The 60,948-nt window shown below is 45.1% G+C and overlaps 1 protein-coding gene across 9 annotated transcripts; it reads left to right on the top strand.

Moving 5' to 3' along the window:
- The first annotated feature begins 2,203 nt into the window (after window positions 1–2,203).
- TRAF5 (TNF receptor associated factor 5) lies at window positions 2,204–46,637 on the top strand. 9 transcript variants are annotated; one of them, XM_032602603.1, is made up of 13 exons: window positions 2,224–2,491; window positions 9,400–9,562; window positions 17,033–17,176; window positions 30,317–30,535; window positions 31,520–31,577; window positions 33,238–33,339; window positions 35,710–35,874; window positions 36,512–36,589; window positions 36,908–36,982; window positions 39,515–39,607; window positions 43,262–43,402; window positions 44,781–44,949; window positions 45,581–46,637. In XM_032602603.1, exons 4-13 carry the CDS (start codon window positions 30,318–30,320, stop codon window positions 46,156–46,158), a joined length of 1,677 nt encoding a protein of 558 aa, XP_032458494.1. In that variant the 5' UTR covers window positions 2,224–2,491; window positions 9,400–9,562; window positions 17,033–17,176; window position 30,317; the 3' UTR covers window positions 46,159–46,637. The 9 variants fall into 9 exon arrangements, with proteins under 9 accessions (XP_032458512.1, XP_032458494.1, XP_032458503.1 ...); XM_032602612.1 differs by having other exon boundaries at window positions 17,030–17,176; XM_032602621.1 differs by lacking the exon at window positions 9,400–9,562 and having other exon boundaries at window positions 2,204–2,295.
- The last annotated feature ends 14,311 nt before the right edge of the window (window positions 46,638–60,948 follow it).

Below are 60,948 nucleotides of genomic sequence, written 5' to 3'. Positions count from 1 at the left end.
TCCATTGACAGCCAAGGCTGCCATCTTTTATTCTTATCAATTTATCCAGCAAATTAAACAGCTGAAAGCCATGTCTGAAGTCTGGGGGTAATCTTAGGGTGTTTAGAATAAACAGATTAAAAGTTTATCCCTTTTCTTCTGTGCAAAAATTTAGTGAATAGTCCAACCTGCCCTTATTTTTCTAGAGGAATTTAGCTTGAAAACTGGATTGTTTATAACATTGCAAGTATTTCGAGAATACTAAAACTGCTAAAATTCATCTCCTTCTCAAAGTTGTTTTGTCTGAAGTCACACCAACCATTTCTTTGAGGGGCAAGGTGGCGTAGTGACTAAGAGCCTGCAAGAACCAGAATCCCCAGGTTCGAATCCCACCTCTCCCAAACTAAGAATTTTGCAATTTGGGGCAAAGTGTTCAAGAGATGAATTTTCCAAACTATAAAATAGGGCTGATGATCAAATGGGTAAATATGGGTAAAGCACTGAGCACAGTACTTGGTGTATAATAAAACTTAATGTTAGCTATCATCTGCAAGTATTTTAACATTTGTTTATGTTATTTAATGTATATTTATGTCCTGTCCTTCCCATCCATCTTCAAGTCCTTGAGGAAAGAGATAATGTCTCCTTCATCAGACTGGGCTAGGTCCCAGGGTTTGTTTTCTCTATTCTCCCAGACACCCTGCAGAGGATTCTGTGACCAACAAGGGGAACTAGCAACGTGTCCTTGAGTTCCAACTATCACCCATCTAAAATTCCTCTACCTTCCCACTTAGGCTCCTAGCCCTGGAGTTGTGCAGCCTCCCCTTCCCACTACTAAAAGATTCACTGTCTATCCCAGCATGAGATTTCATCATATTTAAAGTTTGGATATCACTTTTGGGATAAACTGGCTGCTTTATTCAGTTGACGGGGAAGAGGGATCTGAAGAGACAATTGGAGCATAGTCAATGACAGTACCAGGGCCCTGAGCATACCCGCATATATGCATACAAGACATTGTGTTTCTAGCCAGTGAGAGTAAATATAACTCTACAAAACATGCTGTTTAGTGTGGGGCTGTATTTGCAGCATGCTGGGCAGTGTGGGGATGGCGGGGTAGGTAATGAGAAAGGAGGTGAGTGCAGGCAACCATGCAAGAAGGTGACGGGCCCCATCTCTCCATGGGGTGGTTTGAATCTGGATTTGTGGCTGTCGCTGAAAAATAAGAGACCAGATAAGGACAGGCTGGCACGAAGCCTGACTGCTGCTCTAGACCCTCACACACGGTCTTTAGTGTGCCAGTGTCCCTCCCCGTCCCTGGGACAACAACTTTCACCTCTCTCCTGTGTGTTTCCTGCCTGGCTCCTGTGCCTATCTGAGTGGTGCCTGTCATTATTCTTCCCTTTTACAGATGAGTAATCGAAGCCCGGGCAGTTAAGTAACTTTCCCACGGTTGCCTAGCTGAAAGTGAAGGAGCTAGAATTGGAATTCTGGTCCCTTTCATTCTAAAGTCCATGATCCTTATAATCCATCAGTCTTCACAGAGGAGATTTATGTAGAGTACATATATCATTTAGAACATATACGCATGGAGAGCAGTAGTGTAAGAAAGAGCCCCGTATTGGGGAGTAGGGAGACCGGGACTCAAGGTGAAGCTATGGCACTTGCTGGGTGTCATCACTTCATGTCATTTCTCTGGACCTCAGATGGCTCATCTGTAGAATGGGGATGACCAGGCCTACTTCACAAGGTTTTGAAGCTCGAAGGAGATATCTGGGGAGTCCTTGGAACGGCAAGCTCTACAACTCTAAGGGATTGCTGGGCCAGCAGCAAGGAGGAGGGCTGGCAAATTTGTGCTGCTGTGAAGGAAGGTCGGGAGGGGCCGACCTGAGCCAGATCTCAGACCTTGGCTAATGGGTCAAAATATGAAAGGATTGGCTGAGCCTGGTTATCCCTGACCGAAGGGTAAGATGTGTACACTTCAAACGCCCCTGAGGGAAACCAGAGATGATTTTTACTTGTAGGTACTCATGATTCTAGTGAGGGTAGGTTAGGTCTCTTACGGGCTGGGTAACTGCCTCTCACCGTCCTGCCCGACACTTTCCTGCGCTTCCTCCCGACCCGGGGGCCTGCGCCCCTCACCGCCCCCGCTCCCGCCCCTTCAGGGCCCCAGGCCCGCCCTCCTTCCTCGGGGGTGGGGCTCCGAGCGCCGGGCTCCGGGGCTGAGAGCCGAGCCCCCGCCTCGCCATCGCAGCCCTGGAGTCCTCGCGCGCCTGCAGCCGGGAGCCGGCCGAACCCCCGCCCACCGGCCCACACGTGAGTCCAGCCCACTCGCCGCCCGGGGCGGCTGCGCCGCGGGGATTGAGCCCCACGCTGTAGGACTGGAGTGAGGGGACCGAGGAGTATTTTTCGGCTCATCCCATTTACTTTGAAACAGAAAGCGCCGCGGCGGCAGGAGCCCCCCGCCGGGCTGCGGGGACCCGGGCCTGGCTGCCCGTCCCACTCGAGCCCGGTGAGTCCCCGACGGCCGCCGGGAGGGCGCGGGGGGTGGGCGGAAGGCGGCGACGGGGCTCGGACCCGGGGTCGCGGGAAGCCGGCGGAGCAGATGGTCCTTGATGCGGGCGAGTGGGTGCGGCGTGGGGGGCACCTGGGTTCCGGGAACCCGGAGCGGGTTTTCTCAGCAGAGGAGGGGTGTGGCGAGGACGGAAACTGGGGGTCCCGAGCCGGGGAGCGGCTCCAGGGCGTGAGTGTGAACTGGAGGGGCCAGGTTCAGGTCGGGGTGCGCAGGCGGGGGAGAACCTTAAGGCGTGCCCCGCATACCCGCACTGCAAACCCCTGGTTCCCCCTCCATGCCCTTAGGTCCCCCCTCTTTCCACGTTTGCATGACTTTCCAGCCAAAGTATTCTAGAGTGAAACTTTAATGTTGGCATGAATGGAAACCTCCAAGAACTGTTCGATTGAGCGTGCTCATTTAGAACCACCCTCACCCCCAGCCAAGGAGAGCTCAGAGGGGTCTTGCAGGAAACCAAGACTCACAGAGGTTGAAATGAGTTACCCAGGGACACACAGAGAATTGGTGGAAACCAGATTGCCTCCCCCTCGTTACTGCTCTGCAGGGTTTTGGCAGTTCTGAGAATTTTCAGTGAATACTGGGGCCACGCTGTTGCCACTAACCCCTCTGGCCGTCTCCTCCGACTCTTTCGGCTGGTTCTGCCCCTTCCTGCAGCGTTTCCATATTTGGCTATTTCAGATTTACTTTCATCAGAGCTGTTACCTCACTGTGGCAGGCAGGGTTGCTCAGGGCTCGCGGTGGGGTTGGTGAAATGAGGCGTGGCTCCCGCCCGGACTGCCCCCTGCGCACCCCACCTTCCACAGCGCCGGGCTCTGACCCGGGTCCCTTGAGGATAGGCCTCTAGTAAGCAATGGGATTAAGTAAATATTTATTGGACACAGGTGCTGGGTGAGACCTGTGGTCGGGTCAGTGGAATGCATTCCTCCTTTCAGAGATATTTACATTTTAAAAGGAAGACACAAAATACAAAGAAATTGGTTGAAGTGCTTCTGGAAGTAGAGCAGTTCTGGGGGTGTGTGAGATAATTTTAGGCAGGGAAAGGCTGGGCTAGAACCTCTCAAATCCGGAGTGCAGCTGCCTGCTCTGCTTTACACACAGACAGCTGAAGACAGGGGCGTTAGCACAGTTGATGGTTTGGGTGAAAACCTTATCATCTAAACACTCCCACCTCCAACTCTAATTTGGACTGGAGAGACAGAAATTGCCATAGAAAAGATGAATGTGAGGCGGAAGCAGAAAATGTCTAGCTTTATCAAGGTGCTTTTGTTTTGTTTTTGTTCTTGCTTTGAACTCAGTGGAATGGGTTGGTGCTCAGATGCTGGAACCTCTCTCGCTGGGTCCTGGACATAGGCAGGAGAAAGCCTCCCATCTGAGCCAAACTCTGGAAGTCCTGCCAGAGGGGCGATGATGGAGGTAGTGACTTTCTCAGGTCCTTGGGGCAGAGGTCTGTGGCTGGCGTAAGGAGGAAGACGGGCAGTGTTTCCATCAGTCCGCAAGCATCACCTGAGTACCCACTGGCTGTGGGTGGCAGAGTAGCGGAAACAATATGGAAAGGAGGTGGAGTCGCGTCCGCTGGAAGTACTAACTGTAGGGACTGAGATATTTCAGTGGAGATGACTGCAGAGTGAGGGAGCTGGATGCCTCTGAGTCAGTGCCATTAGGCTAGCCATGGGAAAGGCTCGTCAGCATTTAGACAAACAGACCTCCTGTGATTATCTCAGCTTTACTGGAGAGGACCCTGAGGAAAAACTAATAGTGCCTTGTTTATAAAGCTCTTTCCTTTTCAAAGCATTTTGTCATTGCTCTTGTCATTATGTTCTCATTTTGTTCTCCACTATACCCTTGTGATTCAAGCCAAAGCAGGATTATTCTCCACATGGCCCAGTTGGTGTGGGTGAAGCACTGAGAAGTGAAATAACCCTTTGGGCTCCACTGCTGGGCCAGGCCTGGGTCTCCAAGGACTCCGGTTCCTCTGCTCCAGGCCCTTCACCCTGGTTTCACAGAGAGCTCCATCTGCCCAGCTCCCCCTCAAGAAGGGTTAACAAGGGGACCCAGACTCTAATAATGCATGTATGGTCTGTTCCTGGCAACACAGAGCAAGTTCTCCTCCAGACTCTGACCTGGCCATGGCATGAGCAGACACCCACTCCGTTAGTTCTACTCCGGTCAGTGAACTCAGGGCGAGACCTGTGTCTGGTCTTGTTTGTATTCTGGCATCTGGCACAGAGGAGGCCTAAACAAATGTTGGCCTTGAATTCATTTGAACCGTGTCTCCCTTGGGCTCTGAGCTGCCAGGGCCTGATGGCTGGGGAATGTGTGCTGGGTGAGGCTCTGGAGAGACAGGTTGAGCTGCCAGCAGGGCTGGCTTAAACCCCCGAAGCAGAGTAGCACCGTCCAGTTGAGAGATAGCCTGTCTCACCTGATGAACTTCTCACTGCCTCCCTGAGAGCAGGGAGAGACAGGTGCTGTTCCTTCCACTTTACCTGGCTGCAAGCCGGACCTCAGAAGTGACTTGAAAGATCTCACAGCACGTAGGGACCGGCCAGGACTCCAGCCCAAGTCTTCAGACTCCAATCCATGTGCTCTTCTCATAGTTTTTTAGCTAGAGGAAGCCAGGATTCTGGGCAGGAGGGCGAGGGAACCAGAAAGGCATGCATCAAAGGCTGCCTGACACCTCTGTCACTGATCCGGGGTCTTTAATAAGAGCTGACAGACCAGGGGAAGGGGATCGGTGGCCGACTCTGCCTCTGGACAGCTCTTCCTGTCCAGGTGATGGCTTTTGCTGACGTTCCTCTGGGGCAGGAGCTATCACCCCAGCAGAGTGTAGTAGGTGGATGGGTGTGTGTGTGTGTGTGTGTGTGTGTGTGTGTGTGTGTGTGTGTGTGTGTGTCAGGGTTAGAGGGGAGCAAGCTGCAGGGCAGAAGTCATCCCCAGGGCTGCTGAGGCCATGGCCGGGCCCCAGTGAGTTTGTTGCTTTGTGCAGAGCAAAGCTTTTTGGAGGGTCACACGGCGGTTTTTCCCCCCTAGAGTCCCTGGCAGGCCCTGTCTTGTGAAGAAGTGGGCTGGAGGGCCAGGGGAAAATAAAAGTGAAAATACTCAGTGGTCCTCATAGAAAAATTCGAAGTCCATTTGCAGTGAGAGTGATGAGCACTTTCTGCATTTTGTTACCTGGAGGCAAGCGGTGGTACAGGCTTAGACGGCGCTGTAGCAAGAGCAGTGTGCACCCAAGTGTCCGTGCAGGTTCTGTGGCCCTGGGGTCACTGATGGAGCCCAGTGAGCGCCCCTCCCTGGGGGTGGGGAGATAGGTTCTTGTGGGAGGAGGTACCCATCTCACTTCCAGCAGATCCTCATGCCTCGTTTCTTGACACACACTCCATCAGCTTCCCTCCTTGCCAGTTCAGAACATCCCTGGAATTTCCCCTATAGCTTTTTTTTTCTCTCGAGGAAAAGGTGCTCTCCTGACCAGCGGGAGGGCACCTTCTCCACCTACACCCCTGATGCAGCTCTCTCCTCCCTCGGAGATGGAGATGGAGACGATTCCCTTCATAACTCCCTGGCCACTGACTCCTTCCCCTCCACCACATGCTTAGTCTCTTAAACAAGAAGACCCCACATTTCCTCTCCCTTTCACTGACCAGCTCCTAGAAAGAGCAGCCAGCACTTGCCCTTGCACTTGGTGCTCTCCTCCTCACTTGGCACCGTGCACCTGCCCTGCTGCTTACATTGCCCTTTGCAAGGCTTCCAGGGCTTGGTAATCCTCAGTCGCCAGCCTGCTCTGCAGCTGTTGCTCAGCTCCTTGGAGGGGGCCACACCGTCCCCACTGATGTTTCCTTCCTTGACCTCGAGCTTCTCGTCCTCCTCCTGCCCTGTAAGTGTCAGAATGGGGCCAACACTGTGTCCTCGGGCTGGCTTGCCGTTCCTACGCTCCTCTCCCTGGAACCCTCCTGTGCGCCCGAGGTTGACCAGCGCTCTTAAGGAAAGGCTGATCAAGTCTCCACCTCTCACCCAGCTCTCTTCTTGGCCAGTTTGATTTGTGATGGATACACAAAATCCTCACCGTGATGTTTCAGGGGCCCCTTAGATACTCGTCCCAAGCTGCCTCTTCCTCCACGTTCTCCCTAACCCTTGCAGAGATCATTGCTGTCCCTTAGCCACCTCTGTCCTGTCTCTCCCCAGCCGGTCCTGATCTACTGTCTATTCCCAGGGCTGCAACCTGAGTTCCCGTCCGCCCCCCACTTTTTCCTGTACTACCTGAACTGTCCATTCACTCGCTTTCCCTCCCTTCTGTTTTCTCTTCCACACTGTTGCAGAGGGGACTCCTTAATGCATAGTCTAATCAAGACCTACTGCTTCCACTAATGGCATAGTGGGAATAGTATGGATTTCAGAATCTGGCAAGCTTGGGTTCAAATCTGGATTTATGGCTTGCTGGTTGTAGTTGTATGATGTGGGCAAGTCGCCCAACTTCCATGAGCTTCTGTTTTCCCACCAGTAAACAGAGATAGTAATGTCACCCACTTGGGGTTGCTGGAAGGATTAAATAAGGCAAAATATACACAGAGCCTAGTGTATGGCGGGTTCAATAAAGCTGGTTTTCTTCTTCCGCATGTTTGACAGCATAGGGAGTTGTGGGGTTTCTGGGGAGGTGGGAAATACGCGTCTAGCCTAAAGGCATTCAGATTTAAATTAAAAACAGACAAGCACAAAAACTGCCACATACCAGGGTAGACCATCATTTAAACTAGCCTATTGCTGTCGCTTTGCAATCTCTAGACCAGGCCAACCTCAGGGACCAGAGTCGGTGAACTGGAATGGGTCAGAGCATGGTGGGGATAAGTTGGGCCGAGCCCTTGGCAGGCAGAGGGCAGAGAAGGGGACTGGAAGCGTGAGATAGAGGAGGCTCAGCCCCAGGGGCTGGGTTTCAGGGGCAGGTTTCCAGTCCTTTAGAAGGACTTGTGGGCAGAGCAGTGCAGCCTTGGAGGAATCATAGGGCTGGGCAGGGAGGCAACACAGGGACCCCACAGAAGAAATAAAATGGATTTAGGAAGCAAAATACAGGCGCTGGCTTGTATGGCTCACCAGGAGCAGAGCCATTACTTCAGTGGGATCCAGCTGTGAAATGAGAGCAGGATGAGGAGTGAGGTTGACTTGGGACAAAGCTGCCAGCCAGAGCCCTCTCTGTGCTCCCTTCCTAAGGGGGATGGCTTGGGACAGCCAGGCTATGTTCTGAGCCTCCGTTAGAGGAGTCCTTGATGCTGGAGGATGGAGGCAGGGGGTGGGGTTAAGAGTTCCCTCATCTACCTTCAGGATGTTGGGATTCTGAGGAAGAGGCTGGGCAGATATCTGTGGTACAACCTAGGAGAATTTCCCATGCTTCCCTGGGTTCAAGGCCAACTAATGTGCTATGAAGTGAAAGCTTGAGTGTTAAGTAGATGCAGAATAAATAAAAGAAGTGATTCAGCAACTGGATGGGATCATTCCAGGAAGCCCTCCTGAGGAGTGAGCAAGGTGGACAGAAGGGAGGGAGAGGAGGGAATGTTGAACCATGGGCAAAGGCATTTCTGAGGGATAAAGGAAGGAAGGAATAGTTGTTCTTAATGGATGGGAAGTAGATTATTCTCGAGCAGATTGATGTTGAGGTGGTTTATATGAAAAAAAACTAATAATTTGGGACGTTGCTTGAACCTCTCCATAGCACTCCCATAGACTTCCTCAAAAATGCCCGGTGCCATGTATTTGCTTTGGACGGGCAGACACTAAATCCTTTCAATCTTTCTGTGATGCTAACAATTCACTGATACTAGGTCTTTCTAACAAGTGTGACTGCTGTAACCCCTGTCTCTTCCACCTCATAACTGTAATGCAGAATTTTCTCAGTGTCAGCTCTCTTTAGACCATGTTGAACAGCGGCAGGGCCTTCTACACCTGACTTAATCTATTCCTAACTTTCTTCACATCGTTTCTCCTTCCTGGAATGCCTCCTATTTTAATCTACTAATCCGTGCCCCTCTCACTCTTTTCAAAGAAAACTCAAAATTTGTTTCTCGTTAGGAAGGCTGGTCTCCAAGAACACGCCCAGGTTCAGTGATTTGCTAGGAGGACTCACGGGATTCAGCCTATAGTCATAGAGCTAAGATTTATCACGGTGAAAAGATACAAAGCAAAATCAGCAAAGGGAAAAGGCACATGGGACAAAGTCCAGAGGAAACCAGGCACCAGCTTCCAAGTGTCCTTCACATAGGACGTGCTTAGCTCGTCCAGCACGACTGTGACGACACGTGTGAAATGTTGTCTATCGGGGAAGCTCATTAGAGACTCAGTGCCGAGTATTTTTATTGAGGACCGGTCATGTAGGCACCCTCTGCCTAAACCAAAATCTCAGACTTCCAGAAAAAACAAAACAAAACAGATGTTCAGCCTAAATCACATTGTTTGCACAGTTCAGACACAATGAGCGAGTCAGGGTGGTGAGAGCCCACCCCGAATCCACCTTTCCAGACATCAGCCAAGGCCCATCCTTGTAAGCAGACCTTTCTAGGGGTAGCAGGTGCAGGCCTGCTCTGTTAACCCTTTTCTGCACAGCTTCCCTGCATAATCCCACCTCAGTGCCTAACTACAGTTATGCTATAGAGAGAACCACCCTAGATAAGGAGCCAGAAGACCTGGGTTCCAGCCCGACATGGCCGCCTACTGCTGCGTGACACTTTGGATCCCTCAAACTCTATTTTCCTCATCTGGAAAAGGAGAGTTGTAATTCTCGTTTGTCGAGTTCAAGGGTGACTGCGATGATCAAGTGAGATGGCGGAGTGGGTGTCCATCCCCCTTGATTGACCACCCACTGTGTCTAGGGCCGTGCGTGAGCACGGGGAGTACGGAGGGAAGCGTGGTGAAGTGGCTTTGATGGGAGACAAGCCCGAGGTTGAATCCCAACCAGGCAATTGCCAACGACGTCACCCTGAACACGCTCTTCAATCTCCCTGAGCTTCAGGACCCGACCTGTAAACTATGAACGTGAGTAATGAAACTAGTACCCATCCCTCATTGAGTTGCTGTGTAGAGTGAGTGCAGCAGCCCATAGAAAGCATCTAGCCACAGTATCTAGCACACTGTAGGCACCCAAAGTGGCAGCTGTTCATTTACTCAGGTATTTGAGTGGTTGCTGTGTGCCAGCACCTTGAGAAAGACACAGTCCCGGCCCAGCTTTCTATTTGCTCATGTAGACTAATACTGAACGGATAATTACATTAAAAATGAATGTAGGGCTTCCCTGGTGGCGCAGTGGTTGAGAGTCCGCCTGCCGATGCAGGGGACACGGGTTCGTGCCCTGGTCTGGGAAGATCCCACATGCCGTGGAGCGGCTGGGCCTGTGAGCCATGGCCGCTGAGCCTGTGCGCCCGGAGCCTGTGCTCCGCGGCGGGAGAGGCCACAACAGTGAGAGGCCCGCATACCACAAAAAAAAAAAAAAATGAATGTAATCGTACGTGCTATGAAGGAGAAGTACAGAGTGATAATAGGGCGTGTACTGAGGAAGAAGGGGCTGATTAGCTGGATAATGATGCTTAAGCTGGGCTTGGATGAGTTTAGTTCCGTGAGAAGTGGGGGGAGGGAGAAGAGGATGTTTCCAGCAGAGACGACAGCTTGAGCAAAGGGAGACCAGCCTTAGGGCGAAGGCTGGAAGGAAGGAAGGTTCTCCTCTCCTGTGAGGAATGGCAAAAAGGTCAGAGAGGCTGGAGAGTAAGGGGTGGGGAGGGAGATAACCTGGAGAAGTGGGTGGGACCTCGGTAGCTCAGTTAAGGGTTTGGAACTGTGAGAGTAACGGGAGGCTGTGGAAAATCTGTGTGAGTGAGAACACCTTGGCTTTTTCAGAGGCTAATCAGGCTGCTGTGTGAGGGATGCTTTGGGGGAGTGAGTGGGTGAGGGGAGACCAGCCACAGGAGGGGAGGGGAGACAAGTAATAGGAGGCTGGTGCAGAGGCCCAGGGGAGAGGGATGTGGCTTGAATCAGGGGGTTGTTGTGAGGGAGGAGAGAGGGCACTACCAGCAATGATACCAGTTGTCTGGTGACAACAGCAAGATAAAAAGCAGCCCTTCACCGAGAGGGAGCACTGGAGAGAGGAAACGTTGGTTCCATTTTGGGTGTGGTGGCTTTGGAGTGCCTGTGAGACATTGAAAAGGAAACACTAGGAAGGCAGTAACATGTGGGTCTAGACGCAGTGGAGAGAGACATTGGGGGTCGTTAGTTCGTACCTGGTCTTTGAGGCCAGGACAGTGTGGATTCAGGGAAGCTAAAGGGGAAAAAATATTTTAAAGTGTGTGTTTGGGTTCTGGATGGGGGTCGGGGTCCCTAACATCAGATGTTGCTGGGAAGCCACTTAAGATGAAGATGGAAAATTGACCATTGGCTTAAGTGACCCAGGAGTCCCTGGGTCCTGGGTGAGAGCAGTTTGGGGGGCTTGGTGGGGTGTGAGCCAGGCCGGAGTGGGCTGAGCGTTGGATTGAAGAGAGGCCGGTGGAGATAGTCACTCCGCTGTGAGAGGGGGAGGATGAGTCAGGAGGTTTGGCTGTGAGAGGAAGCAGAGCTCGAACCTTAGAGAAATATGAGAGTGAGAATTTGGGGGGTTGCTTGCATCTCAGGAGAGATTTGTGATTGTGTGAGTGCTGATGGAAGGAGCCAGCTGCAAGAGGGAGGCTGACGGAAAAGCAGCCTCTTCCCATCAGAAAACCCCTGAAGAGGCAGGAGGCTGGGACAGGTGGAGAGCTTGGCCTGGTGCAGAGGCCACCTCTGCGGGGGCCCTGGGCGGGGGGGGGGGGGGCGGAGGAAGGGCAGAGCAGGGGCCCCCTGCACAGGGGGCCGGATGTGCAGTCCTGGTAGCAGGAAGTGGAGATATCTCTGCTCTGAAAACTTCTATTTTCTGTGCAATAGGAAATGAGGTTTCCTGGGGAGACGGGGAGTGTGGTCAAAGTCTGTGCAGAAGAGAACGGTGTGAAACAGATGTTGAAAACAAGAGAGTGAGCTGAAAGGGAAACTGGCCCAGAACTCTGTTACCTGATGAAGTCTCTGGAAAAGGAATCCAGCAAATGTGATTTTAGATCTCTAGCACCTTGTGAGGCACCTTGCTGAGGGCCCCGTACCTGTTTTTTTGTTGTTGTTGTTGTTTGTTTGTTTTTTGCGGTACACGGGCCTCTCATTGTTGTGGCCGCTCCCGTTGCGGAGCACAGGCTCCGGACGCGCAGGCTCAGCGGCCATGGCTCACGGGCCCAGCCACTCCGCGGCACGTGGGATCTTCCCGGACCGGGGCACGAACCCGTGTCCCCTGCATCAGCAGGCGGACTCTCAACCACTGCGCCACCAGGGAAGACCCCCGTACCTGTTTTTTGAATAAAAAGTCCTTCTCAAGAATGAGGGGCTCGAGATCTCTATTTTCTTTCTAATCAGACAAATACTTTGCACTGCTCTGTCCCTTTGGTCTTTCCCCACATCTCGCCATGTTGATATTATCTAGGATTTTAGTTCTATGATAATTATAGATTCAGTTCTATGATTTCTTTTTTATTGTCCTTAGTCCTGATTTTCATTTTCCATATCTCTTATCACATCTTCTTAGATTGAATTATTTGAACACTTCTTCCATGATTGTTTTCTAAGTAGAAGTTTTTGTGGCAAAAGAAGAAAAAAGTCCTTCTCAGCATTTTCTCTCTTTCGCAGGTACCTGGCTGCCCACTGGGACACCTCACCCAGGGGCTAGTTCACATTGGTGGGAGTAAGGAGCACTGTTCAGGCTCCACTCTTCCAGCCCCGGATAGCTAGACCCTCCCCCTCCCTACACTGACTACCCCTCCCCGCCCCCAGTCAGCCATCATTCGCCAGCTTTGCCTTCTCTAGCTGTGACCGGTAGAATTTCAGGACTCAGAATGGGTTGAGATGAAGTGTTAGGCCCTGGGGAGCATGCTCCGTGAGAGAGAGCCTGTCCTGCTTTCTGCAGAAACTGTAAGGCTGCTGTTCAGTCTTCCCATGAGTACTTACTGAGTGCCTATCATATGCCCAGTTCTAAGTACTGCTACCTCAGGAAGCAGAAGAAACATTCTTGCCCTCATGGAGCTTATATTCTGGCAGGAAGATAGTAAAGAAGCAAGCATATACCAAGCTACGTGGTAATAAGCGCTTTGGAGAAAAATGCAGCAGGTGATGACGGGGCTGCCGGGGATGCAGCTACTCCACATGGGTCAGTGAAGCCCTCACTTGTGAGGTAACACCTGAGCAGGTACCAGAAGTGAGGAATAAGCTATTCAGGTGTCAGGCAGAAGAGCATTCCAGGCAGGGCGGCAGCACACAGAAGGCTCTTCTACTAGTCAAGAAGAAGCGAGGCTGGTGTCACTGGAGCGTGTGAACAGAGGAAAGCGCTGGGAAATGGGGACAGACAATGGAGGCCAGATCACAGGACTCTGAGGACACTGGCTTTTACCCTGAGTGAGATGGGGCCCTTGGAGCAGAGGAGTGACATATCTGACTTCTGTTTTTAAAAGGCTCACTCTGACTGCTGGGTTGTGAATAGACTGTAAAGGGGCAGAGGAAGAGACCAGCTAGGAGGCGAGCGCTTTATCCAGGGGGGAGGAGACGGTGGCTTAGACTGGGATGGTAATGCTGACAGTAGAGAGAAGTAGGTAGATGTGCTGGGAGGAAGAGCCAATAGGATTTGGTGTTGTGGGATGGAGACTGAGAGGTGCCAAGGATGACTCCAGAATTCTTGGTCCAAGCAACAGGGTGACTGGCGGTACTGGTTTACTGAGGTGGGGGAAGGCGGTATAGGAGGAGCAGGCTGGGTGGGCCTGGATGTCTTACGTTTGAGATGCTCAGTGAACAAACATGGAGCTATGGACTAGGCAGTCGGGATAACTCGAGTTCAGGATGGGGGTCCAGGCTGCAGATAGGAACCAGGGAATTGTCAGCCTTAGATGGCATCCAAGGCAGGAGCCGAGATGGGCTCACCAAGAGCACAAGTGTAGATGGAAGAGAGCAGAGGTCTAGCACCAGCCTAGGTGCCCGAGAGGTGGGGCAGTGAGGAGTGGCCAGCAAGGAGAAAGTGACCCGGAAGCCGGCACGGTGGTCTAGCTCGGCACGTCTCACACTGTAACGGGCTGCAGAATCGAACCTGAGAACTTATTAAAAAAGCAGACTTCTAGCTACCGCTGAGAGATCCTGATTCTGAAACATATTACTTAGGCCACGCTAAACTATTGTAACAAATAGTACCCCAAAGCAGAGGTCTGTTTCTCTGGGGTATGGTGTCCAAGGCAGCATTTTTATCATGTTCCAGGGCACATTCTTAGCAGAGCGTCCAGGGACCCAACCACTCCAGAAATTGGTGCTGTGCTTTGTGCCTAGACATGCTCCCCACTGGACTGAAAACATCTTGGGAACAGGAACTTGGGGTCCTGTCCCACTTGCACCCCTTCCCACAATAGAATGAGGTTCAGACCTCTGCATGCAGCAGGCACTGAATAAATGCTGGCCAGGAGTGAAGAATGGACAAGCGTGAGTATTAAGCACTTATTTTTGTGCCAGACACTGTGTGCTGGTAATTTATGTAGATTAATGCGTTTAATATTAACTGAGCCTTAGAGGCAGGTGCTATTGGTGTCCTATTTTCCAGATGAAGAAAGGTGACACAGCTAAGTGAATGGCAGAAAAGATTGAACCCCAGTGGTGTGGTTCCAGAGCTGGTCACTAACCAGTAGGCTATACTGCCTCTCATCAAGACCTCCCTTTTGGTACCAGTTGGGTTGTGGTACCTTTTCTTCTGGACATGACATGGAGTAAAGAGTACTGGATTTGTAGTCAGAAAGCCTAGATTCAAGTTCCTGCTCCATCACATGTTAGCTGTGTAATTTGGGGCATAGGTACTTCACAACTTGGGGCCTCAAGTACTTCATCAGAAATATGACCATGATATTCCTATGGGGTTAGTGTGAGGACTGGGTGTGACATTGTATGTGAAAGTACAAATTGCAAAGCACTAGTACATATATTATTAACTTGAAAAAACCAAACTGTAGAACCCTTACAATTACCCAGAAGAGCTGCCAGAGGTGTGTAGATTGTAGGCAACCCAACAGGCCTTGCTTAACCAGACAGGTTCTCTGTACAAATCTTTTGTTCATGGATTTGGTTTTTCTTGAGATTTGGTTTGATAAGTTTCACTGTTTTTAAAAACAACTGTGAAACTTCTGGCTAGCTGATCCCTTAAGTCCTTCCACAGCTGACTGGCTCAGTTGTTGGGGGAAGCCACTCCTCAGATTCTGTCTGCTTCTCTTGGGTCCCCTTCCTGGACTCCGCACCTGCTTTCCCTCTTCTGTCATCCTGATCAAGCCCATCAGTCCCAATAGCCCGACGTCAACCATTGAACTGAGGGGACTCTAGGCTGCCTGCCCACGTGTGGGCTGGCCGCCTGGGGTGTGCCTGGGGTAACGGACCTCGGGAAGCTTCTTCCCCCAGGGCTCGGGTGAGAGGGCCGCCTTCGGTCCCGTGTGCCCCCTCCCCAGGCCTGGGCCAGAGCTGGCCTCACCGCTGGTCAGTAGGGGATTGCCCATCTGCCTTTCCCAGGACATCGACTCATGCCCCAGCCACAGAGTCTTCCAGAGCTCTGGGGGCCGTTGGCAGTTGACAGTACTTCACACATCTGTGGTCAGCTTTGGAGATGCGAACCTAACGCAGTGGGAGGTGTGTGTGAGCCTTGTGGGAAGATGCGGCACAGCTCCAATGATGTTGGCCTTTGGTAGCTAAAAGTCACCAAAAGGTCAAGCCAAGGTTTCTGGATCCTCCTTAGCCTGTCTGTTCTATAGCCTGCCTAGGGTGGTCTCTGGTCTCTCCCCTTTCCTTAGAGCACCCTTAGGCCATGGAGGGTGGGGCCTGGCTCAGTCCCTGCTTAAAAATGCTTCTGAGTGCCAAGCTAAATCTGAACTGTTGTCCGTTGGCTGTGTATTCCAGCTTCCATGTCACTCCACTTGCAGGGTCTCTGGAATCTCCATCACTTTCTGAGAGCCTCTTTGTGGGAGCAAAAGGCCCATCAGGAAGGGAGACGGGAGGGAGAACGGAGTCTGAGATGGTAGCCCCGTGCCTCGATGAAGCAGGGATGCAGTCTGGCTGAGGGTGAGGGAGCCTTTCAAATGAGGCAGGTGGGAGCTGTGGCAAGAGAGCTGACCCAGCCTCAGGGGAGCCCTGTGGGGGGAGCTGCCTGGAGGTGTGGTCTGGGCCTCGGGAGAACCAAAAGGTACGTGTCCCCCCTGGGGAGTTTTGAGAAGGAAGTGTCAAATGCCACGTAAAGGGCCAGAGGGCAACAGTTTAGGAGAGACTAACTGTCAAATCTGATTATGTGGTTACAGTTTAGATCATCAAATGAATGTAACTGTGCTTTTCCAAACTACCTTCATGGGGCCTCACCTCCTACCCCAGCACCCAGATGATTTGGGCCTCCAGCTTGTTCAAGGGCAGAGTACAGGTGAACTTGGGAGATGTTTCATTCAGAAACTGGGGATGATAATAATAATGGGTACATCATAGGGTTGCTGTCAGGATGAAAATGAGACAATGCATATAAACTTGCTGGCTCTGAGCCTGGACGTCGCCTCAGTAAGTGTAATCGCGACCCATGTCCAGTTCCAGCCCTTAGGTTCCATTCACATCTTTTCATATCGCCCCCTTGCCGTCCATCTGCTTCATTCCGATTTGTCCTAGGTTGTCTTCATGGCCCTCCTTCCAATAGCCCTTTTCCACTGAGGCCTTACATTGATCCCAAATTTCCCTTCTTCTGTACCAAATGTTGATGGAGTGCTCTGTGCCGGGCCTCGGCTGGCTCTGAAGGTCTGAAGACTAATGAGGACAGCCCCACTCTCCAGCAGCTTGCTGAGCTGAACCCGGACAGCAGTGGGGACTGTGATGGGCGTGGAGCTGAGGCAGAGGGTCAAAGCTTTTTTTTTTTTTTTTTTTTTTTTTTTTTTTTTTTTTTGCGGTACATGGGCCTCTCACTGTTGTGGCCTCTCCCGTTGCGGGGCACAGGCTCCGGACGCCCAGGCTCAGCGGCCATGGCTCACGGGCCCAGCCGCTCCGCGGCACATGGGATCCTCCCAGACCGGGGCACGAACCCGTCTCCCCTGCATCGGCAGGCGGACTCTCAACCACTGCGCCACCAGGGAAGCCCAGGGTCAAAGCTTTGACTTGAGTCAGAGCTTCTTATAGAGGAAGCTCTTGCGTGGGGAGATCAGCAGTCTTTATTATTTCCCTCTTGCTCTAACTTCTGAGAGCAAATCTCAGAGGTCTTCTGCAGCATCACCTGGAGCCAGGCGGACTCTGGTTGGTTCCAAGCAGGAGAGAGTTCCCTTCAAGGCTTCCCTGAGTGAGACTGATGTTAAAGCAGCAGCGGCCACAGAGTCGGAGGGCCTCAGGAATGCCCTTCAGCCCCTGACCCCCCCTTCTCTCCACCAGCAGTGCTTTGCTGCACTCCCAGAGGAAATGAGGAACCAGAGGTCTCCTGACAGCTTGGAGAGACGTCACACTTCTCTTCAAAGGAGTTAAAACCATACCCACATCATTCTCCATCCCGTGTCCAAGAAAACCCTCTTCTGCAAAAGTGTAAGTAAAAGAAAAGATACCCTCCTTCTGCCTCTGCGACACCAAAGCCAGCCATCGTGTGGATGGGACAGTTGGGTTTGGGGGGCTGTTGTCACATGTCATCTGGCTGTGGTGGGATCACCTGCTCCCTGCATGGTCTCCCTGTCATGTTAGACCTGATGGAAAATGACCTCGTTACACCTGCGTTTCTCCAAGGCCCTTCCTCTTTGTCTAACCTGCATGGTTAAAGGTTGATGAAAATAAAACCAGTCTGTCCTGGAGGTCACACAGTGGTTGTGTTGTTGTGTTAGGCTGTGGAAACAGCGGAGAGGAAGAGAAGGCCTCACTTTTCTGGTAGTAACCAGAGCAGCATCTCGGAATTCAAGGACCAGATGTGACTTTGATAAAGGGAACTTCCTGTCCTTCAATAGGTGGGCATCTGGCCATACCAGCCAAGGCTGTTCTCTATTAGATCACTGCCCAGGGCACAGGTTCGGGCATCTCCCTGAGTCACAGCATCTTGGGATTTCACATTTTAACTTTTCTTCATCACTAACCACCATCTCCCCTCCTTTAATTTAAGCCCAGGACCTGTCACTGGGTCTCGGGTGGGTTTGGGGAATAACATGTTTGCACCTGTCCCCTGTTGCCAAATGTGAACCTCGGGGAGTCGGCTTCTTAAGGTCCTGGCGAGGCCTGAGCAGAACTGAGAAATGGGTTGTTTGCCTCCTGGCAGCCCACCCTATAACTGGCAGCTTCATGGGCTGGTGTGTTGTTACCCATCTGTTGCCCTTGGCTCAAGGACCACCCTGGGGTGCCCAGCCAGCCTTTGTGCCCACATCTTATCACCCGGGCCCTGTAAGTCTCACCTCCCAAAGGAAGCAATCTCTCTTGACTGCCAGTACCCTTTCTTACAAAAGGGCCTCTGGAAGGGCTACAGGCCTCTCCCACAGTCCTCAGACTCCCCCATCCAGGCACCGAGGTACATTTAACAACACCCCCTGGACCCTAAGAACTGCTGTCAAATCCAGTCATTAGCAGTAGGGATCTCAGACCTAGTAGTGGGTGGAAGGTCACACAGGCTGAATGGGAGTTACTTTGGGGGAAGCAGCACGGATTAAATCCCAAATAGGGAGAAACACGGGGCTGTGCTGTAGCAGTGGGTGTGATGGGGAAGGGCCAGACAGCAGACCCCAGTACTAGCTTCCAGGAGTTCATGTGCTGCTGGCTCTCTGGGATGTCTTATCTCGCCAGACCTTACGTTCCTGACATAGATCTAAGCCTGTTATGTCAAATGTCATCACTAAAATGACAACCAAATTACTTGCAAAGTAAAAAATAAATAAATAAATAAAAATTAGCACCTTGGGCAGTGTTAAAACAATTATTGATACCACAAAGAAAATGTGGCCATTCCTCAGAATCATATAATTTATTCTGGAAGAGATGTTAGATGTCGGCTGGTCTGAGTCACCCGCATTACTCTAAGACCGTCCCTAAGACACCCCAACCTGGATATGTCTCCTCCCGGCATCCTTCACTTTCTTCTCTCCTTCATCCTCTCCCATCGGTGCCATCATTTACTCAGCCCTCCAAACTGGAACCTGGGAGTCATCCTCCATGTCCTCTCACTCGGCCCTTCCAGCAAACCCATTTCTGAATCTATGCATTTTCTCTCAAGAATGCCTCACGAACATAGCTTCTCTTTGCCCCTGCCTTAGATCAGGCCGTCGTCATCCTCCTTTGGTCTGTTTTAGTAGCTTCTTCCCCTCAACTCCCCGCCTGGGCCTGTCCTTTATGTCTGTCATCCCTAAAGAGATGAAAACCATGGAGTGAAAACTGGACTTCCTGACCAGCATACACTCAGGGCTCTTCACAATGTGCTCTTCCCCCCGCTTCCACACACACATCATGTCACAGAGACCTTTCTAGGTGTTCCCGGCTGGGAATTTAGTGGCACAGGGGATGGCAAAACGGGGAAGCCAAACAGGACGCTCGGAGTGAGTCAACTCCAAGATGACTCATAGCGGGAAGCTGCCCACCCCCTCTAGAGCAGAAGGGACCAAGAGAGGAGATGGTGTTTCCAGAGCTTGGGAGCCGGGGACCTGCCTGGTGGAGCTAGTTCACAGAGAGAGGGGCCATTGGTGGGGATTAAAGGCATGGAGGAGACCAGTCACTGTTGAGATGCTGCCTGACACTGAGGGATACAGGAGAAATGGTCTACTACTCCCTTCCTCCTACCCTGCAGTCTCCTGCCCGTGTCTCTCATTGGCTGGATGGAGCCAGAAGCTAGGGGACCCTGGAAACACAGTTTTGCGGGGGCCAGCCCCCTTGACTGAGCCTGGACGTCGCCTCAGTAAGGCGACGATGCAGACCAGGGCAGAGGATGGATCTGAGAGCAAACAAGCGGATGACTGGCGTGTTCCCCTAATTCCACTTCAGCTACAGTTAATCATTAACTGTTCCTGAACTTTGTGATACCCTCTGGGAAATTGTTTTATCTCCTTCATTTAGAAAATGCTTCCTCCTTCTTCAAGACGAGCGGAGATGTTTTCTTCTCTCTGGAATCAGCACAGACACCTCAGAAAGCATTAGCTACCCCTCATCTGGGCTCCAGCAGCTTGTTTAAATCTCTCTTGGGGGGGACTAGCCATGAGGGTATTGCCATATATCATTCCCGGGTCTGATTTCCTCAGCTCCACTTCGAGACCCTCAAGGGCAGATGTGTTGTCACAGGTCTCCGCATTCTCAGGACCCAACCCAGGACAAGTACATGCTGACTGTGTGCAGGGATGTACAAACAAGGGATCTGTGGGAGTGTCTTCCCACGGGTCACAGCTGGTGAGTGGCAGAGCAGGAGCTGAGCCCAGGTCTCTAGCCCTGTACCCTGTTCACTCTGGGATTTGATCTTGAACTTTCAAGAATCAGAACTTGAAAACCCTGAAGACAGTTCCTGAGCTTATGTGCTATGAAGTAAAATATAATACATAAAAGCATTCCTGAGTTTTCCAAACCTTCATTAATCTATACAAGATGCTGGGGGACTGTGGAAGTAGTGTGGACAGACAAGGACTTTCCTTTTTTGTGTGTTAAACCTGAGAGTGAATTCTGCTAGACATGTGTCCTTTTTATTGTAATGAAAAGCCAAACTCATGCTGCTTCAGAATGTTAGATTATGTATTATGTGTTCCCCAAAAATGAGTCAGAAGAAATATCTAAGTAAAGAGGAACAGTGGGGTCGGGTTGAGGGCCTAGATATACCAGATATTAAAGTACATGACAAAGCTTCTCAAAAAAAGGAAGAAAGGAGGGAAGGAAGGAAGGAGGAAAGGAAGGAAGGAGGGAGGGAGGGAATATTTTAAATCGTGACATCCTAGCCTTTCTTTGGAATTTCTAGAAAATTCTCAGGCAAAAGATACATCAATTTATGAAGCTTAAAAATGGCATTGAAAAGAAACTCAATAAGAGTTCCTAGGTAGCAGATGGGATATGATTTTCTCTTGTCTTTCTTGGTTTGAGTCAATAACTCTTCAGCAGGAGGACCATTATAATTCCATCAGTGGCAGGAATAGACACTGTTTACTGCAGTAAGGAGATATACACGCTCTAATAGTAATTTTGATGATTTTTTTTTCTTATTTATAAGAACCGAAATCTTTTGCTGTTCCTGTTACATAAGCTATTATACCCAGAGGGGAAAGATTTTAATAAAATGGAGCTCTTATTTCCACTAAATAGCAACCTGGGAATGACAGAGTACCAGCTGGAAATGTTGAATTGGTTAGAGAAACATATTTGTTAGACAAAGAAACGTCAACCTTTCTAGTTCTATTATTGGGGCTCTCTAATGTCAGCCAGCGCAGTGCATTGATTCCGTTTTTGGAGCTGAGTCACAGGCCTGAAGGAGCTTCAGAGGATGGAGACAGAGCCTGCCCTGGGAGACTTCACTGCTCGGTTTCTGTATAAGAACATCCCCCTGACACATCTCAAGTCCATACTGTAGAGCAAAACACAAGTGCTTATTTTTTTGTATCTAATGAGATAAAAACTCGATTGCATAGAAAACAAGTATTGGACAAGACAACACTGGAGAGTGAACAGGGTCAGCGGATGACTTAGGCCTGCTGACCAGGGCCGAGTAAGACACACAGTGGTAGGGAGAGTGTGGCCGGGGTGTCCTGTCCTCCACTGGCCATCCAGCAGGAGCAAGGAGACTATCTGTGAGGGTCACATGCTGGGCCTGCCAGTACAAAGACTGACAAGGAGCAGGCCACCGGGCAGCCTGATAGACCAATGGTCCCAAAAGCGGGCTTCAGGGGCCCCGGGGTGCTGGAGCAGGTCTTACTGGGACATGGGTTTCCTACAGCTAATCGGCTCTTGCATCATTCAGGTATGTTCAGGCAGAGAATTGACAACTTTGACTTGGAATTTTTCCCCAAGGAGAGCAGACTGTTAAGCATTTACCACCACACCCACTGCCTGGGGCTTCCTGAGACCCTTTCAGGGGATCTGCATGGGCAAAACTATCTGCATAATAATACTAAGATGTCGCTTTCCATCTTTACTCTCCTTTAATGAGTATACAGTGGTGTTTTCCAGAAGCTACATGACATGTGTTAATGCAACAGACTGAATGCAGAGTAGATAAGAGAATCCAGCTATCTTCTCTTAAGCCCAAACTGATATGTGCAAAAATGTAAAAAAAAAAAAAAAGCCACTCTTCTCACTAATCTTTTTTCTTTTGGAAAATGATTATTTTTCATAAAAATATTATTTATGTTAACATATAATTGGCTCATTATTATCTTATTTTCTTTAATTCCTCAATTTTACTCTCAAATATGGTAAATGTTAATAAGTATAACCGACATAAGCAAAAACTCTTTGGGAGTCCTCAAATTATTTTTTAACATTTTTATTGGAGTATAATTGCTTTACAATGTTGTGTTAGTTTCTGCTGTATAACAAAGTGAATCAGCCATATGCATATGTATATCTCCATATCCCCTCCCTCTCGCGTCTCCCTCCCACCCTCCCTATCCCACCCCTCTAGGTGGTCACAAAGCACCGAGCTGATCTCCCTGTGCTATGCAGCTGCTTCCCACTAGCTATCTATTTTACACTTGGTAGTGAATATATGTCAATGTTACTCTCTCACTACGTCCCAGCTTACCCTTCCCCATCCCCGTGTCTTCAAGTCCATTGTCTATGTCGGCCTCTTTTTTCCTGTCCTGCCCCTAGGTTCTCCAGAACCGTTTTTTGTTGTTATTTGTTTGTTTGTTTTTAGACTCCATATATATGTGTTAGCATATGGTATTTGTTTTTCTCTTTCTGACTTACTACATTCTGTATGACAGACTCTAGGTCCATCCACCTCACTACAAATAACTCAATTTCGTTTCTTTTTATGGCTGAGTAATATTCCATTGTATATATGTGCCACATCTTCTTTATCCATTCATCTGTCGATGGATACTTAGGTTGCTTCCACGTCCTGGCTATTGTAAATAGTGCTGCAATGAACATTGGGGTGCATGTCTCTTTTTGAATTATGGTTTTCTCTGGGTATATGCCCAGTAGTGGGATTGCTGGGTCATATGATCGTTCTGATTTTAGATTTTTAAGGAACCTCCATACTATTCTCCATAGTGGCTGTATCAATTTACATTCCCACCCTTTTCTCCACACCCTCTCCAGCATTTATTGTTTGTAGATTTTTTGATGATGGCCATTCTGACCGGTGTGAGGTGATACCTCATTGTAGTTTTGATTTGCGTTTCTCTGATGATTCGTGATATTGAGCATCCTTTCATGTGTTTGTTGGAAATCTGTATATCTTCTTTGGAGAAATGTGTATTTAGATCTCTGCCCATTTTTGGATTGGGTTGTTTTGATATTGAGCTTCTTGTACATTTTGGAGATTAATCCTTTGTCAGTTGCTTAGTTTGCAAATATTTTCTCCCATTCTGAGGGTTGTCTTTTCGTCTTGTTTATGGTTTCCTTTGCTGTGCAAAAGCTTTTAAGTTTCATTAGCTCCCACTTGTTTATTTTTGTTTTTATTGCCATTTCTCTAGGAGGTGGGTCAAAAAGGATCTTGCTGTGATTTATGTCATAGAGTGTTCTGCCTATGTTTTCCTCTAAGAGTTTTATAGTGTCTGACCTTACATTTAGGTCTTTAATCCATTTTGAGTTTATTTTTGTGTATGGTGTTAGGGAGTGTTCTAATTTCATTGTTTTACATATAGCTGTCCAGTTTCCCCAGCACCACTTATTGAAGAGGCTGTCTTTTCTCCATTGTATATTCTTGCCTCCTTTATCAAAGATAAGGTGACCATATGTGCATGGGTTTATCTCTGGGCTCTCTATCCTGTTCCATTGATTTATATTTCTGTTTTTGTGCCAATACCATACTGTCTTGATTACTGTAGCTTTGTAGTGTAGTCCGAAGACAGGGAGCCTGATTTCTCCAGTTCCGTTGTTCTTTCTCAAGATTGCTTTGGCTATTTGGAGTCTTTTGTGTTTCCATACATATTTTGAAATTTTTTGTTCTAGTTCTGTGAAAAATGCCATTGGTAGTTTGAGAGAGATTGCACTGAATCTGTAGATTGCTTTGGGTAGTATAGTCATTTTCACAATGTTGATTCTTCCAATCCAAGAACATGGTATATCTCTCCCTCTGTCTGTATCATCTTTAATTTCTTTCATCAGTGTCTTATAGTTTTCTGCATACAGGCATTTTGTCTCCTTAGGTAGGTTTATTACTAGCTATTTTATTCTTTTTGTTGCAGTGGTAAACGGGAGTGTTTCTTTAATTTTTCTTTCTGATTTTTCATCATTGGTGTATAGGAATGCAACAGATTTCTGTGCATTGATTTTGTATCCTGCTACCTTACCAAATTCATTGATTAGCTCTAGTAGTTTTCTGGTAGCATCTTTAGGATACTCTATGTAGTGTATCATGTCATCTGCAAACAGTGACAGCTTTATTTCTTCTTTTCTGATTTGGATTCCTTTTATTTATTTTTCTTCTCTGATTGCTGTGGCTAAAACTTCCAAAACTATGTTGAATAATAGTGCTGAGTGGGCAACCTTGTCTTGTTCCTGATCTTAGAGCAAATGGTTTCAGTTTTCCACCATTGAGAATGATGCTGGCTGTGGGTTTGTCATATATGGCCTTTATTATGTTGACGTAGGTTCCCCCTGTGCCTACTTTCTGCAGAGTTTTTATCATAAGTGGGTGTTGAATTTTGTCGAAAGCTTTTTCTGCATCTATTGAGATTATCATATGGTTTTTATCCTTCAGTTTTTTAATATGGTGTATCACATTGATTGATTTGTGTATATTGAAGAATCCTTGTATTCCTGGGATAAAGCCCACTTGATCATGGTGCATGATCCTTTTGATGTGCTGTTGGATTCTGCTTGCTAGTATTTTGTTGAGGATTTTTGCATCTATGTTCATCAGTGATACTGGCCTGTAGCTTTCTTTTTTTGTGACATCTTTGTCTGGTTTTGGTATCCGGGTGATGGTGGCGTTGTAAAATGATTTTGGGAGTGTTCCTTCCTCTGCTATATTTTGGAAGAGTTTGAGAAGGATAGGTGTTAGCTCTTCTCTAAATGTTTGATAGAATTCGCCCACGAAGCCATCTGGTCCTGGACTTTTGTTTGTTGGAAGATTTTAAATCACAGTTTCAATTTCAGTGCTTTTGATTTGTCTGTTTATATTTTCTGTTTCTTCCTGGTTCAGCCTTGGAAGGTTGTGCTTTTCTAAGAATTTGTCCATTTCTTCCAGGTTGTCCATTTTATTGGCATATAGTTGCTTGTAGTAATCTCTCTTGATCCTTTGTATTTCTCCAGTGTCAGTTGTTACTTCTCCTTTTTCATTTCTACTTCTGTTGGTTTGAGTCTTCTCCCTTTTTCTCTTGATGAGTCTGGCTAATGGTTTATCAATTTTGTTTATCTTCTCAAAGAACCAGCTTTTAGTTTTATTGTTCCTTGCTATTGTTTCCTTTATTTCTTTTTCATTTATTTCTGATCTGATCTTTATGATTTCTTTCCTTCTGCTAACATTGGGGTTTTTTGTTCTTCTTTCTTTAATTGCTTTATGTGTAAGGTTAGGTTGTTTACTTGAGATTTTTCTTGAGGTAGGATTGTATTGCTATAAACTTCCCTCTTAGAACTGCTTTTGCTGTCTTCCATAGGTTTTGCACCATTGTGTTTTCATTGTCATTTGTCTCTAGGTATTTTTTGATTTCCTCTTTGATTTCTTCAGCAATGTCTTGGTTATTTAGTAGTGTATTGTTTAGCCTCCATGTGTTTGTATTTTTTACAGTTTTTTTTCCCTATAATTGATGCCTAGTCTCATAGCATTGTGGTCGGAAATGATACTTGATATGATTTCAATTTTTAAAAATTTACCAAGGTTTGATTTGTGACCCAAGATGTGGTCTATCCTGGAGAATGTTCCATGAACAGTTGAGAAGAAGGTGTATTCTGTTGTTTTTGGATGGAATAGCCTATAAATATCAATTAAGTTCACCTTGTTTAATGTGTCATTTAAACCTTGTGTTTCCTTATTTATTTTCATTTTGGATGATCTGTCCATTGGTGAAAGTGGGATGTTAAAGTCCCCTACTATGATTGTGTTACTGTCTATTTCCCTTTTATGGCTGTTAGCATTTGCCTTATGTATTGAGGTGCTCCTATGTTGGGTGAATAAATATTTACAATTGTTATATCTTCTACTTGGATTGATCCCTTGATCATTATGTATTGTCCTTCTTTATCTCTTTTAATAGTCTTTATTTTAGTCTATTTTGTCTGATATCAGAAATGCTACTCCAGCTTTCTTTTGATTTTCTTTTGCGTGGAATATCTTTTTCCATCCCCTCACTTTCGGTCTATAAGTGTCCCTAGGTCTTAAGTGCGTTTCTTGTAGACAGCATATATGTGGGTCTTGTTTTTGTATCCATTCAGCCAGTCTATGTCTTTTGGTTGGAGTGTTTAATCCATTTACATTTAAGGTAATTATCAATATGTATGTTCCTACTACCATTTTATTAATTGTTTTGGGTTTGTTTTTGTAGGTCTTTTCCTTCTCTTGTGTTTCCTGCCTAGAGAACTTCCTTTAGCATTTGTTGTAAAGCTGGTTTGGTGGTGCTGAATTCTCTTAACTTTTGCTTGTCTGTAAAGATTTTAATTTCTCCATCAAATCTGAATGAGGTCCTTGCTAGGTAGCGTAATCTTGGTTGTAGGTTTTTCCCTTTCATCACTTCAAATGTGTCCTGCCACCCACTTCTGGCTTTCAGAGTCTGAACGATTAGCTGTTAACCTTATGAGGATTCCCTTGTATGTTATTTGTTCCTTTTCCCTTGCTGCTTTTAATATTTTTCTTTGTATTTAATTTTTGAAAGTTTGGTTAATATGTCTCAGCATGTTTCTCTTTGGGTTTATCCTTTATGGTACCCTCTGTGCTTCCTGGACTTGATTATTTCCTTTTTCATCTTAGGGAAGTTTTCGACTATAATCTCTTCAAATATTTCCTCAAACCCTTTCTTTCTCTCTTCTTCTTCTGGGACCCCTATAATTCGAACGTTGGTGTATTTAATGTTGTTCCAGAGGTCTCTGAGACTGTAGTCAATTCTTTTCATTCTTTTTTCTTTATTCTGCTCCCTAGCAGTATTTCCACCCTTTTGTCTTCCAGCTCACTTATCCATTTTTCTTTTTCAGTTATTCTGCTACTGATTCCTTCTAGAGTATTTTTAATTTTGGATCATCTTTACTATCATTACCCTGAATATGTTTTCAGGTAGGTTGCCTATTTCATCTTCATTTATTTGGTCTTGTAGGTTTTTACCTTGCTCCTTCGTCTGTAACATAGTTTTTGTCATTTCTTTTCTTTTTTTTGATGGGTGGTGCTGTATTCCTGTCTTACTAGTTGTTTGGCCTGAGACGTCCAGCACTGGAGTTTGCAGGCAGTTGGGTAGAGCCAGGTGTTGGTGGTGAGATGAGGACCTCCGGGAGGCCTCACTCTGATTAATATTCCCTGGGGTCTGAGGTTCTCTGTTAGTCCAGCGGTTTGGACTCGGAGCTCCCACCACAGGAGCTCAGGCCTGACCTCCGGCCTGGGAACCAAGATCCCACAGCCTTTGTGGTGTGGTAAAAAAAAAAAGAAAGAAACAAAAGGAGCAGTAAAATATCAAAGAACAAAGTAAAATAAGAAATATAGGGCTTCCCTGGTGGCACAGTGGTTGAGAGTCTGCCTGCTGATGCAGGGGACACGGTTTCGTGCCCCGGTCCGGGAAGATCCCACATGCCGCAGAGTGGCTGGGCCCATGAGCCATGGCCGCTGAGCCTGTGCGTCCGGAGCCTGTGCTCCACAACGGGAGAGGCCACAACAGTGAGAGGCCCTTGTACTGCAAAAAAGTATAATAAAAATAAGAAAGATAAAAAATATATTAGGAAAAATAAAAGTATAATTGAAACAACTGGTTGCTGGGGGTTCCTCCTGTGCGCTTAGGTGTCTGTGGTCCCTCACCAGTGCCTAGTAGGTGCCCTAGTTGTCCTCACATTTTTTAAGAGATTTTATTTTGTAGAGTGATTTTTGGTTCACAGCAAAATTGACTGGAAGGTAGAGAAAGACAGAGACACAGATGAGCACATTAAATTCTTGTGCTAGGAAAGAGGATAGAATGTAGTGGAGGGGAACCCAAACTGAGTTTTGTACATCCTACTCCCTTGTTCTGGGGGCTCAACAGACCTGCTGCTTTAGAGTATATCTCTGAGGGTCCAAATTTAGATGCTCTGTGACATAGACACGAGTGTGATCTTGAGAGAGAATCCTACAGGGGCATAGGACGTGAATTGTTCTCCTCCCTTGGGACTAGAGGACACAGGACAGATTAGGGCAGTTTGGAATAGGTTCTCCCCCTTCTCTGAGAGAAAGGTGAGTCTTGGTTATTAGGTTGTTTGTGTACATCAAGTGCTGTGCCTCTTCATCATCATAATTAAAACTTTTTTTTTAAATCTCAAGAGTAAACAACGTTAAAGGGGGAACAATCACATCTTGTTCTGCTCACCTACCACCCTTGAAATTCTGCAGGAAACATGCAGGGAGGAAAACGTGGGGCTTTGGTCTCAAACCCCAGGACAAAGAAAAAAATCCCCTGGTCTGCTGGGCTTCTCCAGAGAGCAAGCTTTATTTGCTGAAAGAGTCCAGTTGCTTCCTCTGCTCCATTCATCCAGGCCACAGCCCGGACTCAGCAGCTGACCTGGGCAGAGCTTAGGGTTGAATGAGGCTGCCCATCTCTTGCCTACGTGGTCAGGCCACACAGCTGCTCCCAGGCCCAGCTGAACTTGTCAGCTCCAGGAGAATCATGAGGGATCCCAAGAACAAGCCAAAACAAGCAATCCTGAAGGCCAAGCCTTCCTGTACCACAGCCACATAGAGGGATGTCACCCCCAAGGACCACCCACCCTTTCACTGTTTGCAGACACTGAAACCACGACTCCTGGCACTGTGCCAAAAGTAGCAGCATGCCTGCAGGGCAGACGGACTGTTGTTAACCTGGGGACCACTGGTGGGGGTCCCAAGGGTCCTTAAGGGTACACATGTAAGATGTGTGTGCTATTTTATAGGGAGAAGGTCTAGAGTTTTCATCAAATTTTCAAAGCCAGGGGAAGTCCTTGCTCAGAAAAGGTTAAGAATCACTATGTTATGACTCATTTATTTTGTAACTGGAAGTTTGCCCCTCTTAATTTCCCTCACCTATTAGAAAAAAAAAAAGAATCACTCTGTTAGAGGCCAGTACTACTTAGAGCTGCCCTGCTGAGGGTCTCACAAAAAGTCCATTGAATAACTTTAACTCAACAAATAGCTGAGTTGTTCTCCACGCCTGGCTTAGTGCCAAGGGCTGGAAAGGCAACAGTGAGCAAGACCAGATGCTATCTGTGTGTCACTGAGGAGCACAGATATAAATAAAATAATCACACAAATGCGTGTCCAATCTCAAATCAAGCGTTGTTCTGAAGGAATGGAACCTGGTTCTATGACAGATATAACAGTGGATGAATGGGTTTTTGGTTTTGTATATTTTTAAAATATTTGGATGGGTAATATATCCGTATTCAAAAATTCAAAGGGATTATAAGCAAAAAATCCACATCCCCACACACACACTTACCTTTATCCCCTAGCCACTCCCTGGAAGCCTTGCATGTTTTACAGACTGATGAGTAGACCTCCTGCTGTCAGACCAGGGGGAGAAGAAAAGGCTTACCTGAGAATATGAAGCTTGCAATGAAATTTGAAGCATGAATATGAGTTAACTAAATGAGGAGGCCTGGAAGGGGATAGTGGAAGCACGGAGGCAACAGCTCGTGCAAAGGCCCTGTGGCAGAAGACAGCATGATATATTAGAAGAACTAAAAGAAGGCCTGTGTGGTTGGAGTGCGGGAAGCAAGGGGAGGAGAGGTCCAGGATGCTACTGGGTGGGGAGGATGCATTCTGTAGCCTGCTTAGCACCATGGCTTTAACCTAAGAGCTCTGGGAAGCCACTGAATGATGAGGAGAGATAATCTTCCACCATACTTGTATTTTGAAAATATCACCCTGGCTATAGTATGGAGAATGGATTGGAGGGGAAAGCAGTTAATGGACTTTTATTTAGCTCAGGTGAGAAATGGTGTGGCTTAGTGGTGGTGATGTATTTATATATTTTGCAAGGAATGTACTGGTATACAAAGTTCTTGCTTCTAAAGAATGTTAACAAAAGCTTTGTTTCAATTTTCTCAAACGAGTGGAAGAAAAATCCATAACCAGAGTTTACTCAGAATGTAGTTAACACCTGGCTATATTTTGCCCAAGCATGTAGCCACACTGAAGGATAATTTAGCATCCTTTTGCTGGACAGTGGGCTGAAGTCTCACTGAATCGCGCTAGAAGTTATCTGGTCCAGCCTCCCGCTGAGCGCCCCAAAGCCACCTCCCCTCTGCAGGAGCCCTCCAGTGGCAGGAGATTGTTACTATGGTTACAAAGTCATAACAGAATGACCCTGTGGGTGATGTTGACTAATCAGGGAACAGATGATTCAAACACCTGATGGCTGTAGTTGCTGTGGTGTTCGCACACTGAATTTTCCTTCTCTTCTCCTGATCCCCCAGAATGGCTTGTTCTGAGGAGCAAGGAGGTGTCCCCTGTGGCTTCATCCGCCAGAACTCTGGTAACTCCACGTCTTTGGACTTTGAGCCAGATGCAGAGTACCAGTTTGTGGAGCAGCTGGAAGAGCGCTACAGATGTGCCTTCTGCCGCTCAGTGCTTCACAACCCCCACCAGACGGGCTGTGGGCACCGCTTCTGCCAGCACTGCATCCTGTCCCTGAGGTGAGCGCTCAGGGCCTGCGCTCCAGCCAGAAGCGGACAGGGCTGTTCCTGGGATCTACGTGTCATCTGTGGCCGCTCAACTGTAATCGTGGTTTCGGGAATTGCTGTGGTTGGCCACAGAACCACGAATATGAGGACGGGCCCTCCCAGCACCCTTCTCTGAGAGCCTGAGGAATAATCTTCATTTTTTTCCGTCTTATTGATAGTCACCTTTTCTGAAAATTCAGACCACACCTGTTTTGCACACGAAGGCAGACCTCAGTGCACAGTCCATGTGAGGAAGGACCTGTATCTCATGGGGGTCTTTCCTGTAGGTGCCCTGACCTTTCCTTGCCTTGAGGCAGAGGTGGTGTCACATCTGGAAGGTTCCTTGCCGCCGTGGATACTCTGTTGACTCCCCGGCAGCTGTAAAACGTGGGTTGTGCCATTTTGAGGTGGAGACCAGGAGAGACATGGAAGCAGGCCTTGGGGGTTTATACAGGGACGCCACGGAAGTTGTACCCTCCCAAGCTGGCAAAGGGGGTTATTACAGCACCTTCTCATTCATTCCTGGGTTCGTCCATTCAGCACCTGTGTGCTCCAGACACCCCGCTAAACCAAGCTCTAGTGCACAGAGGTGAAGAGCTGGAGGTCCAGTGTGACACAGGACCCTCTATGTTCTAGTGAAGGTGCAAGTTGGGGTACAGTGTGATAGCACAGGACTGCCAAGGGAACGTTGGCAGAGGACATTTGACCCTGTCTGCAGGACTCCCTCTTTGACTCACATCCTGGAGGATGAATGGGAGTTTCTCAGGCAGACTGAGGAGGTGCTGAAGTTGGGGTACTGGGGGGCCCCTTCTGGGAGGAGGGAACAGCATGAATAAAGACAGGGCCTGGCCTGCTCAGGGGGAACTTCAAGGGGGTGGCTGAAGCGCTGCGGCTGCTCTTGGATGGGCTGTTGAGGTCAACCCTTAATTCTGGCTTCATTGTGATTTTTCTTTCCAGAGAATTAAACGCAGTCCCACTCTGCCCTGTAGATAAGGAGGTGATCAAATCTCAGGAGGTAAGACAGTCGTGCTTTGGGTTAGCAGTTCTCTGGGTGATGGAGCAGCCAGTGTCCTGGGTTGAATTGGACAGAGAAGTTGGAGCAGAAGAGCGGGAGGGGGACCTTCCTTGGAGTCCGTATTCCTCTACTGTGGGGTAAGGTGGGACCCCACTCCCACCCCTCTTTGAGAGAGGCTAGTTTGAGTCCTTACTGACCCCCCCAGGATTCTTCTCCCACTTCTTCTTTACCCTCTTCCTGTACTAGCGCCAGTTACCATGAGTCACTTGCAGAAATGAAACACCCTGCTTCCTGGAATCACTTTCTCATCTGTTTAGTCTCTAAAACTTTCTTTTATTATTATTATATCTAACAATAGCTTTATTGAGATACAATGCATTTGCCATAAAATTTGCCTTTAAAGTGTGCATGTTTCTGGGGTGTGTGCCTAGGAGTGGAATGACTGGGTCTCATGGTAACTCTGTGTTTAACGTTCTGAGGCACTGCCAGGCTATTTTCCAAAGCAGCTGCACCATTTTACATTCTTACCAGCAAGGTACGAGAGTCCTAACTTCTTCACATCCTTACCAAAATACGCTGTGGTCCATCTTTTTGATTATAGTCTTCCTGGTTGGTATGAAGAGGTATCTCGTGGTTTTGATTCTCTAATGATTAATGACGCTGAGCATTTTTTTATGTGCTTGGCCATTTGAATATCTTCTTTGTAGAGATTCCTATTCAAATCCTTTGCCCATTTTTTAAGTGAATTGTTTGTCTTTTTAGTCCAATGTTCATGCTCCTTCTCTCTGCTCTTATGATGCCTTTTCCAAATGCTTAGTTGTACTTGTGTCTGCCTCACGCACTAGGCCAAGGGTTGGCATACTACAACATGGGATTTGTTGGGATAAATCCAGCCTACCACCTGTTTCTGTATGGCCTGTGAGCTAAGAATGGTTTTATATTTTTAAATCATTGAAAAAAATCAAAAGAAGGGTACACAGGAACTCTGTACTATTTTTTACAACTTCTTGTGAGTCTTTATTTCAAAACAAAAATTTATTTTATGAATCAAAAGAAGGATAATGTTTTGTGACATGTGAAAATTATATGAAATTCACATTTCAGTGTCCATAAATGACGTTTATTGAACACAGGCATGCCCATTCATTTAAGTATCGGGTACAGTAGGGTTGAATAGTTGCAACAGAGAACATTGCAACGTGGTTGGCAAAGCTGAAAATATTTACTCTCTGACCCTTTACGGAGAAAGTTTGCCAACCCCTGGCTTGTGCTGAAAAATAAGTCAGCACAGCTTCAGTGACACCACCTGATGACTAATGCAAACGTTCACCCTGGGACAGGAAGCTGAAAGCATCACCCTCATCCACAGCCCCACCTCTTGACCTTTGAGCATGTGGGTCAAGTTCACCACGAGATTCTCCTAGCTTCAGCCTACTGCACTAAGCATTAAATTACCTGGCTTGTATGTTTGGTGGCCCGTCAGATGTATCTGAGACAGCCTTTTCTTTTATGGTGGTGAATCTGGTATTTCCATACCAACCACTGACTGGAAGTTTCCACCCAACTTTTGAGATGTACTTGAAGACCAAATTAATAATAGCTTCCTTCACGTTGCCCTAAAGCTTTGGAGTGTGTGAGACCTACTTTGTTTATCTTTTAGGTGTTTAAAGACAATTGCTGCAAAAGAGAAGTCCTCAATTTATATGTATTTTGCAAAAACGCTCCTGGATGTAATGCCAAGGTTATTCTGGGACGATACCAGGTTGGTATTACTGGTGAACAATATTTGCCTTTGCTATTTTTCCAGTGACATGTACTGAACATTTTTATGTGACAGTTAGCGGGCTAAGCATGGTACGGAGATTCATTGGGTTGCCCTCAGAGAATTCTTGTCTAGAGGTACCCTTGGCTACAGTGCAGCACACCGAGGGCTAAGGTGTGAAATGAATCTCACGTGAAGAGATTCATTTTGTATGGAACACATGGAGGACATACCATGTCATGTGTGCTGGACCTTAACTTGTGGGTTAGGGTTATTGATCCAAAAGAGAAGATGTGAGACATGCTGGGCAAAAGAAATGGTCGAGCAAGGACACGTCATTTTTGGAAAACTGTGAAGGATTGGGGATTCCTAGGATGGGAGCCAGGGCATGACTGCAGAAAGACACAATTGTAAGGGTCCCTGCCTGGAAGCATTTGCAGGTGCTGGGGTGGGTGTCTCCTAGCCGCTGTGGGCCCTGCTGTCTTAGAGGTTGTGATCTAAGGCAGACGACACAGACCAGAACAGAGCTAGAATGTAGTGTAAAGGTGAAGCATTGGTATGAGATGCAAACAAACGAGGTGTAGGGGAGGTGAAGGGTTGTCGAGTTCCTTTCAGATGAAGCTGTCCTACCTTGCTCTTGCATCCAGCGGTGGAAGGTTGTTAAATGGAAGCAGGAAACGTGGCTCCACCACAGCAAGCCCATGTCAGGTTCAATCACGCTATGAATGGATACGAGGCAAGCATCTCTAGCTTCCAAAGAATTGCTAGGAGGATGCTACAAGTTTCCCTTCCCAGCCACACGTTTTGGAATGTATTTCAGGTGATTCAGTCTTTTCCCCATCATGCCGCTATACCTCTAGGCACTGAGCTCATAAATGTGTAAATGATTCCCTTGTTAACCCAAGAATTTCTTTGGAAGTTCACAGGTTTTTGTGTTTTCCTAAGACAGTCCCTCGCCACTTGTTTGAATAGTCAGGTCCTAGAGCAAGCAGGGCCTCTTACCAACTTTGTTGTCACTAAGCCTGTACCGGAAATGAGGCTCATTGATCAGCTCTAGTGACCAGATCCTCAGCTTCTGGAGAACAGTGGCTGGTTTATTTTCACCTGTTTCTTTTGTATTTCCTCTCATTCCCTGTTCTCCTTCACCTTGCGAGTAAGGTGTAGGATCTCACAGGTAGCAGAGTCTTGATGAATGTTGATGGTTTTGGTGAGAGCTGAGGGGTAGCATCCATGGATTTTGGAGAAGATGTAGATGTCAGTTGTCACTGTCTCTCATTACTAGAGGCAAAGGAGAATAGCTATAATATTTATTTACATCCTATAGTAAAACTGTGTGTTCTCTTAAGGGGTCAACAAACTGTTTCTGTCAGGAGCCAGATAGTAAATATTTTAAGCTTTGCCAGCCATACAGTGTCTGTTGCAGCTACCTGACTCCCATCTCAGAGGGAAAGCAGCCATAGCCAATATGTGAGACATAGGTGTGGCTGTTCTCCATAAAACTTTATTTACAGAAACAAGTAGCAGGCCAGATTTGGCCCAAGGGCCGTAGCTTGCCAACCCTGTTTTAAAGGATCTTGTGGTGGGGAACAAACTCCTTAGGATTTCAATACCTTGTCAGCACCACAGTAACTTGCAGTGTTATCCACAGGTTCTGTTAAGACATGCCTGCTTTTAAAAATCTGTAACATGAAGAACACTGTCTGAGTCACCATTCTCTAATATTCTGGTCAAGAACATTTCCTGACTTGACAAGGATGACCCATCCCAGCTTCTCCTGGGCCTGTGATCCTGTATTCCTCTATCGTTTTCTTTACCGCTTCTGGAACAGCTTCCTCTCCCCCTTTCTTTCCTTTAGTCCTTCCCCTTCCTTCACTTACTTAGCCTTCTCTTCTTCCCTCTTTGCCCTCTGTTCCGGCTTTTACCATCTGCTGTGCAGAGATTAGTACTTGGTGCTGGAGGTGGGGATGGAGTGTGCACAAAAGAAATGTCCTTGAGGAGCTGGTAAATTAATTGGCGTGTCTAAGGAAAATATTCAAGAGCTAACCTGAGAATATGAGCAGGTTAATAGGTAATCAAAGATAAACCCGGCATGCTTTCTTCCTCACGCATCTTCCCCTGTCCTCCAAACAAGGCTGGCTGTCACAGCCTCCGTGCAAGCAGCCTTCTCCATGCCCTGTGCTCAGCAGAGGCAGCGGGTGGCCTCTGCAGAGAGCCTGTGACAGAGGCTGTGCCCCCTGCCCCCCACCCCCACAGTCCTTTCTCCTGCTGCCCCAGGGTCCTCCCTCCCTCCCTCACTAGGCCTTGCACCAGGCTTCCCCTCCCACTGCCCTGCTCAGTGGGTCCCCACTGGCTTGTTGTTATCTGTCGCAGGACCACCTTCAGCACTGCTTATTCCAAAATGTGCAGTGCTCTAATGAGAGCTGTCGGGAGCCAGTCCTTCGCAAAGATCTGAAAGAGCATTTGAGTGCAGACTGTCCGTTTCGAGAGGAAAAATGCCTTTATTGCAAAAAGGATGTGGTGGTCATCAATCTACAGGTAAAAAAAAAAAAAGAATCATCTTTATGGGACTAAATTCTGCCTCAGTGGTCACAGTGAATCAGGTGGGATACCAGAAGCACTTTTCTGGATTTATTTTTATGCAGAAAGAGGTCTAAAGAATAACTTTATCGGAGGGTTCTATAGAAAGCTAAAAACCTTCTTGGTGGGACTCTTTTCACGTATCATTGGCAAAAATGTTGTTTGAGCACCTGCTGAGTGTGAGTGGTCCAGGAGTGATGCTAGGCACTGGGTCCCAAGGAGGTGACCACACTGTCTGTCCTCAGGACGCTCTGACCTAATTGGAGAGGCAGGATGCCGGCATAAGACGAGAGCATGGGGTACCCTTTACATGTGCCAAAGGAGCCAAGCCAGTGACTCCCATAGTTTGTCCTCTGTCAGTCCCATGTCCTCTGACCGTCTTTAAAAGAATTGGAAAATTGAACTGAATTGAATTCACTTATACCAAGAAGGCAGCCATCTAGAACGCTTTTTGGAACTAGGCCATACCTTCCTACAGAGGGTAAGCCACATAGCATAGACCCCCAAAGGGACATATGTATACACACTCTGAGGCCATACAGGGAGCCTTTGGAAGCAAGGCTGGCTTTATTTCCGCACACTTTTTCTGTTTCAGAATCACGAGGAAAACTTGTGTCCTGAGTACCCAGTATCTTGTCCCAACAAGTGTTTGCAGATTATTCCAAGAACTGAGGTAACTGTAAATAATTCTCTTAGTAGACTTTATGTAAGATAAAGTTTCAGTAATCACTGTGGTGTGTGTTTGATAAAATCCCGTAAGCAGGGGCCCAAGGCTTAAATTATCCTCATGATAAACATGGTTCTGTCTTCCCTCCCCTTCTCCCTGAGAATTCTTCTCTGTTTTCACCTTAGCTCTCCTTCCCCCAGGCTTCAGCATGGTGTTTCCTCCCTTCTTCCCAAGGCACCCTTGGCCCCCTGCTTGCTGCAGTTATACCAGGTAGCTGGAGAGTCGGGGATGCATTTCTCTAGCATGAGGCTGTCTGTTTTGTAGGTGGATGAACACCTTGCTGTGTGTCCTGAAGCTGAACAAGACTGTCCTTTCAAGCACTATGGCTGTACTGTAAAGGTATGAAATAATTGTTTCTGTCTACCTTCTACTGTGTAATTCATTTGTTGAGTTCATTTTATTCTTGATTCCATTCAAGATGCAGAAGGACATTCACTTCTGAGAAACTTTAAGACTGGCGCTTGTAACTAGTGGCTACCAGTAGGGTGAGGCAAGATGGTGGTAGGGAATTAACAGGTACAAACTACTATGTATAAAATAAATAAGCTACAAGTATATATAATACAACACAGGGAATATAGCCAATATTTTATAATAACTATAAACAGAATAGAAAAAAGAAAAAAGACTTGTATACAATACATAATACTAATACTTGTATTAGGGTTCTCCAGAGAAACAGAACAAATAATTTATATATACATAAAATTTATAATACCTAATACCAACTTTTTTGAGGTTTGGTTATATATATGAAAATAAAATGTGACCCTCACATTGACCTTGCAATCCTACTGCTAGAAATTTATTTCATAGATATCCTTTCATAAGTATGCAGTGATTACACACATATACAAACACACATGCACACAAAGATATTTACAGTACTCCCCCCTTGTCCATGGGGGTAGATTCCAAGATCCTCCACGGATGCCTGAAACCATGGTTAGTACCAAACCCTATATATACTACGTTTTTCCTCCCTATACATACATACCTATGATAAAGTTCAATTTACAAATTAGGCACAGTAAGAGCATATCTGAATTGCCAGCATCATTTGGGGCCGTTATCGAGTAAATAAGGGTTACTTGATGACAGTACTGCCATAGTCACATAGATAGATGGCTAAGTGACTAATGGGTGGGTAGTATGTACGGCCTGGATACCTGGACTATGGGATGACTCACCTCTGGGGCAGGATGGAGCAGGAAGGCACAAGATTTCACTACGCTACTCAGGACAGTTCACAATTTAAAGTATGAATTGTTCATTTCCGAAATTTTCTATTTAATATTTTTGGACCATGGTTGACCATGGGTAACCGAAACCACAGAAATTGAAACAGTGGCTAAATGGGGACTACTGTATGTAGCCAAAAAAAACCACAAAAAAACCCAAAAACCCACAAAAAATGAAAAACAACCTATAAGTCCATCTCTGAAGTACTGAGTGTATAATTATATATATATTTTTTCATGTTTTGGAATACTATGCATCTGATAAAAAGAATGAGGTATATATTTTAAAAATTACATACAGTATGATCTCACTGTGTATGTATCTTCACTGACTCTGGTAGTGAGACTAGGGAATTGGGTGTGGAGACAGAGAGAAGGGGGCTTTTATTTTTCTTCTACATCTTGCTATATTGTTTGAGATAAGCATATATTTCTCTCATTTAAAAAACTCTTATGAGAAAGCTTTTTTGTAAAAATCAGTGAAGAGTCCATAAATGTGTCACATAGCAAACCAGTGATTATCTTGGCTGAAGAAAGGATAGGGTTTACCTTCCTTGCGCACAAAATACAGAATTGTTTTCCAGCTCTAAAAGGAATCTCCGTTTTTAAAAAATTTTTATTTAAAATATTTATTTATTTATTGACTGCTTTGGGTCTTCGTTTCTGCACGCAGGCTTTCTCTAGTTGCAGTGAGCGGGGCTTCGTTGCGGTGTGTGGGCTTCTCATTGCGGTGGCTTCTTTTGTTGCGGAGCATGGGCTCTAAGTGTGCGGGCTTCAGTAGTTGTGGCTCACGGGCCTAGTTGCTCCAGGGCATGTGGGATCTTCCTGGACCAGGGATAGAACCTGTGTCCCCTGCATTGGCAGGCGGATTCTTAACCATTGCGCCACCAGGGAAGTCCCTAAAAGGAATCTTCTTTACTGTTAGGCCCAAACTTCCATTTGGATTGTATTCTAGGACTTGCTGGGGATGGCTGGGGGAGTTCTCTGGAGGAGGGGCCAACCCTAAACTGAAGGGAAATTGATGATGAGTGTTTGCTTAGAGTCTATGGGCCACCCATACCATTTGCTTTTACTAGTAATGCAGGCAGTCTGCAATGGAATTTTAATGATAAGGGAAGAAGTTCGCATTTCTTCTTGCAAACATATAATTTGACTTTGAAGGCAACAAATTTGCATGGGCTGAAATTACAATTAGGTTGCATACCTTCTGCCCGATAAAAGGACAGTGATAGAAGGCCGTAGAGAAGTGTGCTTGGTAGGAGGGAGAACTAACGAACTAACGGAGGCTTAAAACTGATCTGGGAGATAACCCACCAAGGAGGTAAGTTTTATATGGGGATAGTTGAGAGGTGGTAATAACTACACTCAACCCTCAGTCATATACTCCCAGGGCAAGGAACGAAATCAGTGCTGAGAACTTTGATAGTGGCCTGACTCTCTGTAAGTGTGTCATGGGTACTGTAGAATCCTAAAGCTGGAAAAGGGACCTGGGCGGGGTCATTCTCTCTGCAACCCACCATGAGACAAGTAAGCAAAGTTGTTAATGTTCTGCTTTAGCAGAATATCCCACCACCACCCTCATTTTGGGAGGCTTTCGACAACCTGACTTATTTTTCTCTTCATATTAAAGAATAAACGAGGAAACCTGCAGGAGCATGAACATTCAGCCTTACGGGACCACATGCTTCTGGTTTTAGAAAAGAACTTCCGGTTAGAAGAACAGGTAAATATTCAAGGGTTCAAGTATAAACGGAGGCAACAGAATTGCTAGGATTTGTACTTGTTGGTATTTTTATATTCCTCTCTGTTTCAGTATAAGTCAGCTGGAGGTAGATTTTTTCTACTAAGTGGCCAGACTCACAGGCTTGTAGCACATTAAACTGGAACGTGCCTTTGAGATCTTAGGTGAAGTAACTAAGCTCAAAGAGATTTTGATGTGTTTGTGATATTAAGGGACAGAATTCAATCTCAAACCCATGTCCCTGATTCTCAGTCCAGTGCTCCCCGTGTTACACCACACTGCCTCTCTGCAGCCTATCCACACACCTTGTGGTTATTACCTGGCACCTAGTAGGAACCTAGTAGATGTTTGGCATTTTTAAATGAAATCAGTATTACCATGAAACAACATTTGACTATCTGTTCTAGGCACCGTGGGTTTTATATATTTTGTAATAAGTCTTAACTTATTAACTTTGCAACCTACTCATACGTGCATATTTATTTCACTGCAATCAATGCATACGTACATATTTATTTCACTGGCTTGTGATTATCAAGTGAAATTATGTGTGCAAATGCCAGCCGTAGTCCCTGGAATATTCATAGTGGACCTCAATAAATGCTGATTCTATTGAGTAATTATTCTAAAAGTTCATTATTTTGTTAGGGCATCTCAGAGGATCAGACTTTTCAAGCCCAGGTAGGGAAGAAAACCATCCAGCTGCAGAGAGGGAGCTGAATTTTACAGCTGCAGATTATTTTATGGTGTCTGATTCCATATTAAAGTAGGTGTGTGAGTTTTAGGGTCAGATCGTGGAGAAAATTAGAAAGACTGATTAAACTGTAACTGGTGGAAGGCATGCTGCCTAGGAGCCATTCCCAAGTTCTTTCTGTAGGAGTTGCCTCATTCGTCTATCCACTGATCCAACAAACACGTGCTCTATGTCAGGTACAATGCTAGTTGCTAGAGACACTGAGTCAAGGAAGACACAGCACGTACCCTTGAAGAGCTCACAAAAATGTAAACAGATAAGATGCTGTGCCTTGTGGGACGTGCAATGGGGGTGCCCTGTGTTGGGGTACAGAGGCTGCAGCAGTTTGCTCTGTGGGAGTTGCAGAAGGCTTTTCAAGGTAACACATCCGAGCTGCATCATCTTGAAGGAAGAGAAGGTCCGTCAGTTAAAATGTTGTGGAAAGAGGATATTCCAGAAGGGGAAAGTTTATGCCAAGGCAGAGAGGCATGAGAGAGACTGATGGTCCAAGGAAATGCGGTTTGGGGGTAGAGAGACATCCAGGTGTGAGACAGGGAAAGGCTGAAGACTGGTGTGTTGGGTCCAGACTGCATTGGCCTTCCATGTAAGCTAAGAAGTTTCAAATATTTTATATTCAGTGATTTTTTAATTTATTCATATTCTGCTCTATTTCAGAAAGGATTTAAGGGCCAAAGTTTGGACTAATGTTTGCCAGTAATAAGGATCTAAAAGACATTTTTAAATAGGAAGATACTTGGTCAGCTAATTGTTTGGCTTTAAAAATAAGACAGCTGGTGGTAGCATGGAAGATGGATAGAAGGAGAGAAGAGAATGAGGCCAGAGGGACCAGGCAGAAGGATGCTGCAGTAAACCAGCCAGTGTGGCAGTAGAGCCTGGCAATTGATGGGTGAGGGTCCTGGAGCCAGAAAGGCCTGGGTTCGAGACCTGGCTCTGCACATTGGAGTTTGGGCAAGCTACTTAACCTCTGTCTTCCACAATTTTCTCATTTGTAAAATGGGGTCGTAGTGAGGGTCGGATTATATATGTGCGCTCTTAGCACAGTGCCTGGCTAACAATAAGCAGTTCCATATTAGGGGAAGCGATACTGGAGGTGGTAGTGGGTGGTGGTGATGCTGAAGGTGAAGGCTTGACCAAGACTGTGTCAGTGGGGATGGAGGGAGGAGGGCATTGAGAGACTTTTGCAGGTTGGAGTCACATGCTGTAGTTAAGGCAGGGAACTTAGTAATGTTTTGAACCGAGATGGGCACTGCACACAGGAACAGGTTAGATGTGAGGGGAGCGGGGCAAGAGAAGACACTGAGTTTGCTTTTGGTCAAGGATGTCTGGTGCACACGTGGGAGTCAGCTCTTGGGGTATAAGTAGAAGATTTGGGGGCCAGAGATCAGATGGTTATTGCAGCCACTTGTGCATTCATTTATAAAATATGTGTCAAATGCCCTCTGTGTGCCAGGCGCTGTGCTGGGCTTTGGGGATCGGGAAATAAGTGAAATGTAGCCTCAGTAATTTAGTGGAGAAAAAAATGACCAAATTAACCAAAAAAAAAAGCAATGAGTCATGAAGGTAAGTTATGCTTCTCGAGTATGGTCAGAATGTCATGGAACTTAAGAGGTGGCCTAGGTAGGTGGTACTAGTGTGGAAGTATTTCTGGGAGGATATGCCCTTGAGTGAGGCTTAAAAAGTGGTCGTTTCTAGGTGAAGGAGGAAGTGACTGAGAGCAGGGCCTGAAACAGAAGGTGTGTAGTGTGCGAATGGGCATGAGGCTGAAAAGGTGGCCGGGGCAGATTTTGTAGGGCCCTGTACAGCCTGTAAAGGAAGGCCACTAGAGATGGTTAAATAGGAGGGGTGACCAGCCCAGGTTTGTCACTTATTATTCTTCTGGTCACAGTATGGAGTATGATTTGGAGGAAAACAAGGCTAAAGACAGGGGGAGCATTCATTCATTCATCTATTTAACAAACATTTATCAAGCACCTACTGGTGCCAGGCACCAGCCCAGTTGTTGAGGTTCCAGTGGACGGTGGGACTCATGCCAGTCCAGCTCCCATAGAGCTTCTTTTCGGGTATGTGTTTGTTAGGGACAGTGTACGATCTGTTAGGAAGCTATCGTAGCAGCCCAGGTGAGAAATAACGCAGGTTGAAACAAGATGAGATGCAATGAGAAATGGATGTAAGAGTTGTTTTGTTGTGTGTCAGGAGCTAAAGTTGGCAGGTATTGCTGAGTAAGTGGGTGTAGGGATAAGAGAAGAGTTGTTGAGGATCACGCAAAGGTTTTTGGTTATTTCCCTCAAATTGATTATAAATTATGAGAGGTGGTGTGTTTTGCCTACCACTTGCTAGCGGTATGCTGGGCAGGTTACTTAAATGCTCTGCCTCTGTTTCCTTATCTGTAAAGTGAAACTGACAGTCATACCCAACACATAGGATTCTTTGAGAATTAAAAGAGCGAAGGAATATAAGGGTTTGACAGACTCAGCAAATTGCAGCTATTACTATCGATGCTGTGCATACAGCATCTAATGTGGTATGGCGATCAGGACTCTGCGGTTGTTTAATAAGTGCATGCTGAATGAAAGAGGAGAACCAGTTCAGCAAATTTAGTCAAGTGGTGTCACTAGCATTAGATGAGCCATCAAAGTGGGTTACATACAGAAAAGGCTGTTGAGGAATCTATGGATCTTTCTTTTCTTTATTATTTTTTTTCAGAAGCACCTGCGAACATTTCTTAGAATTATATAGTAATCTACCTGTAAATGTTTTCTATAAATATACGTCTGTGTATCTTTCCTAGAAGTACTTAACCTGAAATATTTTCCTAGAACTATATTTAAATTTTAACTTGTGTGCATACAGTTCAATGACCTCATTCATATTCCTGTTATTAGATTTCTGACTTATATAAGAGCCTAGAACAAAAAGAAAGTAAAATCCAGCAGCTAGCAGCAACCGTGAACAAATTCGAAAAGGAGTTCAAGCAGTTTGCACAGTTGTTTGGCAAAAATGGAACTTTCCTCTCAAATATACAGGTGAGAAATGGCGTTTCTATTCATAATCAAGATTTAGCCTTCAACTAGCCGTGAGGGTTTTTCTTTTAATTTTTAAATGGAAATAATTTCAAATGTGCGAGAATAAGATAGTGCAAAGAACACCTGTATATTCTGCATCCAGATTCACTCATTGTCAGTATTTTGTCCCATTTGCTTCATTCATCCCCCCCCTCCTCCTTCTTGTCCCAAACTCCCCCACCCTGTCCCTGTCACCACCACCCCCCCCCCGTCTCCCTTGGGTATTCTTTCTGAACCCTTTGAGAGTAAGTTGTCTATCTTATGGCCCTTTACCCGTACATACTTCAGTATGTGTTTCCTAAGAATAAAGGTCCTCTTTTAATACCCAGTACATTTAGCAATGTTAGTACATGTTTACACTGGCATAGTACTTTTCTATAATTTATGGCAATTAGGGCTGTAATCAATGTTGGGCTGATGTTAGTCACTTGATTTCAGATTCCCTGAGAGCGTCTGTAGTCCTGCATTTTGTAGTCAACAAAGTGAAACTATTAATTCCCCTGGGAAGAAAATGTTTTAAACACCACTAAAACATAGCAAAAATTACTTTGTGAATCATGAATGTTAAATAACCATAAACAAATTCCTAAAGAATAATGACTTTATTGTGATGATAAAATTTACAGTGGAAAATATTTCAAGATGTGATATGGGCAATCTTTTTGAAATCTGGATTATCCCAGAAAATGTAGGCCATATCATTTCCATATTTGTCAGCATACCATATGGATGTGTGTGTGTGTGTGTAGAAAAAAGGAAAGCCATCATATGTTATTATCTCAATTCTGACCTCTTTCTAACACAAAAACCAGTCAAGAATGAAGGCACTAAGGGTAAGAGTGGAGGAGAAATATATAGTTTTATTTAGTGCCTTCCATCTAAAGAGCAACCAAATGTTCAGGCTTTAGCTCAGGCACTTCTGTACCACCTGTAGTGCTCAGGCCAGAACAGGTGGGCCTTCTTCCAGCGCATTCTCTGCCTTCTAGCAGAGTAGGAGTGAATTAGAACAGTAGCATCTAAGAGAAGGAAGTGATAAGGCAAGGAGAGAACAGAAATATAAAGATAGGGTAGAGAACCAAGAGGAGAGACACCAAGGGAGGAGTAAAACTCAGATGAAGAACAGTTCAAAGATTTGAAACAGGAGCAGAGATGCTGTGGAGGGGGAGGAAACTATTAGGTGACTCATCTCTCTGAGATCCTCATTGAATTTTCTCTTCTGGACTGTGCATTTTTCATTTCATTAATTGATTAACTAAAGGTGAAATGTTTGAGTTGAAAGATATAACCTTAACGAACTACTCAAATTTTTTTGACATGATGATCCACTTTGTACTGAAAGGTTCTTGCCAGTCACATTGACAAGTCCGCTTGGCTAGAAGTTCAGGTGCGTCAGTTATTACAAATGGCTAACCAGCAACAAAGTAAATTTGATCTGAGGCCTTTGGTGGAAGCGATTGATACAGTGAAACAGAAAATCACCCTGCTAGAAACCCATGATCAAAGATTAGGTATGTCTAATGTTTTATACTTATCTGTTGGTGATTCATTATTTCTACATGCGTTCATGAAACAAGCAGCTGTCCAGGATCAGTAATGGCTGAATCTGGTATTTGTGAAACAGAACAGCATGAGGTTCTGGCCACTCAGGCAAAAATGATGAAGGGCCATGAGCGGGAGCTGGAACAAGCAAGGGGTGGAAATGAGCCAGGAAATTCCAAGAACAGGGAGTGATGGTTTTTTAAGGAGAGTAGACAAAAATGAGAAGGGGAAAGATGTGGTGGGAACATTGTTTTAAGTATAGAAAAAGAGACAGGCTTGGCTGTTTCAAAGCCTTCCAGTTAGAAAGCAGTGGGGCTTACCATGCAGATGCCTGCTAGCTCAGTACACAGGGCATCTTCTCAACACTTTGGTGAGCCTCAGATCAAGAGGACGCATTTGGGTTTTCTTGGTGCCAATCTTGCCAAGACACAAGAATCACGGAGTTGATATTATTAATAGGAATTGTCCATTGGTGGACATTGAATTCAGTTCATCTTTGGGATGTCAGAATTTTCTTGGTTCTCTTCGGATAACAAAATTCCTCTTCGGGCAAATTTTAAAGACAACTTTAAGGCCTTCAGAGTCTTTTTTTCCTTGCAGTTGTTTTGGAAGGGGAGACTAACAAACATGATGCCCACATTAATATTCATAAAGCGCAGCTGAATAAAAACGAAGAGCGATTTAAGCTGCTAGAAAGTGCCTGCTATAACGGAAAGCTCATCTGGAAGGTCACAGACTACAAGCTGAAGAAGAAGGAGGCGCTGGATGGACACACAGTATCCATCTTCAGCCAGCCCTTCTACACCAGCCGGTGTGGCTACAGGCTCTGTGCTAGAGCGTACCTGAATGGGGACGGGTCCGGGAAGGGTACGCACCTGTCGTTGTACTTTGTGGTAATGCGAGGGGAGTTTGATTCACTGTTGCAGTGGCCATTCAGGCAGAGGGTGACCCTGATGCTTTTGGACCAAAGTGGCAAAAGGAACCACATTATGGAGACCTTCAAGGCTGACCCCAATAGCAGCAGCTTTAAAAGACCTGACGGGGAGATGAACATTGCCTCTGGCTGTCCACGCTTCGTGGCTCATTCCACTTTGGAGAATGCCAAGAACACCTACATTAAAGATGACACCCTGTTCTTGAAAGTGGCTGTGGATTTAACTGACCTGGAGGATCTCTAATCACTGCTTCTGGGGTGATAAAAGGACTCCTTGAATCCAGAACCTTTGGTTAATGTAGTGACTGAATGTAGGCTCGACACACACTTGTATTTGGCTCTTTGCCCTTAATGTTTGAAGTCATTTTGAGATTTCTCAAGTGCTGTCTTCTTTTTACATTTTATTCTGTCCCAGTTTGAAACTGACAATACTTAGAATATCTTCTCATTATTTATATTTTTATATCTCTTGAAAGATGTTAATTTTCTTAAAGGTAAGGTCTGGGGCATACCTCTTTTACTGGTGCTTAGTGTGGGGTCTCAGGGTGGGCCCTCTATAATATTAAATGTCATTGAGGACACAGAAGTAGAATTTCCAGTTGAAAATGCTTTGGTTTTTTTTTTTTTTTTTTTTTTTTTTTTTTTTTTTGCGGTACGCGGGCCTCTCACTGCTGTGGCATCCCCCGTTGCGGAGCACAGGCTCCGGACGCGCAGGCTCAGCAGCCATGGCTCACGGGCCCAGCCGCTCCGCAGCATGTGGGATCTTCCCAGACCGGGGCACGAACCCGTGTCCCCTGCATCGGCAGGCGGACTCTCAACCACTGCGCCACCAGGGAAGCCCCATGCTTTGGTATTTTATATTTGACCTTTTGATTCTAGACCTGACCATAAGCCTGCAAAAACTATTGCGCCACCAGGGAAGCCCCATGCTTTGGTATTTTATATTTGACCTTTTGATTCTAGACCTGACCATAAGCCTGCAAAAACTATTGCGCCACCAGGGAAGCCCCATGCTTTGGTATTTTATATTTGACCTTTTGATTCTAGACCTGACCGTAAGCCTGCAAAAACTATCTTTTAGGGTAGGCTATTCCAGTTAGGTAGATGGGTAATGTCCTTCAATCTGCCCAGTTTGGACCAGACTTTTTCTGGTTATATACTGTATTTGTGGAAATTACTACACCTTTAATATTTTCATGAAGTTTACCAGGAGTCAGCAAGCACAGTTTTGCAAGGATGCATAAGAAGTGGTGAATAGAGTAAGCATTTTCATTCTCCCTGTTGAAGTAAAGCAGAAAGCACGGCATAGTTTATACATAAGGAGGTACAGCCATCCAGCTGAAGTTCAGATTTTATTAGGTTCAAGCACATGAAAAAAACATTTTCAAACAAAATGATCAAATGTTATGAGTTTCGTAAGATTCAACTTAATAAATATATGTACATGTATACAAATAGTTTAAAGGTATTTGGTAAGAATAGTAAATTAATATGAGGATGGGCAGAATTTAGTATATGATGGAGAAAATGTCAAAAATGGATAAGAGGAATTTAAAACCTAGGGAGAACACCATTACAATTTCCTGTGGGTGTTCGTATTCCCATCCGAAATTGATGGCTAAAAGAAGTATCTCCTATTCTTTTTGAGAGGAATTTTGAATTCATAAATTGAAAAGAAAATGGGCACTTATGTAAACTTGTGATGTTTCTTGTCGAAGTCCTGAGTACTTTGTGAAGAACAGAAATTGATCGTGTTCTTCTACATCTATCTGTATGGGTCTGGGAGTGTAAATACAAGTCTATCTGAGTCCTTCTGACTCTTGATAAGCCTGAGTTTAACAAGAAAACTACCCAGTTTTCCTGAGCCCCAACTCTCGTTATGCCACCGAGCATGGCCGACACTCAGCTGGCTCCCTTGAGCGTGCAAGGGCAAGTTGCTCACTCGGGTGATGACGACACACCTTAAAACTCTTGATCAGTTGACCTCACAGAAGCATATGATTGACACCAGTGGCTTCTGGAATAAATGGAACTTTCTTCATCTCTCCTGTGAAATTTCCAAGATACCAAAGACTCATACTGCACAAATCTTCCCAAAGGGTTAAATTCAAAGACCTAGGTTCACAATAGAAATCTGCTAAAGAACTACCCTGAATCTGCTGGTGAACTGGGGTACAGCTGACGGTCAGCACATTCCCTCAGACAAACTCAGGAAGTGTTTCTCTAGACCCCAGAGCGGGACGCAGGTGGCGCTGTGTGCTTGTTTTCAATGTTTCTCATCAAGTCCAAAGTCATCCTTGTGTTCCTGAGGAACAGATCACACTGTTGTAACTAGTTTTAAGTCTTTGATGTGAAAAAGATTTTAAAAAGCGAATTTATCAAAATACTGATTTTGTGCTTTAACCAACTTCTCTACATAAAAAATGGAAGTCACGGCATGGTTTGCCTTATGAGTTCAGAGTCCCTTCATCATTGAAACAGTGAACACAAAACAAGGTATTCTGAAATAAAAAGCACTTCTTTCTCACAAAATAAGAGTTGTGAATTTTGTTTTAAGGAAGTCGAGCCATGGACACTTATTTTTCCTTTTTAATGATCTGAACGGTTATTTTTATTCTGTATCTGTAAGATTTAAATGTTTATTTCCATTTTCGTCTGATTTCAGTTCCTGATGAAAAGAAAACAATACACTAGGCATAAAAGGGGAGTCAACAACCTTGAGAAAGGTATGTGCAGGATTCAAATAGGGTGGGGAGGTGGGGTACATACTAATGCACCTTAACAGATCTGAATTCTAACCTCTGGTCTCCAGATGTGATGACTTCAGAGAAACAAGACATAGTCACAGGGTCAATTCCAAGTGCCAGTCTTGAGTGCACAGAAATGGGACACAGAGCCACGAACCCCTTGTGATGGCCCTTGGACAATCGGTCCACACTGCAACTACCTCTTTTCTCTTGAAAGTGGTTGCAGACATCGGTCTTAATCTTACATAAGAATTCTGGGCTGGAGATAAAGCTTCGATGGATGCACAATAGTGGACCTGGTGGTGAAATCCCCTGGGGACACCACACTTTAGGGAGGAGGAATAGGAATCTGCAAAGCATTTGGAGAAGAGGTCAGAGGTTAGAGAAGTACCAAGGGAGGTGGGAAGGGAGCTGAATGTCAGCAGGGCCAAATGCCACCCAGAGAATAGCAGTCGCTCCCAGGGCACCACCCCCAGCACTCTTGAACTCATTATCTCCCCCAGGCTGCTCCCTCCTCTGTCTGTATCTTTGACCCTGGCCTTTGCCTTAAGCTGCAGACTCCTGTATCCAAGTACCTGCTGAACATCTAAGCATGGAAGTCCCACAGGTACTTTCAAGTACACTTCACCAAAACTGAACTGGAGATCTTCCCAGTCTCCCCACTACTCTCAGCCTGTGACTCCTCCCGTTTATACCACCCCAGTTAGTGACGTCAGCATCCAAGCCAGAGTCCGGACACTATGAATCCCCCCTCACTTTCCCCATCCAGTCACCTACCCAGTATGCCAACGGGACCTCCAAATAATTTCTTAAAACTATTCCTACTCCTCTTATCCCTACTGCCTACTACTGCCCTATTTGCTGGCCTACAGGTTTTGCTTCACAACTATTCTCCCTGTTTTCTTCTTTTGCCTCTTTCAGATCCAACCTCACACTGACATCCAGTAATGTCTACAAAGAAAAATCTGAGGGTGACTCTCCACCTCACCCCACCTACTGTGGCTCCATCACCCACAGGACAAAGCCCAGCCTCCTTGGTGTGGTGGGCCAAGGCCCTGCATGCCTGCTTCTGCCTCTCCAGCCTCACCTCCTGACAATCCTACTTGGCTTTTAGCAGTAGCATTCTAAACCGTTCTGACATTAGTGCTTGTGGTACATTTTTACCTAGAATACTCTTCTCTACCCTCACCTCCTTTGCCTGGTGAATTCTTGCCCTTTAAGATTCTGCTTTGGCCTGACCTCCTCCAGGATGCCTTCTCAAACTAGCCCCTGCACTCAACCCCTACCCTCCACTAGGCCAAGAGCCCCTGCTCGGGGCTGTATACTTGCTTGTCTGTAACTCAGTTCCTGCACTGTTCTTTTTTCCAGAAAACAAATGTTAACTGTATTTTTATCAGATTTTACATTAGGTACAAATAGAACAGATACTGTCCTTGTCCTCATAAAACAATCTAGCGGTCACTACAGCGGTGAACCAAAATGCTCACTGTGCACATGTTCCCAGCTGCCTCTGATAGACTTTGCCTCCTAACTTCTTTCTCCTGAGAAACATGTATGTCTCAGACCATTCTGAATGTCTGTGATGCAAAGTAGAAGAATAGGCAAAAAACATTTGAAGGGAAAGCCCTAGGGGCAAAATTTATGAAGACAAGCTAAACCAATCCACATAAGGATTGGGGAGAATCAAAGAAGAGAGAAAAGAACAGTTCCTATGGGAACTGTTGGCAACTGTGACCTGGAGCCTGTTTGATGCTTTTATTCTTCCAAGAGACCCACGTTAAAGACTAAAATACATGTTTATATTATTTTTGGCTGTTTGAGTTACACTTGCTAGAATACAACTCCACGTGGACATTAGACTCTGGCTCCAGGATTACAAATAAGTATATAACAATATAAGTTGTGATCAATGCCTTGAAGAAAATGACAGACTACAGTGAAAGAGTAATGGTGCCAGGTGGGGAGAACATGGACGTACTTTGGGTTGTTGGGGAAGTCGTTATGCTGAGGTCACATGATATTCGGTGCTCATGTGACATGCTTCCTGGATGCTTGGCGCTTTTGAACACCCTTATAAAATCTGAGCCATTTCCTGTGAGGAAACTTGCCTCCTTGCCCTCCTTTGCAACACAGGAATGTGGCCCAGGCCCCACCAATCAGGCACAGTCATGCAAAACTTCAACTTGAAAGATGAAGTTGGAAAGATTCAACTTTTTGTTGGAAGAAGATTTGCAAGATGAAGAAAGAAATGTGCCAGACTCTGACTTCCCAGTGGTGAGTAGACCAGAGGCAGAGCTCCTGGAACCCAGTCCTTATTTCTGTAGGTTGTGTTTATAGAAGCTGCGGGTTTGGTGTCAAGTGGCCGCAGCGGTGGATTTTCACTAGTGCCTCTAGTGTGTTTGGGTATCATACCTGGCTTTGCTGTACCTGCATCTGGCCTCTGGTCTTCCTGGAGCTTCTGTGGGCAACATTATATTAATAAAGCCCCTGTAGCAGCTAGAGTGCACTGTGTTGTTTGTAACTAAGCCTGACTAAATCAAGCTGAGACCTGAAAGACGAGTGAGCTGTGGGAGGAGCAGGTGGGATGAGAATTCGGGGCAGAGTGCACTGAGGAATAAAAGAATTGGTTTAAGGAACTGAAGATAGGCCAGTGTGGTGGGAGTCCATTAGAAGAGGGGACAGTGGCAATAGATAAGGTTAGAAGAGGAGGCAGGGCCCAGAATCTAGTGCTGAAGTCATGCTGAGGAGTTTGTGATTTATGTGAAGTGCAATGAAAGTTGACCTGACGTGGGCAGGGGATTGCATGACCTGACTGACGTGTTCTTAAAAACTGCTCTATGTAGCGCATAGATAAGAAGGGGACAAGAGAGGACATGGGAGAGTATTAAGTTTACACCATCCTGCAGTTGTTCACAGGTCTGTGTCCTTACTAGATCACAAACTCCTCAAAGCCAAAAAGCATGTCTAATTCAAAAGATGCTCAGTGTATTAAACTGAATTGTATATGAACACTAATGCACTGAATCTTTGTAACAAATCTGCTAGGCAGGTGTGATGCCCATTTCACAGATGGAAAAAAAAACTGGTGATTGGAGAGAGCTATGTGTTATGTGCTAGGCACTGTCCTAAGAATTCTACACACCCAATGTATATTAACACGTCAGGGCTTCCCTGGTGGTGCAGTGGTTAAGAATCCGCCTGCCAATGCAGGGGATATGGGTTCGAGCCCTGGTCCAGGAAGATCCCACATTCCGCACAGCAATTAAGCCCGCGTACCACGACTACTGAGCCCACGTGCCACAACTACTGAAGCCTGCACACCTAGAGCCTGTGCTCCGCAACAAGAGAAGCCACCACAATGAGAAGACCAGGCACTGCAATGAAGAGTATCCCCTGCTCACCGCAACTAGAGAAAGCCCACACGCAGCAACGAAGACCCAATGCAGCCAAAAATAAAAATTAATTTAAAAACAAACAAACAAACATGCGAATCCTTGCAGCAATCTTATGGGGTATATGCTGTTTTATCCATGTTTACAGAGAGGCAGTGGACACAGAGAGATTATGTAATAAGCTCTAGGTTATGCAGCTAATAAGTGGTAAAGCCAGGATCTGAATCCAGGCAGGCTGGCTTCAGAGGCTCCACTCTTACTATGCAAGACTGCCTCATATGGGTACTGATTAACTCTACATGCTTCTATAAAAATATAATTTAACTGAGTTACTATATAATAAGAGTAACCACTGGAATAAAGACCGAATGTATAACTTCCAAACCACTAGAGAAAAAAAACTGGAAAAAGAAACTTTATCGAACCAAAGACAGAAAAGAGAAGACAACAACAGGAAGCATGATACATAGAAAAAACAAGTTAGAATTAAACCCAAACCCAAATTTATTAAACATAAATAAGAATGACTGAAATTTTACTATTAAAAGAGGAAATACCTCAAATATGGGGGACACATGTATATGCTTTTACATATTAATCTAAAACAAAGCAAACAACTCCTTTACTAGGTATATATTCAGAGACACTCTTGCACAAGCATACCAGAAAACACATACAAGAGAGTTTACCGCCAGCACTGTCTATAATAGCGAAAAACTTGGCGGGAGGAACCCCAAACAAACAAGGCACAGCATGGATGTGGAGCAACGGAAACTCTCCCACATTGCTGGTGGAAGGGTAAATTGGTACCAGCTCCAGAGAACAATTTGACAATATCAAATAAAGCTGAATTGTGCAAACCCTTCCACCTTGCAACTCCATTTCCAGACATATAACCGAAAATTCTTGGCATGTGCCCAATAAGATGTGTATAAGAATTAACTCATACCATAATGGCAAAAATCAGTAATCACTAAATTACTAGCAAAAGGAGAATGGATAAATTGCTTTATAGTCATACAATGGAATACTATTCAGCACTGAAGATGAAAAAACTAGAACTACATGAATCAACATGGATAACTTTCACAAGTATAATTTTGGTGACAAAACAGTTACACAATGCTATCATTTATGTTAGGTTTAAAAAGCACATGAGACAATACTATATGTTACTTACATAGCTATATATAGCATGTATAAAAGCTTCCATGAGAATGACAGATACCACATCCAGGGAAGTAGTTACCTTTGGGGAAGAAGAAAGGGAGAACAAGATTGCAGAAGGGTTCACAGGGGGCTCTAACTGAATAGGTAATACTAAAATCTGAAGCAAATATGGGAAAAATGCTAAAACGCAGTAGTTAGGTGGCTGGTATATAAGTGTTCATTATATTATTCCCTGTAACTTTATACATGTTTGTAATATTTCATATTAAACATTTTAAAGAAAATAAGCTTTCAACTCAAGATTCTACAGAAAGAACAGAATAAACCAGAGAAATAAGAAGGAAGAACTTAATGAAGGCATACATTAATGAAAGAGAAAAAACTTCTAAGACAGAAGTTATTAATAAAATCAAAAATTGGTTCAATAAATCTGATGAAGAAAAAAAGACTCCAATAAAATATGTAGGAATGAATTAAGAACAATATGAGATCAAAAACACGTTAATACCACGGACAATTTTATACTAAATTTGAAAATGTAGATGTAACGGATACTTTTCCAGGAAAAGAAAAATTTATCCCTTAAAAGGCACCACTTCCAGATGGCTTTAAAGATGAGTTCTTCAAAATGTAAGTAACAAATCATTCACATGCTATGTCTATTCCAGGTCATATAAAAACTTAACCTGACTGATTCATTTTGAGACCCAGCAGAAACTGATATCAAAACTAGACAACTAAAGAAAACCATAGGCCAATCTCACTTATGAATATAGAAACAAAAATCCTAAATTAAATACACAGCAAATTGCATCCAGCAATGTAATGGAAGAACACATACTAGGATTGTAAGGATTGCTCAACATTAGAAAATCTATCACTGTAGTTCTATTGTTGTAGAGTAATGGAGAAAAGCTGTATGATCATCTCTAAAACTAATACTGAAAGTATTTGGTAATTCTCAATACCCATTTCTGATTTTAAGAAACAAACAACTTGACAATCTAGGAAAAGAACCAAATGCCTTAATTTTTTAAAGAGGTATCTACCACAAACCTTTAGAAAACATTATGAACAAAACGTAGGATGCAATCCAAATAATTTCTGGAAACAATAAAGTACACTTGAGGCTACTATACAGCGCTGTACTGGATTCCAGGAAAAAGCCCAAATTGCTATTTACACATAAATGCTCACCAACAAAATCCAAGAGAATTCTTAAAAATACAAAGGTTCAGCGAGGTGAACACATAGATCAATATACCAAAAAAAATTATCCTGGGGTATAATAATAGTCCACTAGGAAGAGCAAACAAACTAGAACAGCAGCCAAACCACTAAGGAAAAACCTAAAAGGAAATGTTGCAAAACACCAAGAAAACTGCAAGCCTTCACCTGAATAACAAAGGAACACTTGAATCGACGGAGAAATAACCACCTTGCTCAATGGTAAGTCTCCATATTGCACAAGTATCAAATCTGGGCAAATTAGTCTACCGAAAACTTTGCCATTTGGCGACATCTATTACCGAATTTGAAATGGAATCTCAAACAAGTTGCGGGAAAACGCTGCCATTTGGTGACAATCTGTTACGGAATCTGGCCCTGGTTTGAGGTTCGTGACGTGTGTGGAAGCGCTCAGCGAAGAGTCAAACCGTGACTGGAGGCCACCCGGCTACCCGTATCCCCCGCAGAAAACCGCGCGGCCGGAAGAACCACGTCGGCTCCGCCCACCTCGTGTCGCGGCCCGGGCGCGTTTCCGGTCGGCTGACGCGTCGGCGCCCCGAGGCGCCGCACGTCGCACTTGGAGAATCAGGGCGGGGGTGGGCGTCTGGCTCCGCGGCGCTGGCCGACCTGGTTCCTCAGCACCTGCGGGCCGGGGCTGCTGAGCCCGTCCAGAAAGGTCGTTTCCCTCGCAGTTTCCAGTAAGTGACGGTCCCAGTCGGAGCTGCGGCTAGAAAGGGGCCGCGCCGGCATTTTCTTCCCCTCCTCCCCTAACCCCCCTATGAAGTCCCTCCCTGGCGTCCGGGTGACTCCAGTTGTGTCCGCTACCACTCCCAGCGCTCGAGGTTTCCCCAGAAGATGTGTCCTTTCTCATGAACGCTTCGTTGATCTTGAACGGGCGCCGACCTCTCACCTGTACACTGGAGGGTGTGTTCTTGGTCTGACATTCGTCTCAGCCCTTCCTCGTCCTGCCATAGTGACGGCCCCGCAGTTACACACCATGGTAATGCTCCCACCATCACTTCTTCCCCACCTGCCTCGGGGATATACACTTACTTTCTGCTTCAAAATCTTTCATCTTCTAACGAAAATCGGTTACCGAGGACCAGCCCTCTCAGCGCGGCGCCCCTCGTCCCCTCTCAAAACCCTTTTCTCATTAAATAATTGCAGCAGTTAAGGAAAGAATGCGTTAAGAGTAGGACCCTGACGTAAATGACACGCATTCTTTTATTTAATCATCGCAACAATCCTTAAGTAGATACAAATGAGGAAACTGAGGCACAGAAAAGTTAATTTGCTGGAGGTGACGTAGTTTGCGTGGGATGGAGTTGAAATTTGAATCCATTTTGTAGCTCGCTCCAAAGCTGGTGCAGTCACCCCTTCATCTTTCCCCAATGCTTTGCATCCCCCTTTTCGTTGCTTCTCCTGAGGAATTTTTTTTTCTGAATGCTGTCTAGAACAGTGGACCCCAACCTTTTTGGCACCAGAGACCGGTTTTGTGGAAGACAGTTTTTCCAAGGACCGGGGCTGGGGTGGGGGATGGTTTCGGGATGATTCAAACGCATTACATTTACTGTGCACTTACTTTTATTATTATATTGTAATATATAATGAAATAATTGTACAACTCACCATAATGCAGAATCACTGGGAGCCCTGAGCTTGTTTTCCTGCAACTAGAGGTCCCATCTGTGGGTGATGGGACGGCCTCAGCTCCACCTCAGCTCTTCAGGCATTAGATTCTCATAAAGAGCGTGCAACCTAGGTGCCTTGCGTGCACAGTTCACAGTAGGGTTCGCGCTCCTATGAGAATCTAATGCCCTGCTGATCTGACAGGAGGCGGAGCTCAGGTGGTAATGCGAGCGATGGGGAGCGGCTGTAAATACAGATTAAGCTTCTTTGCCCTCCGCTGCTCACTTCCTGCCGTGCGGCCTAGTTACTAACAGGCCACGGACCAGTACTGGTTTCGGGACCCCTGGTCTAGAAGATCCCAATTTATGGAAATTTGACCTCTAAGAACTTTTTCAGAGCTTCTTCTCACTCAGACCCTTGAGTGTTCCATTTTATCAGGCATGTAAGCTCTGAGTTTACTAATATTTTGCATCCCCAGTGTGTGCTTATGCCTCCTTACTTAGAAATGTACTCTTAACCCAGTATGTACTCATTAATCAGCCTTTCTCCCCTGCCTCAGTATGACTGTCATTATCATGACCACTGTTCTCAGCAAACATTTGAGCAGCTAATTTTTGTAAGATAATAAAGATAATTGCAGTTTCAAAGAACTCTGAGGTTTAGTTCCTGACCTCAAGGAGACATATGACATTCATAAAAAGTCCAAGAAAATAGCAGGTAAACACTAAATCATTTGCACAGAAAGCAAATTCTACAGAAGTAACTTTGAACAAAAGAGTTTAAGTGCTAGACTTGTTTCCTTATCTGTAAAATGTTATGGTTAGGGGAGATTATTAAAAGTGTGTGAATCTAAATTCAGAAATGATTGTTCACTTTGTACTGAAGTGGGAACTGTTGGAGAGGCTATATAGTGTGTTCTTGATACATTCTAGTAGAGATAGGGATTAGTTTGAAGATTTCTCTTAGCACTCTGAACATCTGATAAGGGCTGTAGACCTTGCTCTGGAAATAAATTGCACATTTATACATCGTTTTATACTCAATTTTTAGGAGATTCATGACCCACCTCTTCCCTCCAAAGCCTACGGGTTAAAAAACCCTGATTTAGGGAGATAAAATGAACTGCAGTTCAAAAGGCAAGGCTAAGCCAGCTGTGGAGGGCGTTTATCTTATAGGCAGTGTGGAACCATTGGAGGTTTAAGAAGATAAGTCTGGCAGCAGTATGAAGGGTGAATTAAAGTGGAGAAAGGCAGTAAGACTAGTTAGGTGGCAGGTAGAATAATGTAGGTAATTCAGAGGTATTTAAGGATAGTGCCAAGCAGTAAGGGAATGGATGAAATTGCAAGGAATATTGGCAAAGACAAATCAAGAGGAGTTGGTATCTGACTGGATATGGAATTGGGTAAAGACAGGAAAGAGTCAATGATAACAAGGTTTGAGGTCTGTACAGCTGTAGATACATCCTTTCTCTACTTTGTCTTCAGTTTTTTATTATATTAGGTCATTCCTATAACATACGTGCTCTAAGAGGAGATATCACTACTGATGATGGACACCAAAAAGCATAATAAGGGAATTCTACACACAACACTATACTCATAAATTCAACAGAAAACCAAATGAATATCCCTTATGAGCGAAGATGCAAAAATCCTCAAAAAAAAATTAGCAAATTGAATTCAGCTACATGTAAAAAGAAAAATACTTTTGATTGAGTGTCATTTATCCCAGGAGTTCAAGGCTTGCTCAACATTTGAAATCAATTAGTGTAATCCACCATATTAACAGACTAAACAAGAAAAACTACTTGATCCTATTAATAGATGCAAGACAAAACAAAACAAAAAACCAACTGACAAAATTCAGCACCATGAACCTGACAGGTTCACCTATATTCCTTAAGAAAAAAAAAACACATTTTTTTCAGTTCAACCAAGATGAGAAAAATCATACTTTGAGCCCCAGAATCTTATCCAGATAGAGGTCATTGGTTCTTTAATAGCTGTAGAAACGTCCTCCATCTGTGACCCAGAGGACCAGCTGCTGTGACTTGCTTCATAAGAGGACTCAGTGACTGGAGCTTCTGACTAGTCGAGCTTTGCCTGGCCTGATTTGGACTTCGTGAGCAAGCAGTCTTGCTTGCTCTCCATCAGAGAAACTACATTGCTGAAATGGCAGAGAGATGGTGAAGAGTGAGGATGGACAGTACCATTTGATGTGGTCTTGGTAGTCTCTCCAAGAGATGGCACTATTTATCTATGCTTTTCTATCTTAAAAATTTTTGCACTTTTACAGACAGTGAACAAATGGAATGTGTACATTAAGTTTCAGAAAGGATGTAACTGTCTTCATATCAATGTTTAATACAAAACAAAACAACTCAGTGAACTAGGAGTAACAGGGAATCTGATAAAAGGCATCTACAAGACCTAGAGCTAACATCATACTAAATGGTAAAAGACTGAATGTCTCCAACCCCCAAGATTAGGAACCACACAAAGATTATGTTTTCACTACTCCTATTTCATATTTCACTAGAAGTCCTAGCAATTGCAGTAAGGAAGAAAAAGAAAAGGCATTTTGATTGGAAAGAAAGGAATAAAATTATCCTTATTTTCAGGTGACATAATTGTCTAGTAAAACTCTTAGTGCTAATAAGTGAATTTAGGAGGTTGCAGGATAAAAGGTTAACATACAAAAATAAATCATATTTCTACACTAGCAGCGAACAACTGGAAACTGACCTGCTCCCCTCCCCCACAAGTGTAATACTTAGGTACTGTCTAAACCTAACAAAACATGTGCAGGATCTATATGCTGAAAACTATAAAACACTGTTGAAAGAAATCAAAGAACATTCATACTGTGTTCATGGATTAAAAGAATCAGTATAATTAAGATGTCAATTCTTCTTAAATTGATATATGCATTTAATGCAATTGCAATAATAAAACCCAGCAGAATTTTTGTAGATATAGTTGATTCTAAAGATATAAGGAGGGGACTTCCCTCGTGGTGCAGTGGTTGAGAATCCGCCTGCCAATGCAGGGAGCACCGGCTCGATCCCTGGTCTGGGAAACTCCCACATGCTGCAGAGCAGCTAAGCCTGTGTGTCACAACTACTGAGCCATGTGCCACAACTACTGAAGCCCGAGCATCTGAAGCCCGTGCTCTGCAACAAGAGAAGCCACTGCAATGAGAAGCTCGTGCACCGCAACGCAGAATAGACCCCGCTCTCTGCAACTAGAGAAAGCCACGCACAGCAACGAAGACCCAACGCAACCAAAAAATAAATAAAATTTTTAAAAAATTAAAAAAATAATGAAGTTATAAGGAAAGGTAAAAGAACCAGAGTAGCAAAAACATTTTGCAAATGAATAGCAAAGTTGAAGAATTCAAACAATCTGATATTAAGACTACTATAAAGCTACAGTAATGAAGACAGTGTGGTATTGGTGAAAGCATAGACACATAGACCAATGGAACAGAATAGAATCCAGAAACAGACCCACACAAATATGACCAATTGATATTTTTCTTAAATAATAAACATTTATTTCTGACAGTCTAGAGGCTAGAAGTCTGAGAGCAGGGTGCCATAATGGATGGATTATGGTAAGACCCTCTTCCTGGTTGCACATGACTGACAACTGACTTCTCACTGTGTTCCTTACTGGTGGAAGGGGCTAGGGAGATCTATGGGGTCTCTCTCTTTTTTTCTTCCAGTTGTACTGAGATATAATTGATATACAGCACTGTGTAAATTTAAGGTATACAGCATAATGATTTGGCTTACATACATCATGAAATGATTATCACAGTAAGTTTAGTGAACAACCATCATTTCACATAGACACAAAATTTTAAAATATAGAAAAAAGTTTTTCTGTGATAGTTTAGGATTTACTCTGGTAACAACTTTCATGTATAACATACAGTGGTGTTAATTATATTTATCATGTTGTATATTATACCCTAGTACTTATTTATCTTATAATTGGAAGTTTGTACCTTCTGACCACCTTTATCAAATTCTCCCTCCCCCCACTCCCACCTCTGGTAACCAGAAATCAGATCTCTTTTTCTAAGAGTTTATTTGGTTTTGAAGAATAATTGACCTATAAACACTACATTAGTTCCTGTTACACAACATAGTGATTTGGTATTTCTGTACATTTTAAAATGATCACCACAATAAGTCTAGTTATAATATGTCACCATACAGAAATATTACATAGTTATTGACTGTATTCCCCACAATTTACATAGCAATCGATCTCTGTCTACCCTATCTACCTACCTATCTATCTGTCATCTATCTATCATCTATGATTGTTTTAGATGGCTGACCTCCTAAGTTCAAATGAATTTTAACAACCCTACAATTTTACTCCCCCCACCCATGTGTACTGTTTTTGACATCATATTTTACATCTTTTTGTTTTGTGTGTCCCTTAACTACTTACTGCAAATGATTTTACTACTTTGTCTTTTAACCTTCCTATTAGTTTTATACATGGCTGATTTACTACCTTTACTAATGAGATCTTACCTTTTGTAATTGTCATGTTTCTAGGCCTTTTCTTTTTCACTTAAGAGACGTCCCTTTAACATTTCTTGTAAACCTGGTTTGGTGGTGCTGAACTCTTTTAGATTTTGCATGTGTGTAAAGCTTTTGATCTCTCCATCAAATGTGAATGAAAACCTACTGGTCAGAGTATTCTTGGTTGTAGGCTTTTCCTTTCCATCAGTTTAAATGTATTGTGCCACTCCCTTCTGGCCTGCAGAGTTTCTGCTGAAAAGTCAACTGGTATCCTTATGGGAATTTCCTTGTGTATAACTTGTTACTTTTCCCATGCTGCTTTTATT

The sequence above is a fragment of the Phocoena sinus genome, chromosome 1, assembly GCF_008692025.1.
Source record: "Phocoena sinus isolate mPhoSin1 chromosome 1, mPhoSin1.pri, whole genome shotgun sequence".
Lineage (NCBI taxonomy): Eukaryota > Metazoa > Chordata > Mammalia > Artiodactyla > Phocoenidae > Phocoena > Phocoena sinus.
This window is presented reverse-complemented; position numbering and strand designations above follow the sequence as displayed.

Coding starts and splice junctions, on each gene's coding strand:
- TRAF5 (XM_032602621.1), top strand. CDS start 30,318: ATGGCTTGTTCTGAGGAGCAAGGAGGTGTCCCCTGTGGCTTCATCCGC. Junction 30,536..31,519: donor CACTGCATCCTGTCCCTGAG/GTGAGCGCTCAG, acceptor TTTTCTTTCCAG/AGAATTAAACGCAGTCCCAC. Junction 39,608..43,261: donor ACTTCCGGTTAGAAGAACAG/GTAAATATTCAA, acceptor TCCTGTTATTAG/ATTTCTGACTTATATAAGAG.